The sequence below is a fragment of the Phascolarctos cinereus genome, unplaced genomic scaffold, assembly GCF_003287225.1.
Source record: "Phascolarctos cinereus isolate Bilbo 61053 unplaced genomic scaffold, phaCin_HiC Scaffold_2;HRSCAF=192, whole genome shotgun sequence".
In the NCBI taxonomy this organism is placed as follows: domain Eukaryota; kingdom Metazoa; phylum Chordata; class Mammalia; order Diprotodontia; family Phascolarctidae; genus Phascolarctos; species Phascolarctos cinereus.
The window spans coordinates 227,349,127-227,400,311 of NW_027555625.1; the positions used below are offsets into that span (position 1 = coordinate 227,349,127).

The window sequence follows — 51,185 nt, forward strand, 5'->3', positions numbered from 1 at the left end:
CATAGTATTTTTTAAAATTTTCTTTATTTTTCTTGTGTGTGTGTGTTTTTTTAACTTGTGTTTTCTTTTGTTGGTCAGTTGTTTCAGTCATGTCTAACTCTTCATGGCCTCATTTGGTGTTTTCTTGGCAAAGATACTGGAGTGGTTCGCCGTTTCCTTCTCTGGCTCATTTTATAGATGAGGAAACTGCGGCAAACAAAGGTAAGTGACTTGCCCAGGGCCACACAACTAATAAGTGTCTGAGGCCAGATTTGGACTCAGGAAGATGAGTCTTCTGACTCCAGGCCCACATTCTATCCACTGTGTCACCTAGCTGCTGTATGTATGTATGTATGCATGCATGTATGTATGTATGTATATACGTATGTATGTATAGTCATTTGCTATTTTTCTTTTGGAGTGTATGTATTTGTCTCCCCATTAGGCTATGAGCTCTCAGAAGGCAGGGTCCATGTTTTAAACTACTCTGTATCCCAGCCCCCCACCCCCCAGTATCCCCAACAGGGCACATAAGACATACTCTGAGCAAAAGGCTTGTTGACAGACCTAGTGAGGAGTGTGCAAGAGAGAGGGCCTACCCACAATTCAATTCAACACACATTACATTTTAAAATTTAATTGGGAAATTTTTTAACAAAATAAATAATATATATTAAAACCCCCCCAAAACCCCAGGTATATAATCTGAAGTCCTGTATTTGAATCCTGAATTTATCAATTGGTATATATTTGACCTTGGGTGTCTATTTGACCTTCTGTCAGTCTTTCTGGTGCCCATCTGTCAAATGATCTAGTGCCAGGGCTGAGGAACCTGTGGCTAAGAGGCCACATGTGGCCATCTAGGTCCTCAAGTGTGACCCTTTGACTGAATCCAAACCTCACAGAACAAGTCCCCTTAACGAAAGGATTTATTCTGTAAAACTTGGACTCAGTCAAAGGGCCACACCCAAGGACCTAGAAGGCCACATGTGGCCTCCATGCTGCAGGTTCTCCATCCCTGTTAGCCCCTCCCAGGACTTGTTATGAGGATCAAGATACCAAAGGATGCAATCCCTGCCCTCAAGGAACTTACATTCTCTACTCAAATGAAATAATGAATGGAAAAGGGCTCAGTCAGGAGTAAAGTGCTGCACACATACAACGTGGTCCCATGACGAGATGAAAAAAAGGAGAGAGATGAGTGTAGGGAAGTGAGAAGACGTGGATGGGAGGTGAGAGACTCCTGGGGCTGCCTCTCAGTCACAGCAAGAACATCCAACACATTTTTTCCTTTTATTGGAACCTAGTTTCATTGCCTACAAAATGAGTGGCTTGGACTGATCGATGACCATGGGCTCTTTCAACTGTAATAAATAATCTCATGTCCTAAAATGCCTTCCAGCTCTGACACTGGTACAACACTGCCACCTACTGGCCATACCCTTTAAGGGTATCTCCCAACACTTCTGCCAGGCTTTCCCACTGGCCATTAAGAGGGATTTTTTCAGGAGGTAAACATAGATTTAAAACCTAAAAGCTTAAAGATCATCCAATCCAATCCCCTTATTTTGCAAATGAGGAGACTGAGTCCCAGTGGTCACACAAGTCAGCAAAGTCAGTCAGCAGCAGGAGAAGGACTTGAACTCAGATCTTCCTTGGTCCAAGACCAGCTCTTTATCCACTCTGCCAAGCTGCCTCTCACATTAAAATATGGCACTTCAAGGTTTACAAAGTACTTTAATCATATCACTCTTCTGAAGTAGGTAGTGCAAGTGTTTTACTGATGAGGAAACTGAGGCTCAGAAAGGGGCAGTCATTTCCTCAACATCACACAGCTAGTTGGTATGCAACACTCTTTTATTCACCTCAAGGCCAGGGCTCTTTCCATAACATGCTGTTGTTTCCCAGGATTTAGTTCCTGCTTCCTCTAGTCCACCTTTCATAAAGGGCTCCTTGATCTATTATAAATTATGCCAGCAAACACGTGCTTTTATAGCTGGAAATTAGCTGCCATTCCTCTTCCTTGGAATCTGAGCACAAAAGGCCTGGGATCATTGCCCTCTTTTCCTTGGGAATGAGACCCACCTCCCCAGCTCGAGGTCTTAGACATCTGGGACAGACCTAGCACTTGTTTGAAGTAGCAGTATGGAAAGAGCTTTCTACCTTAGAGTAAACACCTGCATTCAAGGCTTTTCACACTGTGTGACATTGCACGATAAATGAAGGAAAGTGTTGATGAATCCCCTGCAATGTGCCAAGCATTGTGCTGAGCCCTGGAGATTCTATACACAAAGTCCCTGCTCTCAAGTTGCTCATGCTCTGAGAAAGAAGACACATATAGGAGAATTCTGCTATAGAGAAGATGGAAGGATTAGGATCCTTTAGGTAAGATGCACTGGTGTGTCTGTCCCACAAGTAGCAGCCCACCACCATTGGCCTGAGGGTCAGACTGGAGAGGGGATTTTAGCTTCTCTGTGGCAAGGGGAGGGATTGCAGGAGTGTGTGGCAGTCAGCCCATGACTGCTGAGAGCTAATACAGCTTTGAAATTGGCAAATGCTACATATTAGGGCTCAATTAATTGCTCTGTTGATTATCTAGACTTAAGAAAATGATGGAGAAAATGTTCATAATGCAGATTAAACTTAATGTGTTGTGTGTACATTTTTTTCCTGGGAGAACCAGTTATTATATATTTGCCAGCACATCCTCGGATGATCAAATCAATGTTAGCCCAGGAGGGGAGAAGGGGGAGGGGCATGGTCAGGAAAGTTAGGAGTTGGCTGTGGGGGGGGGAATGGAGTTGGAGGGTGGTCTGACTTGGCACCAACTCCAGCTGAGGCTCTTCGGGAGCTCCCGGATGGGGTCACTTCCCTTCAATAAGCTTTAATTTTGTAAACATACAGAAAAGGAAACATGACCACAAAGGCAACCTGGTTTCATCAAAAGCAGGTTATGCCAGCCTAACCTTATTTTCTTTTCTTGACAGGATACTAAGCTGGCAGATGAGGAAAATGCTGCCGGTATAGCATACAAAGATTTTAGCAAATTGTTTGATGAACACCTCACGTTTTTCTTATGGCAAAATGGAGAGCTACAGACTAGATGTCAGCATAATTAGATAGAAATTGGTTGAATGGCTGGGCTTGAAGAGCGGTCAGTAGGTCAATGTCAATAGTGCCCTAGAGATCTGGGCTTGGCCCTGTGCAGTTTATTAATTTTATCAGTGACTTGGATAAAGGCATAGATGGCATGAACATCCAATTTGCAAATGACAGAACAGGGATAGATAAGCAACACCTTTCAAAGATGGAATCCCAGAAAGATTTCAATAGATTAGGACACTGTGCTTCATTTAGTACATGAAATTTAATAGGGATAAAGGTGAAGTCTTACACTTGACTTAAATACGAGATAGGGGAGAGGTGCTTAGATTTGGCTTTTTTCCCCTTAGATTGGTTTGAAAAGGATCTGGGGGTTCAGTGGACTTCAAGCTTGGTATGAATTAACAATGTTATATAGCAGAAAAAGCCTATTGTGATCTGGTCTGCATTAACACATGTCCAGCTTCTTGGAATAAGGAGGGGATAGGCCTGTTGTATGCTTCCCAGGTCAGATCACATATGGAGTACTGTGCTCAGCTCTGGTTGCCACAATTGAGAAGGGCAGGGAGAGTGTCCAAAGAAGGGCAGCCAGGATGGTCAAGGGCCCATGCAATATGGATGTTGGTTGAGGGAATTGGGGATGTTTTTCCTGGGGTGGGGTGTGAGAAGAGAAAACTCAGGAAGGACAGAGAGCTCTCAGGTATTTGAAGGGCTGTCACATGGAAAACGGACTAGATTTGTTCCGTTTGCCCACAGATGGCTGAAGTAGAAGCAATTGGTAGGAGTGACAAAGAGGCCCATTTAGAAATGAAGTCAGGAATAACTTCCTGAAAGTTAGAGCCATTAGTGAGTAGGAGAGGCTGCCTTGACTCTCCTTGGTTAGCTTGAAGAAAGGGCTGGATAACCTCTCATCAAGTATGTTGTAGTGGGGAATCTTTGGGATCTGGGTTGGATTAGATCCACTCTGAGATACCTTTTCCCCCTGAAATGCCATAAGCCTGTTTTCTTATCTGTAAAATGCAAATACCTGCACTCCCTTCTATCACTGCCTACCTATGACATAGATGTTTCAAGTATTGCTAGCCTCATTTTACAGGAAGCTGGAGTTTGTAAAAGGGATGTGACTTGCCCCAAATCACTCCAATGGGGATCTGAACATACTTCTAGTTCCAAGCCCAGAACTCTTTCTTCTACCCCACACTGTCCTGGTGATGACAGAATTTAGAGCTAGAAGGGCCCTCAGGGGTTAGCTAGTCCCCCTTTGACAAATGAGGAAACTGAGGCCCAGAAGGGGGAAGTGGAAGATCAAAGTTACAAGGTTATTAAGAAACAAAGCTGGGATTTGTACTCAGGCCTCCCAGCTCCAGGCATGGCTCTTCTCCCTGCACCACGTTAAAGTAGAGTCTGTGCGTGTTGGAGACAGTGAGTGGATGTTTGAAGGGTTCCATGCCTGCAACATTTCCATCTCTAGCTGGAGCTTTTATATGAGGAAAGGAAGTATCCAGCAGAGTGTGTGAATGTGAGTGTCCAGCAGACCAGTCACGTGGTCATACAGTAGGTGCTTCATAAATGCTTGTGGACTGATTGATTGAGATGAATTAATAGAGGGTACAATAGCTTTGCTCAGGCACGCCTGAATGTCCTCCCAAAATGATTGGCAGTCTGTGTCTCATTAAATTTTTTAAAAACTCTTAAAGTGAAGTTTAGTTGCTATTTAAAATATAAATTAAGTTTTGATAAATAAAAATAATGTCCTTTATTGTTGCATATTCAATTAATGTTCATCTTTAAAAAATGTTCCCTGTGGGCACACCCTAATGAAAGGTGTTGCACACTCCTGTGGTATCAACACAAAGTGATAGCATGAAAAGAGCATTGTATACGGAGTCAGAAGGCCTGGGTTTGCTATTATTACTTGTGTGTTCTTCGGCAAGCTACTTCCTTTCTCTGGCCCTCAGTTTTCTCCATGTCCAAGTGAAGGGGTTGTACTAAGAGGACCTTTCAAATCTCCTCACTGTAAATCTGATGATCCATAGGAAGCCCTGGACCTCACTGAAGCCTGGAGCATAGGCTGGTTCTTGGGATGTGGTTTATGGGCTAAAGAAGGTCACCCCATGACCAACAGTAACATTCCCTTACTGCAGCCCAACTGCTTCCTGCCCCCACCCCTCCCCTAGCTCTGGATGAAGAGGTGGAAATTGGTTCGAGTAAACTCATGGTGGATGCTTTCCAAGAGGGCGTCTGCATCAGGAGGTGGCTCAGGGGCTCCTGAGGGGACTGGCCGGCCGCTCTGCTCTGGAGTAAAGGTGAAGGAGAAGGCGCTGGAGTACAACAGTCCATCTGCACGAACCAGGCTCACTGGCACCGTAATGGGGGTGCGCAGCCACCGCCAGGCACTACCAAAAGCCGCCACATCGGGTACCACACATACCAGGGACCGGGGACTCCTGGAGGCACAAGTCAGAACACAAGAAGTCAGAGCTACAAGGAACCCTAGAACATGAAATAGATGAGATCCCAAAGACTCAAACATAACCCCTTCATGTTACAATTGGGGAAACCGAGGTCCATAGAGTCAGACTTAAACTCCCAGAACCTCCCCAGTTACCATCTGTACCTGTACATGGTCTCAGCCTCCACGTCACCAAACCACACCTTGAGTCCTGAGTGGAAATTCTCACCCAGCAGCTCCAAGGTTGCTACGTCACCCCCACCACTAAGCTGTGGGGCAAAGGGTCTTGAGTCAGGCTAGCACTGGGGACAAGGGACCATAACCCTCCCTCTTGGGAAGTGATATGGCCAGATAGTCCCCCTAGACTGGGGGAGGTGGGGGAAAGAGTTCCTGGGGTTGTGTCCAGGTGAGTACCTCTAAGGTACTGATGAGGGGCACTGGGGTGACAGGCTCCCGGGGGCAGGCAAGGTTGGTGCTGAAGGAGAACTCCACTGACTCAGTGCCAATGATGGTCCAACATGAGCTGTCATTCAGCAGTGCCCTGTTTGCTTCCTTGGGACAGGGTGAAGCCTAGGAGAAAGTGCTAGAAGATGAGTGATGAGGCAAGGAGGGGCAGGGGCCATCAGTGAATCCCTGGGGCAGACAGGAGCAGATCCCCATCTTCCTACTCCCCTCTACTCCATCTGCAGTCCAGGAATTGATCTTAACCCTACCAACTTACTGTGTGACCATGGGCAACTCACTTTCCCTCTTGAGACCATATTTCTCCCTCTTGCAGAATGAAGAAATTGGAGGATATTTTCTCTTTATAATATCTCCCATGGAGATCTCTCTCTCACTGCCACAGATTCAATTACCACCTCTATGTAGATATTTCTCCAAGCCTCATGGATCTTCCAAACTTCAGAACATTTCCAAGTTCTTTCAGAAAATCTCTATCAGAATGTCCTATCAGCAAATCACACTCGAAGCCTCCAAAGCAAGGCTTTCTCCTAAATCTAGTCTTTCTGAATCCATTAGTTCTGTCTGTACTGCCAGCACTGAACTCATCACCTGTGTTTTAATGCCTGGGATTCTTTTTGACTCTCCCTGCTCCCTCACAACCTTTCAGTTATCAATCTCTTCCAAATAGACCGCGAAAGCATCTCTTGTGTTCATCCTCTCCTCTCTAGTCTAATGGCTGCAACCCTCATCTATGCCCTCACACCCACCTGCAAGACTATTCCAATCGCTTCCTAACAGGTCTTCCCATTACTAATCTCCCACCTGCCATTCACCCATTGCAGCGTCTGACAGAATAATTTTTCTGCTCTGCTCTATTTTCTGCCCACCCCTACCCTACCCACTGAACAACAACAAATATGCCAGGCCTTGGGCTCAGAATTGGGGATCTAAAGATACAAAAGAACACAGGCCCTGCTGCACTCTACTGGAGGGTATTACATGTACCCAGATAAGGATGAGACAAAGCAGGATATTTTAAAAGTAAAGAAGAGACCCGGATAAAGTGCTCTAGGAAAATTTAAGGGGAGAAAGATTCATTTCAGCTGTGAGGCAGTGGGGTAGGGGTTGGGAAAGAATGTGATATTACATGGAAAATATGTGGAATCTAAAGGTAAAGAAGGATGTCAAAGGATGGAGATGGGGAAAGAATGGAAGATGATCCAGGCACAGAGGCCGATCTGTGTGAATGCACAGAGGTGGAAGAGAGCTCCTTGAGTTCAGGGGACAACCAATAGTCCTTTGACATGGCTGAAATGTAGAATGCATTAAGGAGAGGAAAAGGAATTAAGCCAGGGAAGGGAGAATGTAGCCAGAAGGTAGAGGGGAATGAATGCCAAGCTAAGGCGTTTGTATTTTACGATATGGCAACAGAGGGTCACTGAATGTTTTTGAGCAATGATATGATAAAATTTGAAAAGACTACTGCATTCAGATTGTTTTGATAGCCCTGATATTCTGTGAAGTTCATTCTGGTGGGGAGAGGAAAGAATGTTTGAAGACAAAGGTCCTGGGTTCAAATCCCAGATCTCTTCCATGTGATCTTGGATGTTATTTAACCTCTCTGGGTCTCAGTTTCCTCATCTGTAAAATGAAGATGTTGGTCTAAATGACCTCAAAGGCTTCTTCAGCTCTAAATCTATGATCCTGTGTCCTGTATTTTAAGGTCTGTCCATGATCTGCTAATCTCCCAGTTTCACCTGGAATTGCACAATCTTTTCCATGGCAAGGCACAAGTAGGTACCACCCCCTGGACTCCCGCCTGGGAACTGGAAAGCACATTTGTGCAACTGGGAGATTGGTTCATCTACATCCAGGAGTGCACACTGTTTGGCCACTTTGCGGATGATCTGTGGGAGAAGAGGAAAAGAAAGCATCAAGGGACCCAGAGAGGACTTCAGAGCCAGACCTGCCCATTAAGAGGCCAGGACACCCCCCAATCTCCCAAGGGTCCTTTTTGAGCCCCTGTGATGGCTGCTCCTCCTGCCCCCACCCTATACTCTGTGGTCACAGTCACCCTCCATGTGGACCAGAAAGAAATCACCCAGGTCTAGTCTGGTCACTCAAGTTCATACCATGGGGGGCAGGGTGATGCCTGTGACTGTGCAGACCAGCTGTACTAGAGAACCATAGCGAACATAGCCCTCTTGGAGAGGGAATTCTCCCCGGGGACGATGATTATCAGCTAAGGGAAAGGAAGATGGTGAGTGTAGAGGCATCAGGCCTCCTCCCCAACCCCACCTCCAGTACCACATGTGGACCTTTTGGTCAGGTAAGTCTGATGTTAGGTGACAATAATAATCAACACTGATATTTCTGAGGTGCTTTATGGTTTACAAAGGGCTTTGCAGACGCAATCTCATTTTAGCCTCATAAAATGATAGGTGCTGTAAGAGTAATCCCCATTTTACAGAGAAGACTGAGGCTCAGAGAGGGGAAAAGACTTCCCTAAGATCAAACAGGTATTAAGAGACAACATGGTATAGTAGAAGGCCCACTGGCTTTGAAATACTATGGCCTAGATTGACATTCCAGTTCTGCTACTTAGTATCTATAGGACCTTGGATGAATCATTTGAAAATAATTGCTACAATGTCTCCAGTACTTTACAATTCACAGAGCACTTTCCTCACAACAAACCTGTGATGTGGCATAATGGAAAGGGCAATGAAGTTGGAGTCAAGGGACCTGGGTTTGAATCTCAGTTCTTCCATTAATATACTGTGTGACCTTGTCCAAGTCACTTCCTCACCTGTAAAATAAAGTGATCTCTATTTTTTTTGCCTTTTTTTTTGATGAGGCAAGGTCACACAGCTAGTAAGTGTCAAGTGTCTGAGGTCAAATTTTAACTCAGGTCCTCCTGACTCCAAGGTCAGAGCTCTATCCACTGCACCACCTAGCTACCCCTAATTAGGTGATCTCTAAAAGGAACTAGATGATCTCTAAGGTCATTTCCACTCTTAATTCATTATAATATCTATATCCTATATCTACAACTTTCTCTATATGTGTGTATATATGTACATACATATATACATACATATACATATTTATATACACATATACACACACACATCTATTTATCTATGGCAGGTAGGTGGCACAGTGGGTTGAATGCCAGGTTGAAGTCAGGAGGACTCAACTTCCTGAGTTCAAATCTAGCCCCAGACACTTTCTAGCTGTGTGACCTTGGGCAAGTCACTTAATCCAATTTGCTTCAGTTTCCTCATCCTTACAATGACCTGGAGAAGGAAATGGCAAATTGCTTCAGTATCTTTGCCAAGAAAACCCCAGAAGGGGTCACAAAGAGTTGGACATGACTAAAACAACTGACCTACATACGTGTGTGTGTGTGTGTGTGTGTGTGTGTGTGTGTGTGTATGAAATAAGGGGTGGGGAACCTGCGGCCTTGAGTTCCCTACCCCTGATATGTGTGTGTGTACTATGTAATTATGACTAATTCATAGTAATATGTTGCTTTAAGGTTCACAAAACTCTACCTAGTCCTATGAGACAAGCATTCTTGTCTCTATTTTCAGATAAGGATATTTCTCCTGAGTCCCTGCTTTCTTCATCAGCAAGATGAGGATACCCACACTGTTCCTAGCAGCCCCATAAAGGGCTGATGTGAAGGTCAAATAGGATCCTAAAGGGATTTAGTAAAGGCCATGTTGTTATATAGGGTGTCCCAAAAGTCTTAGTGTGGTTTCTAGCTCTTAAAACAAATTGTACTAAACATTTTGGTATATTCTGTATAAATGCAATCTAATGTAAACACAATTACAAGTATTTGGACCTAGGAGTGAATTTTCCCAGGGGACCTGGGGATTTCTGTCCTCTTGGGAGACTTTGGATGGAGTAGAGTTGTATGAAGGAGGGCAGGTAGGGGTGGATTGAGGAATCTCCTTGGGCCAAAATTGGTGACTAAGTATTCTTACTACCAGAATTGGGAGATAACAGAAGTCAGGAGAACTGGGTTCAAATTCTGGCTCCAAAACTTAGTGCTGTGACCATATGTAAGTCACTCAATCTCTCTGAACCTCCCTTGCAATAAGGGGCAACAATTTTTTTTCATTCCCCATCTCACAAAGCTGTGAGCAAAATGCTTTGTAAAGGTAAAATCACTATAGAAATATTAGCTAATATGATTACATGTCTGTATCTCCCCTCCTCCAAGGAACAATGAATTAGAAGATCTCATTCTCCTCTAAATTTCCCCCTTCCAGTTAAGGATGGCTTGAGAGAGGCATTGGAGGTATGGAGGAAAGAGGCCTTGGCCAGGAGTCAGAACACCCCTAGCTCTGTCCCTACTGAGCTATGCTACCCTAGGGTAACTGACTTCTCTGATTCTCCTGTGTAAAATGAGCTGACCTCTGGGATCCCTTCTGGCTCTGATTTTATGACTGATTCAGTGATTCAGCAAGAGGTTGGTTGTGACCTTCAGCTTGGGGTTGGAACGTAGGCTCAGTGCCCAGATGGGCCAGGCACCTTAGTTCAGAGGAACACTCAAGTTTGTTGGCTATGGATGATAAGACTACAGATCCCCCCCCTTTGCTACCCGAGGGAGAAGGTAGCAGTACAGATGACTCAACTTATTCTTATCTCCAAGACCCTAGAGGGCGCTCAGTATCATAACTGATGACCCACAAAGCAAACACAGGAGACCTGACTGTGGGGAAGATACTCCTCTTTTGGGGGTTATTTGAACATGGATGGCAGATAGAGGTGTGAGTAGAGCTGAACCCAGGTGCAGTACCCAGATGCAGGGTGAAGGCTGCCCATTGTCGGGCACTGGCGATGAATGCACCGCCCTCCACAGACAGGTACCGGGTAGAGACAGTCTGGGATCGAAGACGGTTGAAGAGAGACACCTTGGACCCGGAGGAGATGCATACTGTGGGGGAAGGGGCTGGTCAATGCTACCCGCTCAAGTTTAGCTCCTGTCCTTTTCCCACTACCCCTCAACATGGGAGTGGGTACTAGGTCTGTGCCTTATTCACAAGACCCTTCATTATCTCCTCATCCCTTCTTTGCCGACATCCCCTTAGTACCTAGATGATAGGAACAGGGCCTAAAACTGTGATTTCATTGTCATAGGGAAACTACTAAGTCAGGAAGCCCCCTCTGTGAAGGCAGATCAGGACCTTCACTGAAACTGAATAGTTTTATACAGTTGCCCAGAGCCCTGAGAGGGTGAGTGACTTCCCCAGAACAATGCAGTCAGTATGTACCTATGAGGAAGAGGACTCTACCAGCCTCCTGGCTCAGCTCTCTATAAACCATACCTTGCTGCCTTTCTATAGAGCTCAGGCAAGTATGATCCAGCTCAGATATAACGTGGGGAAACTCCCAAGATTTAGAGTCGGATAGCTCTAGGTCCAAATCCTGACTCTGCTACTCACTATGTAGGTTACTTTCAACAAATCTTTTAACCTCTCTGAGCCTTGATTTTATCTTGAAATCTTTTCTTAGCTCTGAATCCCATAATGTTACTTCTTACTTCTAGCCCTCATTCTTCTTTCCAGTCTCAGAGCCCAAAGAGCAGGTAAGACTTGGTGCTTTCATTGTCTAATTGTGAATCTTGTCTCCGCGGCCTGGGAACCAGTCACTTGACCTCTCTGGTCATCTCTTGAGCCCCCCAGGCCTGGATTCAGTGGGCTCTCCAACTCTGACTTTCTACTTTTGAGGGCTCATTCTAACTCTGAGATTTCATGACTCCGTGATTCCCTAGGCCCTACTCCCTCATTTTACACCACACCCTTTCCTTCACCCCCAGCTGTTTCTTTTTTCTCTCCCCTTTCCTAATCTGCAGCCCCACTTCTCAGGTCCAGGTTTATCCCCTAGCTCACGGTCTGTGTTCTTCAGGGACTGCTTCTTCTGAGATGGCTTGGAGATGACCTTGATGAGGCGACTGTGGAAGGTACCTAGCTCTTGGCCTCCTTGCAACACCAGCCTTAACACCAACCGGAAGTGCTTTCTCTTGTCCGAGTCCGAGATAAAGAGAGCTTTGGCGCAGGCGAATTCCTAGCCAGTCGGCGAAGTGGGCAGCTTTGCCTTTGTCCTGGGGCCAGCAGGCTCAGTGAAGCCTTGGCTACCCAGTTGAGGATGGCTTAAAGAGCCCCCAACCCAAGCTCTCCCAGTCACCCTGGCCCCCTTGGACTGCCCAGGTAGGTCCCCTTCCTCCCTAAGCCCACACCAGTCCCTCCCGTCCAGGTCCCTGCCCAAGGTCATTGTCTGGGGGAGGAGGAAATGCAGCACCCCCGGCCCCCGACAGTGGAGATGTGGGGCTCTGCTCAGCTTTCCCCTCCTCACTCTAGAGTCCGGTTGCTTCTCAAAGCTCAGCTTTTGCGCCTCCGCGGAACCGCCGTCCAACCCCATGTAACCGCAGACCGTGCATCCAGCCTCCCCAGTCTCGTTTGCTAGAATACACCGCAGGTGACTGATGAGACGAGGTTGGAATGTACCATACAGCGTACTCCTGTGCAGTGGACTCAAGGGGGCGCTGTGGAGCTGCGCCTTCACCGTCTCGTCCCTGCTGACTCCCAACCCCTGGCTGGATCTGGGAGAAGTTGTGGAGTTGGTCCTACTTCTCCCACTCACCTTGCCCCTGTTCCGGCTTCAGCCTCCAGCCTGGGCCCGTGAGATACACGCAGGGCGGCGGACAGAAGAACCTACGTGGAGAGGCTGTTGTCACCTCTGGGCCAAGGGAAGGACCGACTGATAGGGGCGGGGAAGTGCTTGGATATGTCCCAAACTGTTCCGAGTCCTCAGAAAGAATCTTAGAAATTATTTAGCCTGGTACAAAGTGGAAAGAGCCCAAGACTTGGGAGTCAAAGGAAATGGGTTTAGATCCTAGCTCTGAAACTTAGTAGCTCTGTGACCTTATCAAGTCACTTCTCTCTGAGTCTCAGTTTCCTCATCTGAAAAATCCACAGTAGACTTCCTACTACACAGTAGGTCTACATAGTAGACCCACCTTAGAGAGGTTTGTAAATAATCAGCTATACAAATAACTGATATCTATCTTTATTTTTTTTTATTGCTACCCAATAAAGTTCATATTACCCATGAAGACTTGGCTAAAGAAATGGAAGAAAAATGTTGGATCAGAAAAGGTGGGGCCACTGTATTTGGAAAAGGAAAAACAACCGATTCACACCTGGAGCACTGCCTGAGTATTCCTGAAACATTTGAAAGACTTAGAGGGAAACCTCAAAGGTAGGTCCCTCTGTAGAGGATTTATGGAAGAACAGGGACAAGAGTCCCAGAATGAAAAGTGGTGGATAGGTTACCATTTGTATGTATCAACAGAAGTATCAAGGGATAAAAATTAAAATTCACCTGACATTAAAGGCCCTCCACAATCTGAAGGCACCCTAACTCTTCAGCATGATCTCTGCTTTCTATTCTCCATGCATTGTAGATTCCAACCAAAGTAGAAGTCTTTGCTTCCCTAGGATATCTCATCTTCTCTCCCTTCCATGCCTTTGGTCACTCACTTCCCTATGCCTGCAGTGTCTCCTACCCCCACTTCATCTGTTGTTCTTATGAATAATATATCCCTTTAAGCCCAATTCAAATATCAGCTCCTCCTGTAAGTACCTTGAGGGCAGATACTTGCTTCTTTCTTTTCTGTGTATTCTTTTGTGTGTATTTCTTTTGTGTGTATTTCCAGCACTGAGGGCAGGACCTGGCATAGTAGGGTATAATCTTAAGAAACATTCATGGAATTGTATAGAATCAAAACCTTCCTTGAGCCCAAAGATAATAAATACCTTCCCACTCAGTCCTTGCACGACTTTTTACTTTTTTCCCCTCTGTTGTGCTCATGCAACTGTGTAAATTATTTTCATGTGTTTGCCTTATTCCCTCTTCTAGCAGGAGGAGGAGAAAGTGCTATCTCACGGAAACTGGGCACCTGCTCTGGGCCTGTGCTCTATACAAGAGTATGTGCTTAATATAAGTTTGTTGAATGAATTAGCTCCTTTAGTTGACAGTTGAGGAAACTGAGAAATTCCTTGCCCAAATCACAGAGAGTTGGTAGATGGGCTAGGTACAGCCTGGGGATGCTGCGGGGTACAGTTAGAATGGGAAAGGGAAAGCAGCCATTGTGGTTCCCCAGCTTTCTAATCACCCTCTCCTACCTCTTCTCGCTCCCATAGGACTTCTGGGCCACTTTGGCATGTAGAATCCTCACGGTCTGTTCTGACTGCATCTGTAGACATCTTCTCACCTGGCCTCGAAGGAGGGCTGATGGCTCTGGGGGTGACCTAGGATAAGGAAGAGAAGGGAAGAAGGGAAAGGAGGAGAAAAAAGAAGAAAGCAGCATTGAGGTCAGTAGCAAGGATCTATGAGAAACTTGGACTTGTCTTGAGGTTTCAGGAAAGTCTGGGTAACCAGAGGTGGGCAGGAAGGGGGAGCTGGGGCATCGCCACAGGCTGTGGTCTAAATATTTGGGCTGCTGCATGTTGAATGGGCCCTTCACAGAGCCTTAGCACTGGCCCCTCTGCAGTGCGACCACCCAGGCTCCCCCCAGCTGGTGTGGCTCAGTGCCAGGCCAGGCCAGTGGCAGAGGAAGCAGGGCCTACACAATAGCTGCTCTTGTGCTCAAATGTCAGCTGCCCTCTGCTCCAGCTCCACCCGCTCCTATTCTTGAGGGCAGAGAAAAAAGATCCAGGGAGAAGGGGGTGAATAAGGGTGTTGGGTGGTCAATAAATGACTGTGAAAAGGGCTAAATTGTCCCTGCCGGTACTTCTCTCCCTGTCTCCCCTTCCCCTGCATCCAGGTGTTGTCCCCTAGCACTGTGTCCAGACATCCAATGGAGAATCCATCCCATAGCATGAAGTCCCAAATTTTGGGGATGGGTGGTCCTACCTCTCACTTGTTAGACTGCTAGCAACCAACAACTAGATGCTCCTACCTCTTGTGGTGAGGGCCTGAAAACTTCAAGCCCAGTCCCTCCCAATACATTTCCCTCCCTGGTCCTAGGGAGACCAAGGGACTATGGCTTAGTGGGCACAGGGGTAGATGCCTGCTGGATCCCAGGGACCTAACTGAAAGGTTCTAAAAAAAAAAAAGGAAGGAATAGGGTCCCAAATCCCACCCATACCAGACCGGTTCCTGGACAGAAAAGAGGGTCGTGCATATTTCACAGTTGCTCCCACTTTGGCCTAGCCTTTTTTTTTTTGTTAAGAGGTTCAGAAAGCACCCCTGCGACCATTCTGCTAGAACTAGTGCAATTTCTATGCTGAAGTGGTGCTGGGGGCTCCCAGGAGACAGAGAGAAATGGGACCGTTTTTCCAATTCATCCAGGATGACCCAGCTGCATCAGGTCACGGAGGTAGTGAGCCGGCTCATCCTGTCTCTTTTGGACAGCCGGATATGGGAGCTTGGGTGTCTCCAGGGAATCCGCTAGGGGTAAGGGTGGGGGCCGGTTATCCGAGGTTGCACAGATCAGGGGAGGCCCGACGAGACTGAGGAAGACTGGCACTTTTCTCCGCGAGCCTCCGGTTCTCCCAAATCCCGGAGCACTTAGCACAACACCTAGCATATGGCTGGTGCTCAATAAGTGCTTTTTTGACTGACTGGCGCCTGGTATCGTCATTCCAGGTCTTCCGGGCAGGATCACCCTCGGAAATACAGTGCTCCCGCTCCCTGTCCAGCCCTTCTCTGGAGCAGTCCAGAAGAGGAATGTGTTGTTGGAATTCTCTTGCATTCCAGCAGAAACTGGCTATCCTCCCCTCCCTACGCTGCAGAGCTGAACTGTGTGTCGGCAGAGAACCGAGTTTCAGTGAGTCTTGATTTCTCTGCGACGAGAGCGTAGCGAGGTCCCCTACCCCACTACAAACACACACACACACACACACACACACACACACACACACACACACAGACACACACAGACACACCCTCACACGGTAACATACGTGCACACACCACCGGCCCCGCCCCTTAGCTGGGTCTGTGAAGTCCCCCCTTCCACCCCTCCGAGAGGCGAGGGGTCTCTCGAGTTTCAGTAGGAGGGGTCGACTGCTCCCCTAGCCCCCGAGTTAAATGCGACCTACGCTGCCACTCCCTTCAACCTCGACCCGGGGGAAGTAGCCCACTTGCTTCCCTACCTGTTCCAGCAGGACAAGGGGCTCGGAAAGTCTGTTTCGTCTTGTCTCTGATTCTCGGAGCTCTCTAGCCTGCCCAGGTGAGTGAGGGGCCCTGGGGGCAGCAGAGGGTCTGCACAGAAATCGCAAGTCTTTTAATTTAGAGAAATATTCCACAGAGTCAGCCTTGGACTCTGATCTAGGGTGTCCCCCAAGAAAATTCTCCCGCTTTGGTGGTGATTTCCTTATACGACAAAAGGGTTAACTTCTTTATCTTGGGGAGAGATTGTTCACTGATCTTTTCCTGTAACCTTGGGGACATTGCCTAATGGTACTCATTCCAGATCTTACCGTTACTGGGGCACCACACAGATATGAGCCCTTTATCTCAAGGTCCCACAGTTAGTGAAGTAGGCACTGTAAATCCTTCAAAGTTCTAGGAATCAATCAGACCCTTACCTCTTATCTAATGGACTATGTTACCGCACAGTCCACCTTTTTAAAAAGAAATCCTTCTCTGAACCTAAAAAATTCCTTCAATTGGACACCAGTGAGAGGGAACCCCAATTTTTCTCCTAAACCCAGAGATCTCTCATACATATCACCCATATCAGTCTCAATTACCTGTGTTACCCATCCTCCTCAAACAAATTCCTCTTCTGAATGATTGTAGATGAAAGAGAACTGGGCTGGGCAGAGCAGTGTCAGGAGACCTGGCTTCTAGTTCGGTCTCTGCCCTCAAATGTGATATGGCCCAGTCATTTTCCTTCTCTGAATTTCAATTTCCTCTTCCATAAAATGAAAGGATTGGACCAGACAGTCTCCAAGGTCCCTTCCAGCTTTGATACTCTGTAATTCTCAAAGCCATAGGAAAGGTAGAGACCAGATGGCAGGGCAGAGTATCATGGTTTCATGTTAGAGCAGGGAATTGTGGAGAGAGCATGGGGGACCTTGGGATGACCCAAAAGTAGTTGCCACGTGGATCTCTTGACCCTAGATGGAAGTCTTGGTTGGTGGAATGAGGAGAGGGTGAGAAGGACTGAATCAGACCCTTAGAATGTTAGTGCTAGAAGGGATCTTAGGACATAGAACAGCTGGAAGAGATCTTAGAACAAGGAATTCTAGAGCTGGTTGACTCCTTCAAAGTCCAACCTCCTAAATCTGAAGAAGAGGAGACTGAGATTCAGACAGGGGTAAAGGCTTCTCCAAGGTCACACATCAGGTTAGTAGATCTTCTGACTTCCAGTTCAAGGGGTCCTTCCACCAGACTAAATTTATTCTCAAGAAAAACAGTCGTGAGAAGGGTAAAAATGTGAGAAGGAAGAGGAAAGGATGACTGCTCCCGGAGCTCCAGCCAAGCACCCCCCAGGGATGCTGTTGCCTTTTCCTGGTCAAACCAGAGGAGCTCGCTCCTTCTGGCGCTCCTTCTCCTGCAACTCGCACATCTGGATTCAATACGATTGCACGTGACTGCCCTCAACCTGACCATAAGGGTCCCAATGAGCACAGGTTGGCCAGCCACTGTTTGGGAGCTTTTTTTCTCTCTTAAATCCGAGCTCTACCAAGACTCTAGCACCCTTAGTAGGCTGGCCCCGGAAGCCTGGCTAAAAATAGTTCCATTCACCAAGCCACGCGCCAGAGCTGGGGGAAGCCAGCTGGAGCAGTGAAAGGAGAGGGGTGGGGCCTGAGCCAGCCTCTTTCTGAGAGAGAGAGAGAGAGAGAGAGAGAGAGAGAGAGAAGAGAGAGAGAGAGAGAGAGAGACAGAGAGAGACAGAGAGAGACAGAGAGACAGAGAGAGACAAAGAGAGACAGAGAGAGACAGAGAGACAGAGAGAGACAGAGAGAGACAGAGAGAGAGAGAAAGACAGAGACAGAGAGGAAGGAAGGAAGGAAGGAAGGAAGGAAGGAAGGAAGGAAGGAAGGAAGGAAGGAAGGAAAAAAGACTTGGAAAGTAGGACCAGTGGGTACACTCTGGCTGGCCTGGAACCTTCACCTCATCTCTGAATGGAGGCTGCTCAGCCGGGCAATAGTTTGCTATAGAACACAGGTTGAACAAAACCTCCCAATTCCAAATTGTGAGTAGACTCAAATACAGAAAGGCTTGAAGTCTGGGAACCTAGATTCTAGTCCTGGAACTTACAGTAATTGGTTTCATAACCTTGGACAAGTAACTTTTCATCTTTGGACCTCAGTTTCCTCTCCCATAAAAGAAGCAATTTTTTTCTAGCTCTGATATTTTAGATTCAAAGGTGAAGACTCCAAGTCAAGCCGGAGGAGTGCCCCTGGGGGACTGGGGGCTTTCAATTGCGTGTGTGTGGTGGGGGACAGGTTCTCTCACCCATTCCTCCCGGGGGATCCATGGCCGCACTCCTGGAGCCCGAGGCCTACGAACCCCGGTTACTCGCAATTCTGAGCTCTCACAAGCTCTCGCTTTCTACCCCTCTGGCCCCCCAGCACTGCGCTGCATCCCCGCCCCCTCCTGTCTTGCTATTTCCATTCTGGGCACCTTATCTCCAAGGCCTTGGGACTGCTCCCCGCCCAGGCCCACCTCCCCGCCTCCTCCCCCTATGTTTGCTCTAGGCTCTGGCACCTGCTCCGCAGCTGCTGCCTTCCCATGCTGGCTGCTAGGTGTTTGGCCCTAGGTGTTAGGGCTGCCGCTGTTTGACCTGAATGGAGTCCCTTGAGCAGCGCACTGGAGGTTGGGAGTTAGGAGGCGAGAATAGCCACCAAAGAAGCAGGCCACACTGTCTGCAATTGGCTTCTGCATGGGGTTTCCCCAGCTCTCTAGGAGCTAGACATCTAACAGCAGTGCTTAGGCCAAAGTTTGTCTTGGCTGCCCCATTCCCCTAACCCCCTTCCTCCCGAGGGCATGGCCCTCCCTTGTGGCCTGAGGTCTGGAACAGGAGTCTGGGGGTGGGGAACTGACGGTAGGTGGGAAGCCGCACAATAATGTGCCTTGTCAGCCTCATAGTTAGTGGGAGCTGGGGGAGAAAGGGGAGGAGACCCGAGCAGTGGCAGGTAAGGGAGGGGAGAAAAGGGGAAGTGCCAGGAAGCAGGGCCCAGCTGTTTCAGGCTCTTGGAATGACTACTTACTTCCCAGCCTTTCTTTTCTAGGTTACGTCTCAGCTTCTTTTTTGAACACCCTTTGTAAGCACCATGAGGCTAACTCGCTATGCACTGTTGCTTATCCTTTTACTGGTTTCTGTGAATGCTGAACAGCAAGCTGCTCCAGGTAAGTTGAGGATGCTGCTCGACCACAATCAGGTGAGCTAGGGGTGGGGGCATTCATTCAGTCATTCATTCAATTATGCATAGAGATCTTGCTGTGTGAAGAGCCCTGGGCGAGAAGTTGGGAATCTCTGAAGTTAGGATGGGACTCAGGATTCCTCCTTTGTGTCTGCTTGGGCCATTTGTTGGTTCCTGTTCCCCACCCCAGTAGAGGGTGGAGCTCACAGCTAGCTCCCCGGATTCATCTTTGGGAAAGCTACCAGTCACCCGACCTTCTTCCCTTCTCTTCAGCAGGCTCGAAGTGCAGGACAGGACCCCTGGACTTGGTATTCCTGATAGACAGCTCCCGTAGTGTGCGTCCTTTTGAATTTGAAACAATGCGTCGTTTCTTGGTGAACATTATTAGGGGTCTAGACATTGGTCCCAATGCCACCCGCGTTGGCGTGATCCAGTACTCAAGTCAGGTGCAGAGCGTCTTCCCTCTGGGAGCTTTCTTCCAAAGAGAGGACATGGAACGTGCCATCCATGCCATTGTCCCCCTGGCACAGGGCACCATGACGGGCCTGGCCATTCAGTATACCATGAATGTAGCCTTCAGCGTCGCCGAGGGTGCTCGCCCTTTGCAGGCCCAGGTGCCTCGTGTCGCTGTTATAGTGACTGATGGACGTCCGCAGGACCGGGTAGCCGAAGTGGCTGCCCAGGCAAGGAATAGGGGTATAGAGATATATGCAGTAGGAGTACAGCGCGCTGACGTGGGGTCCCTGCGCGCTATGGCATCACCTCCGCTGGATGAGCATGTTTTCCTCGTTGAGTCCTTCGACCTTATACAACAGTTCGGCTTCCATTTTCAAGGTCGATTGTGCGGTAAGCAAGGCCTAGGCCTCGAGAGGGAGAAGACCTCTGTCTTGGTAACTGAGCCTCGATTTAGCCACACCCAATCTCCCAAGGTCCGGCCCACTGCCACATCTGTTATTACTCGAGGCCTTCCCACAAGTTCAGCTTATCTTTACCCCATCCATTTCCTGGCTCAGCCCAGGACCTGAACCTTTAGGTTAAACTGGTTTCATCCCTTCACTACTTAAGTTCTTCCTCCCATGCTGCCAGAAAGTGCATGTTGAGTCTCTCACAGACCCCATTCAGAGGTGCTGGCCTTTCCCACCCTAGCCCAGATGATGCACACATGCCTCACTCCCACAATTAGGATACAGGACCTGTCCCCTTCTAGCTCTGGGGCTTTCTGCATGTGAATCATTCAGTCTACCGGCTCTGCCTCATCTTATGCACTTTTCTCTCCAGTCCTCTCTTTCTCCTCACCGAGTGTGAAAGTGGGGTGGGATGGGACAGCTCAGAGAGCAGCGAGAAGTCACAACTGACACCCCCCTCTCCCACCATGGTCCTATGTCCCCAGGCGAGGACCTGTGCACAGACGGGACTCATGGCTGCCAGCAACTGTGCGTCAGCACACCAGGCTCCTTTCACTGTGCCTGCAACCCCGGTTACCGTCTGGCTCTGAATAACAAGAGCTGCTCTGGTGAGACGCTTCCTCTAGGAAACAGTAAAGTCCCATTGTGACCTGATCAATTCCATTTAATTCGATTTTTATTAAGATCCTTCTATGTGCTGGTGATATAAAGATGAAAAGCACCAGTCACTTTCCTTTAGGAGTTTGCAGCTTAGTAGATGTGTGTGACATAAACACAAATACACATGAAACCAGAAAGATTAAACTTGCTTAAACACCATCAGAAGCATCCAGATAGGTCAACACATAGGAAGGTGGACCTGGAGTCAGGAAGACCCAAGCTCAAATCTAACCTCAGCTACTTACTAGCTGTGTGAACCTGGGCAAGTCACTTAACCTCTGCCTCAGTTTTGGGGTTAGCTAACTGCTTCTGTGGATAGAATGGTGGGCCTGAGTCAGGAAGACATCTTCCTGAGTTCAAATCTGGCCTCATACACTTCCTAGCTGTGGGACCCTGGGCAAGTAACCCTGCTTGCCTCAGTTTCCTAATCTATAAAATGAGCTGGAGAAGGAAATGGCAAACCACTTCAGTATCTTTGCCAAGAAAATCCCAAAAGGCATCAAGAAGAGTGACAGTAATGAACAACAACAAACACCACCATAGTCAGGCACCCCAGGGACCTAGAAACAACACTAGGCCCTGGAAGTGAGGACAGCAATGTTCTATTCTTGGATCAGTTGCTTCTCGTCTTAGATTTTTAATTTCCTCTGTAAAATTAAAGGACTGGACAAGTCATTATCTCACCCTCTAAGGCTCTTTCCAGCTGTAGCATTCTATGATTTTGTGACATTGCCCCTCTCAGAAAACCTCTACTGAAATGCCCCCGGCTGGCTTTCCTTATTGGGCCTCATTGTATTTTTCCCATCTTTTAATGATGTATGGTTAACAAAGGCACTTTCCTTACAACTACCAGTGAGGAGGTTAATGCAAATATTACCATCATTTAATAGGCTAGAAAGTTGAGGTTCAAAGTAGACAAGTGTTTCAACTTGCTGTTCTGGCAACTTATGCTTCATTCCTTCAGTGGTCCCTTAGAGTCTTTATAGTTTTATTTTAATTCAGGTGTGCAAATTCCCTCCATGAATTTACCTCTGTAATTCAAACACAACATATGGTTTTAAAGAATTGCCTGAGGCACTGAGAGGTTGAATGATTTGCCAGTAGTCTGGCAGCTAGTATGTTACATGTTAAAGGCACAACTCAATGCAGGTTTAACGATTTCATTCATAGCCATTAGATTAGATGCTTAGTGCCCATACCCTATAATTATGTATGTATGTATGTATGTATGTATGTGTATATGTAGTCATTTACTATTTCTTTCTGAGCATTTGTCTCCCCATTAGGCAATAAGCTCTCAGAAGGTAGGATCCATGTCTTAAACTACTCAGCATTCCCTCTAGGATCCCAAACAGGGCACATAAGACAGGCTCTAAGCAAAGAGCTTCTTGACAGACCTAGTGGTCAGTGTTTGAGAAAGGGCTTCCCCACAATTCAATTCAAGGTCCTACTAGGCTTAAACCTGGGAATATGGACTGTAACTCTAGGCCCAGATAATAAGGACATATGGGACTATCTCCTTATTAGTGGAGATCAGTGCCCTGCAAAAGATGAAGAAGGCCTTCAAGTCTTTTAGGAGGGATGAGCTGTGTACAATTAAGTGTCATGCAAGGTAATATTAGCTCATGCTTCTTCATCATTTTGAGAGTTGCAAAGGGTTTTTTCCTGACAGGACTGAGAGGTAGTGCAAATATGACTGGCATTTTACAGATGAAGAAACTACACAGTTAAGTTAGAAAGCGTCAGGGCTAGATTCTGCCCTCAGGGCTCTCAACTCTGTCTAGCACTCTTCAGTTTATACTGAAATGGAGATCCCATGTACTCTAGGAATTGGGGAGGAGGTGAGGCTCGGAAGAGGGATCAGGAAAAATTGTGGATTTTATTAAGGAGACCTCTCTTCTCACATAGTCATTGATCATTGTGAGGAAGGGACCCACGGCTGTGAGCACCTCTGTATCAAATCCGACGGCTCATACACCTGCGGCTGCCGAAAGGGCTATGCCCTCCACTTGGATCAGAGGCACTGCACCGGTGAGTGAGAAGCGAAGTGCCCGTGGCCCCAGCAACCCCTGCGCTGCTGCGTGTCCCCGCCCTGAGTGGCCTTCCCTGTCTACCCTTTTGCCAGTGATTGATCACTGCAGCTTTGGAAATCACAGCTGCCAGCACGAGTGTGTCAGTTTTCCAGAGGGACCTCGCTGCCGTTGCCGCCAAGGCTTTGACCTGCAGCCGGATGGCAGGCGCTGTCAGCGTAAGGAGGGTGGCCTTGGTGTGAGTGACTGCGTGCCTCTGAGAATGTAGGGGTAGCTGGGAGAAAGGTGGGCGGGAGGAGGGAAGACAATGTCCGAGGAGAGAGGAAAGAAGAGAAGAAAGGGGTGAGGGTGACGTCAAAGAGCTTGCTTGGAGAAAAAGGGGAGCCCGTCTCCTTATGCGCTAGGGAAAAGGGGATCCCTTGGAATACAGGCCCGAGGGGAAGAGCAGCAGTCGCTCCACTCTGATGGGGGTGGGTATCTGTTTCAGCCCGAGACTACTGCAATGGCATAGACCACGGTTGCGAGTTTCAATGCGTGAGTTCGGGAAGCTCTTACCGTTGCATTTGCCCCGAGGGCCGGCAGCTCCAGGCTGATGGGAAGAGCTGTGACAGTGAGTTAATAGGGGGAAGGGAGCGCACACAGGGAACCCCCTACATAGAAAACTGGAGACTGTTCGGTCCCTGATGCCCTCTACGAGGCTCCCTTTGGCACCCTCCAGACCTGCCCCTCGATTGGCTTCTTCTCCCACAGGGTGCCGAGCGGGCCATGTCGATCTGGTTCTGGTAATCGATGGCTCGAAGAGCGTCCGACCCCAGAACTTCGAGCTGGTGAAGCGTTTCGTGAACCAGATAGTGGACTTCCTGGACGTGTCCCCTGAGGGAACACGTGTGGGGCTGGTGCAGTATTCGAGCCGCGTGCGCACAGAGTTTCCTCTGGGTCGCTATGGAACCGCAGACGAGGTGAAGCAAGCTGTCCTGGCTGTGGAATATATGGAGAAAGGCACCATGACCGGGTTGGCGCTGCGCCACCTGGTCGAACACAGCTTCTCCGAGACTCAGGGAGCTCGGCCCCGAGCCCAGAATGTACCACGCGTCGGTCTAGTCTTTACCGATGGCCGCTCCCAGGATGACATCTCAGTCTGGGCCGCCAGGGCCAAGGAGGAGGGTAGGACCAAGGAGGAGGGGTGGGGAGATTCGGAGATCTATAGAAAGGCTATCCTGAAAAAGAGGGAATGGATTCATAGTGAAAAGAGCCTTGGGGTCCGAGAATATGGGCTCTGATCCCAGTTTTGACCGTTACTACCTGTGTGACCTTGGACACCTCCCCTCTCTGGGCCGCAGTTTCGGCATGCATAAAATGAAGCGGTTGGGCTAAAAGATCTTCTAACTCTAAATTCCATGATCTTCAGGGGATGCCCCCTGTCCCCAAGTGGAGGGGCAGTATCTTACTTCTTTGAGGTCCTGGATGTGGGGGTTCCCCCCTGGTTCTTACCCCAAGTGTCCCTGGTCCTTAGGCATCATCATGTTCGCGGTGGGGGTAGGCAAGGCGGTGGAGGAGGAACTGAAGGAGATCGCATCAGATCCCCCAGAGCAGCATGTTTCCTATTCGCCTGACTTTAGCACTATGGCACATCTGCTGGAGAACCTGAAAGTCAACATTTGTCCTGGTGAGAAGAGCCTCCCCAACAAAGAAAGGCAGCCAGTGTCAGCCCCAATTAGCGCTGCCAGTCTCCCTCCTCTCTTCCCTCTGGTGTAGTGGAAAACTCATTAGACCAAGGGTCTAGGCCCAGGAGTGGGGAACCTGCATCCTCAAGGCCACGTGTGGCCCTCTAGGTCCTCAAGTGTGGCCTTTTGACTGAATCGGAAGTATGGCCCTTTGACAATCTAAACTTCCAAACTTCAGATTCAGTCAAATGGCTGCACTTGAGGACCCAGAAGGCCACACGTGGCCTCGAGGCCTCAGGTTACCCACCCCTGGCTTTAGCCCTATCCCTGCCGCTAATTCGATCTGATACTTTAGGCAAAGTAGCTTCCTGTCTCTGAGTCTCAATTAACTTTTCTGTAAAAAGGAAGGTAGGTGGGGTTGTACTTGATGTTGGTGAAGGTTAGCAAGGGCCCTGGGTTTGGAGTCAGAAAATATGAGTGAAAATCTCTACTCCCCTACTTACTATCTTCGTGAACCTGGGTAAGTCATTTCAATCAAGCAAGCAACAAGCATTTAGTAAAAGCTTGCTATGTGCCGGGCACGGCGCTCCACCTTCACCTGGTTCAGTTTTCTCCTCTGTAAAATGAAGGGGTTGGATGGATATCGATGCTCCCTAAGTTCCTCTGTGTTATTCTAAAGTTCCCCAGTCCTGGGCTAGATGGAGTAGGATTTGGGGAGCAGAGTTTTGGGGAGCTAGTTATCTTTGCGTGGCCCAGGATCTGCTGTTCTTTCTTCGGTTCCACAAAGAGGAAGTACTGCTCATTTGGCCTCCCTATGTCTTGGTTGCAGAGGAGGGGAAAGGGGTCACTGAGCTGCGCAGCCCTTGCGACTGCGAGAGCATCGTGGAGTTTCAAGGCAGTGCTCTAGCAGCGCTGGGGAGTTTGGAGCAGAAACATATCCTCTAGAGCTCATGGCAGGGACCGGGGGGAGAGGCGGGGTCTGAAGTTTCAGACAGCCCCAGGGTGGTGAAGCCCCAAAGGTATTCCAAGATCCAGTGGCAGGCTCTAGCCCGGGGTAGGGGTCTGAGGCTGGGAAGGGGAATAAAGACCAGAGAATTTCCTTAACTACACCACTGACCCAGCTGACGGCTCGATTGGAGGACCTGGAGAATCAGTTGGCCAACCAGAAGTAAGGGTCGGCAGCAGCTCGGACCCAGGCCTGCTTTATAGCCTCTCTTCTGTCTTTCCCCACCCATCCGGGGGACTAGGCCATTTGTGCCGGCAGCCTCCACAAATGGGCTAGCGCGCTAGAAAAGCACCGGAGGCCTGTGTCGCTCCCGCACACTTCAATGAGACTCAGGCTGGCAGAGAGCGGCGCAGGCTTCACCTACAAAAAGCTTGGGTTAGCCGCAATTTCGGCGTCGGAACTCCGATGACAGTATCCCCTGGCAGGGGCCCAGACCCAGGCCCTTCCATTCACTGTGTATTTATGTATTATTGGGGGGTTTTTTCCTATTTTTTTAAAAATAAAAACCTTATTGCTCCTCCAGTTGCTATGTTAGTGTGTCTAGCCGCTGTTCTACCGCTAGAAAGCAGGAGGGCCGGGCATCACTCCCCATCCCGCGAGGATCACCCAGCACCTCACGGATAGTGGAGAGTGCAGTCCAGTCCCCGCCTCCAGCCAGCCCAAGCTGCTCGGCGCCGGGGCGTCTCCCCAAGAGAAAGGCTCTTTGTGTGGGGGGCAGGCTGGCGGGGCCCGGTTTCCCAGCGTTTTGTTTATTCAGTGGAGAACAGATGACTCCTTATGAGCTGAGCTGGGTCTGGGGGTAGAGACCTGTTGCAGGGGAGAGGCAAACGGCGGCAGGAAGTTTCCCTCTCAGCGAACCCCCAGGGAGCCTGTAGCTCTGGCCGAGCTGTTAAGACAGCCCACTGAAACCCATTAAGTTTTCTCCACTGCAGGTTACCGTTCGGAAAGAACTGAGGTTTGATTGTGTGAAGGGCTACTGAGTCATAGACGAAGAACACTGGGCCTGTGAATCTCGGTTCGAATTTAGGGTGCATCACTTGCTAGCTGTGAGACGTTAGGCATCCCATTTTTCTCTCTCGGCCTCAGTTTCGCCGTCTGCAAAATCAGAGAGTTGGCGGACTAGCTGATCTTTAAGGTGCTTTCTGGTTCTAGACGTTATTTTCTCTCTCCTGAGAACAATTCTATTCTCCTTAGCCACAACTTACCCCTGTTCAGCGCATCCCAACTGCCCGAGGGTCTGTCTGGTCCTCAACGTCCTCCACACTGTCCCGAAGATTAGTCCAGGTGACAGCACGCAAGTTGTGCAGCCTTTGTTAGCAAACATGGTTCCCCGAGCCCTTTCTCTTCCTCTCGGTGGACTGAAATTCACTCACTTTTTCTCTTCCCTGGACTCAGTGTAGACATGAATCAAATCTAGTAGAGGGCACTGGTTTTAGGGCTGGATTATAGCTGTCTCATCCCCAGGCCCCAAAGACTGTGATGTGACTTGTTCTCAAGGTTGGAGAAAGGTTGGGATCCCCAGCGCAGCACGTGCATTCGAGGATCAACAATCCATTAAGACCGAGGAGGAGCTGACAATTTTTTTTTCTGCCTCAGGCTTCCTTCACGGCCACCAGGTGGCGCGATGAACTACTGTTTGATCCAGCCTAGGCCAAGGGATGCTAAGTTTCTTGGCAAAGGGAAAGGGAGAACAAGATTGTTCTGGGCTCTGAGACCCGTGGCCCAGTATCTTTCTCCCATTTTCCCACGGTCAGTTGCCAAATCCTAAAGCTGCAGCTTTCTGTTCTCTTTGGGCAAGACTGTGATTTCCTTGGTGTAGAGAACACCCAGTGAGACAAATTCCCCAAACTAGTGTAGCTTCCTACCTGTTTTTGCAGCTCGTAGTCTTAGAGAGATGCCTGGGTTACTGAGGAGTTGTCTGAGGGTCATCCAGCCAGCACGGTTCAGAGGCTGCTCTTGACCCCAGGGCTCCCTGACTCCACCCACCGTGCTGCCTCATCCTTGCTGTCTCCTGAAAGGAAAGTAAACAGTGCAAAGAGTGGGTCTGGAGTCAGAAAACTGAGTTTGATGGACAGGTGTGCCATTAGCTTTAGGAAAGGCCTAAGGCCAGAGACTTTCCCTTTCTGGGTCTCGCTTTTCTCCTCTGTAAATGAGGGAGTTGGACTAGCTTCCTTCCAGCTAAGACACTTTGTGTACTAAGGTCTCCTCCAGCTCTGGCATTCTACCCTCTATGTTCCAAGTTTCTTTCCAATCCAGCTCTGATCCCTAAGATTTTAGAGTAGGTCAGTCGAACTTATCTGTCCTATTGGCTGTCACCAAGCCAGAGGGTTGGGCAGTGTATAGAAGGATCCAGTCTTTGGTTTATCTGCCTGCAGTTTTCTCTCAACCCTATCCCCAAATTACTTGTGGTTGGACTCTGCTTTGGGCCTGCCAAGGATAGGGCTGAGGTAGCAGGACAGAGGCAGATCCATAAGGCACCCAGCCTGGGAGTTTTGGACTAAAGAGGGGTGGCTAAGTTCATGCCATAGGAGGAGCCCTAGTGATCATCTCCACATATTTAGTGGGGAAATAGTATAGCTCTGATTCCATCCAGAGGTTTTCCATCTGTCAGATAGCTACTATTAAGGGAGGCAGTGACTTCATGATGGGAAGGAGGAAAATGGACTCAGCATCGTGCTTCAAGTAGGGAATGGACTAGATGATCTTTAAAGGTCCCTTTTTACTAAGATTTGAAGAATTCATGAGTTTTCAGATTCTGTGTTCACAGTTGTCAATGTCACAGTATCAAATCCCATTCAGGGACTATTAGTCCAAAACTCTGTGAGTCTAGTTCTGATTCTAAGATTGAATGAGTCCAAGTCTATCTGATCCAAAGATTCTCTTTCTCATGTTTTATCAGGCTATGGTAGGACTGGGGACACCCTGAGGGAGCAGGGAGAAGAGGGACCTGGTGGGAGGTCTTATCTTCTCTGTCCCCTCTCAGTCTGTTCTGCCCCCCCCCTACAAGCAGTGGGTCCCCTCTGCTAATCAGAAGCAGGATTGAGGTTGTCACTGTGCCCTGCTTTGGCACTGTTTCCCTCCCTCCCGCCTGCACCCCATGGCCAGGGTTGAGCACCTGTAAAAAGGTTAGAGAAACAACAAACACAATGGCTATCAGTGAAACTGTCAAAGGACAGTTGAGTCAGCAAAGGGGAGGAGAAGGAAGAAGAAATAGGAGACTGGAGACCATGGCATGCATAGATTAGATGAAAGCACTTGGGATATTTTATTTGGAGGGTACTTGGGGGTGGAGGCTGGGACAGACTTGGCAGCTGCCTTCAAGTAGTTGAAGAGCTGTCCTGGGGAAGAGGGGATTGACCTGTTCTGTTTGGTGCCAGAAGGGAGAACTAAAACCACTGGCCACAGACAGGCAGATCTTAGCTCAGTGAAAGAGAATGTCTGAGCAAATGGAGTTCCATGAACATGGAGGTATTATACAGAGACTGGATGACTGGTTACTTATCAGGAATCTTATCAAAGGGCTTCTTGCCTCAGACATGGGGATGGTCTAGGTTACCTCAGAGTTCACTGTCTATGAGGTAAATTTATGTTTCCATTTATAAATTTGCATTTCAATATAATTGGTTTGCTTTTTATCCTTTGTTTTTACTCTTTGAATTCAAAAATATTCTTCTCAGCAGAGGTACCTAAATTTTACCCCCCCCCCAAAAAAAGTTCAGGACTGATGCTTAGGCGTATCAGAGGAAAAATGAAGCCCTCCTAGAGTAGTTTGTATTTTAACATAAGACTCTTAACAGGATTTGTTGGCAATATAGCTGACCAATGGGGAAGTACTTGAAGGAAGGCTATCATAGTAATGCCTAGTCCATATATGCTTTACAAGAGTTCCACTCCTCCTGAATCTAAAGGCCATCACGCATCATCCAATAGCTAATATAGTACATGTAGCATAAGGCAATCTGAGGGATGCAGAGTGGTCATCATTAATGCAATGAACAGAGTAGAATGGAGCTAATATAAGAAAACTTCTTGGCAGGGTTAAATTTTGAGCAGAAGTTTCAAGAAGGGATGGTGAAGTAGGGGGAGGGTGTTATTTGACTAATGAGGCTAAAAAAGAGAGTATAAGGAGGAAAGTCATCAGAACTGGGATTGAGAGCCTGGGACTCTGAAAGCCTGGGGAACATTCCAGTTTGAAGGTCACTCAAGTTCTCACCTATCATCACCTTGGACTGTGCTAGGACTTCAAACATATTCCCTTCCCTGAACTACAGCTCTGTCTTCCTTCCTCTCCAGGGTACTTTCTAGTAGGACAGATTGGACTGACTTAGAGGTGTATGACTCTAGTTCATAATAAGGGAGGCAATGCTGGCTGGAGTATTGGGGGTCAAGATTTCCCCCCTCTTTTCTCTTAGATACTTCTTTCACATTTAAGGTGTCAGTAAGTGTTTCCCAACTTTTCCTCTACCACATTTGTTTGTTTCTTTAGCTTTTCCAGGAATTCTTGTTGGGCTTGTATCCAGTGTGCATTTTTCTTTTGAGGCTTTGCTGTTTTCATGTTGTTGTCTCCTTCTCAGTTTGTGTCTTGATATTCCCTAGTACCATAGCAGCTTTTTATGGTCAGGTTATTTTTATTTGTTTGTTTGCTCATTTTCTAGCCTATTTCTTGACTTTCAATTTTATGTTAGTTGAGCTCTGTTCCTTGAGTGGGGGTGGGGCGCTGTACCAAACTTCAGGTTTTTACTTGCTGCTGTTTTCAGAGCTAGTTCTGGGAGTCTGTAAGCTCTTGGTGTTTTTAAGGTGACATGATCAGGGAAGAGATGTGGTCCCTGTTCTCCTGGTCTGTGCTCTGATCTTTACCCAGGAAGGGCCTCTGCTCCCTTGCAGATGGAGTCTCCTTAGGGACAAATGCAAGCAATCCTCTTGGTCCTGAAACTGAGACAAGTGTCTCTGTTCCCCTGCAGCCTCAAGGGCTAGTTTTTCTCTCTGTCTTGGATTTGAGACCTGAAACTGTGTAAAACAGGGTCCTGCAGCCAGTGGAAGCTCAGGGTCCCCTCTCATCTCTTTCTGAGCAGTTGGCTGAGAGCTTCAAAGCTAATGCTGATGCTATGACCATTACCTCCAAGACCCACCACTGGTGATGGTGCCACCTGTGCTCTGTCCCCTTCCCCCTCCATGTTCCAGACCTTTTTTGGTGACCTCCTAAATTACCATAGGTTAGAAAAATGTCTCACTCCTACCTTTTGTTGACTCTACCATTCCAGGATGATCTTTGACAGACTGGTTGTAAATGTGTTTGGAAGCGAATGTGGGAAGGTCCTGGCTGGGGTGCTACTTTGCTATTTCTATTCTGCCTTCTTGGCTCTGCATCTTGGCTCTGCCAATGAGTGCTAATAGTTCACAGTGTGATTTTTCCTAGGAGACTTTAAATGATAATTTAGGGCTAGTTAAGAAATAAAGTTCTAAGTCAAAGGAATGAAGGTTTAAGGGTGGCATTTCTTCCAGCCAGAATAGGAAGGATTTTAGGGGAGAACACTGAGACCTTCCTTCACCATTTAGACAGTTATGGGTCATATTTAGAACTGTGGACTTAGAGTCAGGAAGAGTTGAATTCAAATTCTGCCTCAGACACTTATTTGCTGGGTATACCCTGGGTAAATCACTTAATCTCTCTTATCCTCTCTTTCTTCATCTATAAAATGAGCATAATAATAGCACCTACCTCACAGATTTATAGTGAGACTCAAATTAAATAGCATGTGTAAAGTGCTTTGCAAATGTTGAAGTGTTATAGAAATGTTAGTTGTTGTGATTCTGCCAATGGAAACTGCTCACCTTGACCTTTTACCCAGAGATAGGGGAATTGGTATGGGTTTGCTGGCAAAGGTTTAACAACTAGTTATAAAAAAAAATACTCACGTAGTACTTTTAAATTTAATCTGCACATTATTCTGCATATTCTCTATTGTTTTTGTAAATCTAGACAATGAATAAAATAATAAATCAAGCCTTGATTTGTTACTTTTGTTGATTTTTTTTTTTTAGGCAATTGGGATTAACTGACTTGCCCAGGGTCACACAGGTAGTAAGTGTCAAGTGTTTGGTCTGAGGTCAGATTTGAACTCAGGTTCACCTGACTTCAAGGCCAGTGCTCCATCCCCCAAGCCACCTAGCTGCCCCCTTTTGTTGATTTCTGAGGTGTAAATGTTCACATTGAAAATTTAACAATCAGCTCTCTAGAGCTGGTTCGAGCTCTACTCTCTGAGTGGCGGTAGTAGTGACCACATTTCCATGGAAGTATGAGGTTTACAAAGTGCTTTTCTCACAACAAGACTTTGTGGTAGCTGATATAAGCATTACTACTCCCGTTTTATAGATTCAGAAACTGAGGCTCAGAGAGACTGTAATTTGCCCAAGACCCCACAACAGAATGTGAGAGTTAAGGTCTCCTGACTCCAAGTCAAGAACTCTTTCCAGTGCAGTAGGGGGAAGGTTGCCTATCCTTCTGTTCCTCCCCAGGAGAAGGATCTGTCAGGAGCCTCCCAGAGACTTCCTCTATTCTCTCCTTACCTACCTACTGTAGGCAAGTGCTGTGGGGTCCTCCCTCATGGTGTTATGCAACCATTGTTGCCCCAAGCAGGACGTGAGAGGGTCCCGCCCCTAGACCTCCCCACACCCAGAGCCAGGGTAAATTTCAGGCACTCTGCCCCTGTCCCTGCCCCTCATAGGCTTCTCTCTCCAGCAAGCACCATGTACCTCAGCGGTCTATTCTCCATCATTTTGCTCCTCATTGTGCCTTGGACTGGGACATATAAACCTGTTCTTGAAAAGGGTGAGTGCCCCAATAATGTCCTCCTTTTGGAATGGTCAGGGCAGCCCATGGCTGCATGGAGGGAGCATGCTGTCCCCAGTGATGTGACAAGCCTGGGATATTTCCAGGGCTAGATGGATGCAAGGATGGATCTGACCTCAAACTAACCAGAGGCTATTGGGAATAGAGGGTGGGATTCATCTCCCCCCTGCCTCAGATAATTCCTCCTAATCCTAAGCACAACCTCCTTCCCCTTCTCAAGCCCTACACTCTGAGATCCTTCATTTTCATGCTATAAGGAGAGATGAGGACTGGACCAGAAGTCAGAGATCTAAGCTCTCTTCTCTGTTCATCCATTACCAAGGAAATGTGTGAGCTTTGACAACCCACTCAGCATCCTCAGCTGTGAATTGGGGGCATTGAATTAGAGAAATGGTTTCTAAGATCCCTTTCATTCCCAACTTTCCATGTTCTAATCACTGAACCTTTCTAAGCCTTAATTTCTTTGACTCTAGAATGGGTACAATACTGCTTTATTACCTTCCTTATGGGGTTGTTGGGAAGACCAAGTGAGGTAACAGGCATAAAGTGCTTTATAACTGTCAGGTACTAATTAAATATAAATTATACCCAGCTTCATTTTTGCCCCTCCCTGGGAATGAGAGTGCCTGAGCCTTCTTGGTGAGGGAAGCTATATTTTCTGCCTCACCTCTCTGGGTAGGATTAAATGCACAGACCCCCAGGGCATTCAAAGAAAATATTAGCACATGGAATGTCAAAGTTAGGAGGAATCATGTAGTCTCACCTTCTCCTTTTACAGATGAGGAAGCTGAGAACCAGAGGGAAGGGAATTCCTGGTATGAGGCACTGAGTGGAGGAGGGATTGGGGGGGGAGAGGAACAATTCCCATTTTTCTAGGATGTTAAGGTTTGCAAAGCACTTTCCTCAGAGGTACCTTGTGAGGCAGCTAGGTAGTGCAAGGACGATCCCTATCTATAGGAATCTGAACCAGGCCCACAAGCAGAGATCATGTGATGGGGGATGTCTGTGCTCTTTTAGTCCCTTAGGCTGCTTACTGGGACAAGAGGGAAGCCTTCGAGGACTAGTCACCTCTCCCTTCTGCCACTCTTAGGGTCCACGAAACCAGGCACCTGTCCAGAAGATAATGCCCTCTGCAGAAGGCATTATGAGGCCAAGTGCCAGAGCGATGAAGAGTGCAGTGGCAAACAGAAATGCTGTTTCTATTACTGTCACTTCAATTGTAAGCATACAGTAGAAGACAGGTTGTCAGGTAAGTGCAAGACACTTCCAGACCCATCTGGTCTTTATCCTTCATATCTTAGCTCTTTTTACAAGTGACCACACTACCAGACAGTGCTCCCAGGAGAAGGGGGAGGCATGACTCCTCTGGAAAGAATTGAGTTGACTGGTTTTGGTTCTGCTCAATTTTGTGGAAAGAGTGGGATGGATTCCAGTGTTAGGCAAGTTGCTTTGCCTTTCTAGGCCTCAGTTTCCCCATCTGAAAATGAGGACTCACCCTAGTTCAGTTCAGTGACTCAGTTTTCTCCTCTCTAGTATAGAGAGACCTTGTCATGCTCTTAGAATTTTTGTGAAAATCAAATGTGATTTTCACAAAGGTGATGGAAGTTAATTATTAGAGATTGGATCCAGCCAGTAAGTTCTCCCTCTGACCTCACGTTATTCATATCTCTCCTAAGTAGAAGTGAAGCCAGGGTTCTGCCCAGACATTCAAGGCCAGTGTGGGAAGAAGACTCCGTCAGACGCATGTACCTGTGATGGAGAATGTCAAGGGTTGTACAAGTGTTGTCCAGGAGCCTGTGGAAAACAGTGCCTCAGACCTCACTCAGGTAAAGAGCTCAGTTGAGTCTGACCCTGGGGCAGCTGCGGTGGGGGGGAAGGGAGTTGGACACATAAAAGAAGGAGAAGGAGAATTAAACTGTACTTGGCCCCAGAGGGAGAACTAGGATTGTTTGGGGGAGGGAGAAAGGGAGGAGTTAGAGGAAAGTAAATTTTAGGAAGAAAAGGAAAGGGAATCCTTCATAATTATAGCTGTCCAACAATGGAATGAACTGCCTTGAGAGGTAGTGACCTCTCTATTACCAGAAGTGCTTAAAGAGGAGGTTGGATTGTTGAGGTCTAGAGGTTTAGGGGTGATGGGACCCCAAAATCATGGCACATGGGTCCTGTCTGAAAGAATTCAACCCAAGCCTTCTTTCAGCCAAAGACAAGGTTTATTAAAGATGAGCCAGACTCTTAAGCCATCTGACCATTTGTGTTGCCTGTAAGGATGAGCGGGCATGAGGAAGTCTTAGCTCCTAAATGGTGGCAAGGATGGATCTTATATACAGCCAAGTAGTTTGGGGTGACCAGAGGAGGGCCTGGGAAGAGAATCTTCAAGCTGTCATGACTAGTGGGAAGGGTCCTGGGAGAATCCCATTGGGAATGTCTGGGAGGTTGAATGGGGTCATCAGAGAATAGAAAATGGAGGGCTAGGCTTAATTAGGATAACAAAGAATTGGAAGATTGTGCCCAGACAGCTTGAGACTTCTTTGACCAAATAAGTGAGTTCAAGGAAAGTTTAAGGGTTTTCTGGGGCCTGTAGACAAATGGGTCCCAAGTTCTTTTTAGGGTGAGGGGCAAAGGTTTTGGCTTGGGCCCTTATCCCATCAGGATGACTGTAGAGGAAATTCATGGTCAAAGGTTGGACCAGACTAGCCTTTGAGGGCCTTTCTAGCTCTGAGATCCTACAATTCTCTGATTTATTTTTTTTTTGAGGCAATCAGGGTTAAGTGACTTGCCCAGGGTCACACAGCTAGTTAAGTATCAAGTGTCTGCATCTGAATTTGAACTCAGGGCCTCCTGAATCCAGGGCCTGTGCTCTATCCATTGTACTACCTAGCTGCCCTTCAATTCTCTGATTCTACTAAGACTGTCTGAATCCCTTCAGTACAGGGGAAAGAACTCTGCCTGTGGGCTCAGAGGACCTGGCTCTCAAACCCCATTCTGCTCCTTGTTGCTTATGTTACCTTGGGCAAGTCACTTAAGTTCGATGGGTCTCAGATTTGTGATCTGTAAAGTGAAGGGCTTTGACTAGAAGATAAAAAGTATCTAAGGAGTCCTCTGGCTTTAATCCTATGATCCTATATCACAGTCATGTTGGGGATAGAATCACAGAATCTTAGATGTAGATCTACAAGGGATCTCAGATGGCCACCAATTCAACCCCCTCATTTTATAGATGAGGAAACTGAGGCTAAGAGTGGTTAAGTGACTTGCCCAGGGTTACATAGCTAGTAAGTACCTGAGGCAGGATTTGAACTCAGGTCTGTTCGGTTGTGATTATGAGCTGATTACATATAAAGGAGCGGGATCACAATGAAGACTCCTTTCTGCTTGGAGACAAAATCTTTGAGGCACAGGAGGAAGAGGGTTCTAGGTCAGTGTAGTCACCGAGGGCAGCCATGTGGGGAGTCAGCCTGGGATGAGGAGGGGTCTGGGTCACTGGTGTCAGGGCTGTCCAGAAAGAACCAGGTCCCAACCCATATTGATACCTATGGCAAAGCCCTGGACACCCCCGCTTAGTTACTCCCCTATAGAGAAACTTCCAGGCTTTGTTAACACTAGCTGAACCAGAGCTGCCTCCCTGAATCACAGAGGGCATGGTTTGCTAACCAAGGAAAGTCCAGGTGGGTAGAGAGGAATATCATGTAATCTGAATGGGGATAACATGCCAGTGAAAGCCTCAGAGAGTGTTCTGGGGTGAGTGGGTGGGTGGGTGGACTGTGGCACAGTAAGGGGAAAGAGCCATGGCCTAGACCTGGAGGATTTGAGTTCTGGTCAATTAGCATGTTTGGACAAGATGTTTCTGTGGGGTTCAGCTTTCTCTCCTATAAAGTGAATAGATGATTATCTCTTTTCCCAGCTCTAAACTTATATGCTTCTATGATAATCAAAGAAACTTCCCCAAAAAGATGAGCTTGAAGCCTGGTTTTGGAAAAGGGAGGCATATGAATTAATCAAACACATGGTGAGAAGAGGGTGGCAAAGTTTGGAGGCTGGGCTTTTCTAAGCAGGTTGTGGGGTATAGGGTGTTCAGTTGGGATAAATCATAGTTGCCTGTCTGAGAACCCTCTAGAAAACACACACAAAGCCTCATTATTAGCTAGGTGAAATCAGGGTGAAAGTCAGCCTTTGGAGGATGCTGTGGGGGGAAGGAAGTATAAAGGGCAAAGAGCAAGCCTTCTCTGGATGGTCTTGGTAATTGCTGGGGCCTTACACCCTGTGTATATAATAGAATCTGGGGAGGGTGGCTCTACTATTACCAGAATAATCATCATCACATCTGTGTGGGAGGCCACTCAAATCAAAAAAAAAACCCACACACACTTAGAGGTTTTACAAGGAGAAACAGAAAGTCAATTTATTTGCTATTCTCGAGAATAGGATGTCCCTCCACCAGTATGCTCTGATGAGGGGAGACAGAGACAGAAGTAAAAAAGCCAGATTAAATAACCCTAATGGATAAAGCCCCCTCCCACCAACTGTCCACTACTTGGCTCACAATCTCAAAGTGAAACTCTACCATAGAAACAAATAACAACAAACAATATGCAAATCTTAGTTATGAATAATAAAGAAACAATATACACATCCATATTTAGCCTTTTAACTCTGAAATCTTACCAAAAAAGTAATTAAAAATGTGCAATCAAGCTAGACACTGTACTGTATAGCCAGGTCACCATGACTGAAATATAGCAACAGGTGTAACAACGTGATATGGGGGAGGGAGGGGGTTTCAGGGGTTTCAGACTTGGTAAACTTTAACTGCTGAGATAACAATGGCATAAAAAGGGGGGTACTTGGGGCTCGATTCCCGTAACTCAGGTGATTTCTAGTAAATCGAAACTTAGGGCTGCTACACCTGCCTTAAGTCTAATACAATTTCTATTTATTCTTCTAAAAAGTCTTCACAGGACCCCTTATCCCACTCAGTCTTATCCCAAATCTTCACTGGCAGTCTTCGCTGGGACATCCCATTCACACCTCATATTTCTTTAACACTTTTAGGAACTTAGAAAGCATGTTCCTCACAAAGATCTTGTAAGGTGGATAGTACAAGGATTATCATAGTCATTTTGCAGATGTGGAATGGAGGTCTCCAAAGAGAAGCTTTTGCCTAAGGTCATAAGGCCCATAAATCTTGGAGCTGGGACCAGAACCCAGGTTTGCAGACTCCAAGGCCAAGCCCTTCCTGTACATCTGAGGCACTAAACCAGAGGGAGGCAATATACTCCCATTCAAGGGAAGGATTGGCACCATTCCCAGTCACAGAAGGGACAGAACTGCCACAGTCACTCCTCAACCAGGCCAGGGAGGAAGCCAGGCAGAATCACCAGCCCTGGATTATCTTTGGTTCCAGTTCTGTGGGTATCAGACTTCCTCTATCAAGGTGAGACAACTGTGATTTTTGTACAGCCTTTGCTGTACATTTGCAGCCAGAGCAGAGCCAGATCCCTAGAGGAAGGAGCATGCTTCAAGAGGTAAGATTCACTTGATGGTTCTGGTGTCTAGCTCATACAGCCATTAACTGGCTCTAGGACCTTAGGCAAACACCTTTCTCTCTTTGGGCCTCATTTTCCTCATCTATAAAATAAAGGAGCTGGGTTAGAAGATCTCTGAAGTCCAATCCAGCTCTCGGTTCCATGATAAACCTTGATCTCTGGAGAAGCTCCAGGGGGAGGGAACTTTCCCTATTCTTCCTGGGAAGTGAAGATGGGAATGGGGGTCAACTTACACAGGAAATGGGTACTTTCCTTGGGGGACTGTGGAATAAACCTTATGCACTTGTACTTTTCCAGTGGAGGGAAAGAATGATTAGTGAAGACCTTTCAATTGCCAAGAACCTAGAAGGGATGTGCTTTGAAAAGTTACTGACATTGATGACCCCCTCTCTTGCTTTCCTATTGATATTCTTCCTGGGCATGATTGGTCAGGGGCAATAAAACTTGTGCCTCATTGGTTGGCATGTCAGATATCTTCTGTCTGGTTGGTTTAAGAGTTGGATACCTGTGTCTCATTGGCTGATGTCAAAATACACCTCTGTCTGATTGGTTGTGGGTCTCAGTGGGGTTTTGGCTGAACCATTTTGGCCCCAGGGCCCCTGAGGCCCTGACCTGATGCAATGTAAGTTCTGATGAAGATGAGATGATAAATGGAGTCACTCTGTCTGCATTTTCTCTCCTTTCTGCAGCTGAGAGGGGTTGGAGTTGGGAGGTAGTTCTTTCCTTGGCCAGAACTCGGTTTAGGACCAAAACGTTTTGATGTCATTTGTCCAGCCCCTACCCTAGAACTTAGAATCATAGATTGTCAACTGCTGGGAACCTTACCTAGAAGAGGTGTTCAGGAGTACTCCTGATCAATTTTTATTGTTTTTTCAATTCACTTGATGAGATAATATGGTATAGACTTTTGTAGAAAGGGTCACATCCCATGAAGCTTGGTATAGCCCCTAGGCCCTTGCTGAGAGGACACAGTGACCTCCCGGATTGGTTCATAATTACTGAGCTGTACTAGGATGACTGGCTAACCGAGGCTCAGGAGAACAGCCTGTCATTGGAGGTGCTGCCTCCCCTGTGGTCTCTTGGACACAGGAGAGATGACCCCTACCCTGGGAGGAGGGGATCTCTTTTCCTTATACTTCCTCTCTCTTGTATTTCTAGACTACAGTGCAGTAAGAGGATACAGCAGGAATAGTCATTCCTCTCTGAAGTACCTTAAGGCAGAAACACACAGCCAGGAGAGACATGGGCTTTCCTCGATGAGCCTGAGATAAGTGTCCTAGACTTTCCAGTTCTTGGTGGGCTTGGTTTATCTTTCTGTTTCCTTTCCTGAGCATAGGCCGGTGATAACCAATGCTGACAAATAGATATTTGTAGCCTCCAGGATTAAAATCATTGGTAATCTTGAGTTCAAGAACTTCTGAGTTTGAGAACCTGGCACCAGGAACCTGGAGGGAGAAAATATCTTGACCAGAGGCTTTCTCTGAAGAGGACAAGAGCACTGTCAGAAGCCATGTGGAGCTGAAGGAATAAAGCCGTAGCAGGGCAGGAGGTCTGGACCTTGCCAATAGCCCAGGATATTTCTCTGAGTTGTTTGGACAGTGGCTCTATGAGGCAAATGGCTGACAATTGATAACTATAGAGTGTCTTTACTTTTTGTGAAATTTAATAAGGGGAATGGGCTATTAGATTGTTATGTTTCTTACATGTACTTATGAGTGACTGGGTACTATGTGACTTAGGTTCTGTGGCAGAGGAAATAGAATACCATATCTGGTATCCAAATTATCTCTCAAAGATTTTTGTGGGAAGTCATCTTGTTACCAACATACATAGAAATTCAAGATATGTAAATTTTATTTTAGAGATGTTTCTGAAATTGTATCCCCAGATGAGGGCATTAAGGATCCAGAGAGAAAGAACTTTATCCCTTTATGGTCAGGATGCTCAGAATAAGCCCAAGCATGTTTGCTGGTAGCCCTGGACCATGGATGATATTTGGAGCATAAATCCTAGATAGCAAGAGCTGGCTTTCTAAGAGACTTCAGGGACCCTTGAGTTCAACCCCCCATTGTACAGACCAGGAAACTAAGGCCTAGAGAGGGGAAAGGATTTACCAAAGGTCAAAGTTCTCCTAGGGAGTGGCAGAATTCCAACTTGTACCCAGGACTTCCAGTAAGTCCAATCCACACTGCTCCTCTTAGGCTCTCTTATCTTGGGGTCTGTCTGCAGTAATAATGACATCTAACATTTCTATAGAGCTTTAACATTTACAAAGTGCTTTATTTGATCATCCCAATAACCCTAAGAAGTAGGTGCTTATTATTATTTCCATTTTACAGATGAAGAATGGAGGCTAAGAGACATAAAGTGAGGGTCACATAGCTGACTGGTATCTGAGGCAGGCTTTGAATCCAGATCTTCTTGATTCTGTCCAATACTCTATCCACTTTGTGACCCAGCCATCCCACTTCCTTCAGCACAAGGCATTAGTTGCCATATTCCTAAAGTCTAAGTTTAGGATTCAATATATTGTACTTAAAAAAAAATTTCTTCTTGACAGGATCTGTGATGTGATCTGCTGGTTTAGAGTGAAAGAATGGTAGGGTCCCCTTTTTTGGAGTATTTGTTGCCTGGTTATTCCTCTGTAGGCTACAGTCCGGGCTAGAAGCTGTCACTGAGACTCTGTTCTGTTCCTGGGGGTCTGAATCACACCACTGCTGCTGCTTATGAACTGGTTCCTTTCTCTGTGCAGCACCCTGGGACTCCTTACCTGGGAACACCACCCCCAGGGACTGGTCCCTTTCTCAGTCCGGTCTTGGTGGACATCTGAGTCTTGGTGACCCAGAACTGGGTAATAGGTACCAAAGCTTCCAGTTAGTATCTGTCCAGTCCTCTTCATGCTGTGCTCCTAGATGAGTCTGGGACTTCCTCTTGCCCTGGTGCATAGCTATTCCCTGGGCACTGGAGTCCTCAGTCTGCTGTGTGTTCCTTGTTAGAACCCATCCCCAGTCTCTATAGAACTTTCTGTCTTCCTATGCCAACCTGAGCTGAACAAATGACTCAGAGCTGTTTTTTCTGGCTTTTCACATCAGCATCCAGTCTTGTATATTTTCTAGATCTGTTTGAGAGTGTGATATTTCTGGGTAGGAGAGGGAGCTCAGTGAAGTTTCAGAATCATTATCTCATAGTGAAGTAATCAGAGGAGATGCTATTACTGGGAAAGCAAAGCAGTTCTTCAACAGGCTCAGTGTCACACAGTAAATTAGCGATAGAGGCAAGATTAGAACTCATGACTGGGTTCCCAATAGAGATGTGCTTGTTCAAAAGACAGAGAGTATTGTGAAGTCAGACATTAGTGTGCTGATTTATTTTTTAAAAATCTATTCTGAACTTGAACATACAAAAAGGAGTATGTCCATACCCACAGAAGAATATAAAAACAATTCTACACAAAATTATGAATTTCCATTACAAACCACCTGATTTTTGTGAAGTATTCAATAAATTCTGTATGTGGCTACAAGTTGTCCTACTTATCTGTCTTTCCTTCTAGGCATCTTTCCATTCTCCTCTCTGTATCTTGTAACTTTTTCAACGGCTGTCTTTCCTAGGTATGACTATTGCCTTCCTCCATCTCTGACACCTCTACCCAAATAAAAATGGAATTAAAGAGAAAAAAATCTGAGAAATAAATAAATATGGTTAAGGAAAATGAATTCACATAGTGGCCATGTCCAGACATACCTATAGCTCTATCTACATCTGTATCTACATCCACATCTCTATGTTTCTTTCCCCGGTGTCTCTCGCTTCTCTGGCAGGAGGTGGAAAACATGTTTCCTCATTGGTTCCCTGGACTCATGGACATTTGGGGTATCATAACACCAGAAAGGAGAGGAAGACTCATGCTATAGAGGCTCTAGCATCAAGGCTAGGTCCTAACCCCTTCTTCAAGGGGGGTGGGAGGGCTTGACTCAGGCCTGAAACTGGTTAGTTTTGGTTCAATGTTAAGGTGAAATGAGATGCTCTAAGGTTGTCCAACAGTTAACAAAAGGAGGTTTTACCAGCCATAGCACAGAAGGGATACTCACCACAGTTATCAAAGCACTTAGCTTATATAGATTGTTGACCACTGAAGGACAGGATTTAGAGTTAGAAGGGACCTCAGTGAAAATAGGCTCATAGCTCTAGTGCTGGAAGGGACCTTGACAAATGAGAAACCTGAGTCCCAGAATAGGGCAATGACTTGTTTAAGGTCACTCATTTCCAACTCAGGTGCTTCGCAATCAATCCAAGCCAAACTCTTTTGCATGTGAAATGAACTGGAAATCCTAAGGATTGTCTGATTTGATTTATGCCCCTCTTTTTTCTTTTCCTTTCTCCAACCCAGCAATACTAACCCCATCCCTCCCTCTTGGGCCTCAGGGAAAAGGACTGTCAACATTTCAGGCTTCCAGGCTTATTCAATTCAGGGCTAAAGCTTCCTGCTTGTGAAGCCCCACCCTAAAGAGTAAAGATGATTCTTGATGCAGTTCTCTGGAGATACCATCCACTGGGGGGGATATAAATGCCAAGTCCATGCACCAGTTACCCAGTGGCTCCTATCCTCATCATGAAGCCCAACAGCCTTTTCTTCCTCACCGTACTCCTCACCCTGATGTCCCTGGCCTCATCTGGGACACAAAATTAAAAACAAACAAACAGGTGAGGTCAGGGCCAGGGCTAGTTTGCAGAAGGGAGGATTGGGGAAGTCCCTCTGTCCCACCAAGGCTGGGCTTTCAGGAGTAAAAAGTTTGGGCTCTCTGGACAAAGAAGAAAGCTTTCTAAATCCCCCAAGATTCTCAGTGGTCCCTCCCCATGGCCCACTCCCAGCTGGGGCTGCTGTTTGAGAAATATCTAAGGTTTTAGGATTCCCAGCTTCATTCCCATTCTCTGTGCATCTCAGGCTCATTCTCTGTCTCACCCTTTGGCTTATTCTTACACTCCATCACTCTTCCTTTATCTCCAGCTTCCTTCTCTTGTTCCTAACACAGCCTTTCTCCATCACTTTACCTCTGTCTCTATCTCCCCCCTGTCTCATTCTCTGCCTGCTTCTCTGTCCCCATCTCTATTGCTATTGTCATTCTATCACTGTCTCTTTCTCTGGGAGGCAGCATGTTCCAGTGGAGTTTACTGTTCTTTGAGTCAGGACACCAGAATTCAAGACTTGTTTCTACCACCTACTGGTGAGTAAATCTCCAGAATCTGCCCAAATTTTGAATCTTGGCTTCCTCATCTATAAAATGGGGTCATAATGCTTTCACTGCCCACCTCTGATCAGGAGAGTCATGGTCCCAGAGACTGCTGGGGGCAGAAGGGGATTAGGAGATTTCCAAGTAGGAATGAAAGGAGAGCTGCACATATGGATACTGTAGAAGCTTCAGATTGCAGCTGTGACCTGGGACTAGGGAGAGATGTTATAAGGTCAGCTAGCCCAGCAGGGAAGGAAGTGAGTGCCTCAAGTCAAGCCTGCATTGGGGGAGAATTGTTCTAGAACTGAAACCCTCTGACCGTCCCTGGCCTTGGCCTTATCAGATGGAGAAAAGGAAGGTCAATGCCCAGATGTATTCCTCCAGTGTTTCATAATAAATCCTCCAAACAAGTGTGAGAATGATGGAGAATGCCCTGGGAAGAAGTGCTGTCTAGGCCTGTGTGGGAAGATCTGCAGAGTTCCAGTGAAAAGTATGGAGGCTCTGAGCCCAGGAGCCCTACTCACCCCCTTTGTCCTTGATCCACCCCTGATTATTTGACCCTTGCCAAGCCCACAGAACAGGACTGGGCTTGAGGGAAGTCCTCTTCTTTCTTTCTGTCCCTTCCTCTTCCTTTCTCCATCTCTTTTCCTCTCACCTTCAACAACCAAACTCTGCACTGTGTTGCAGATCTTTGTCTGTCCATTTGAGATTTTCTAATGTGGGAGTCCTAGCCGTGGCATTCCTTCCACCTGCTCTGATTCAGATGCCTTGACTTAAGGATGGGATTGGGGAGCAGAGTGGGAGCTGGGGGTTCTGGCAAGGTCACCAGTTATGGGCTGGGCTTTGAGGTAGGGGTCCTGAGATCTCCCCACCCACTTGTTCAGTCCTGTCCTTACCAGCTACAGCAAAGAGAGAGTTAATTTTCTCTGTGTCTCTGTATGTGTGCCTCTGAGTTTGTCTCTGTCTCATTTTCTGTCTGTCTATCATTCCTTTGTTTTGTCTCCTACTCTCTCACTGTGTTATTCCCTTATTGTCATCCATCCATGTGTCCCTTAGCCAATGTTCCTGGCTGGGAGGGGTGGTGTGGCTCATCTCCCTGAGGAGTGACTCCTGCCTGTTCAGGGTCAGGCTGGGCTCAGTCCCTCTTCCACTAGGGCCTCTCCCCTCTCTGACCTCCCAGACCCTGAGAGTCATAGCATTAGGAGCTGGGAGGGATGTTAGAGATCATCACTGAGTCCAACCTTGTCACGTTATATGAGAGGAAAAAGAAACTAGAGCAATGAAGTGACTGGCCCAAAGTCACAGTGCAACAATACAATATGCTTAGAGATGTGCCTGTATCCTAGGGGACAGCCCCCTGTGTGAGGGTCCCCTCTGCTGTTCTAGGAGTCCAGCCTCCCTCTCCATTGGCAGATATAGGAGTTCAGGCCTCTGTGCCTTCACCCCTTCGGTCTCCTTCCCCAGAAGCTGACAAAGCAGGACCTGCCCCATATCTCCTTTCTGTTGTCTTCATGCTAAAGCCAAATGGTGCCACCCACAGGGCTGGGCAGTGCCCAGAGAGGCAGAAATGTTACTACTACTGTGGCTCCAGGTGTACATGCCCTGAAGAGACTAAAGCCTGCAATCAGAGCCTGCCCGGGACGGGGAAGGCCAGGGAGGAAGAGGGGCCAGAGATTCCAGAGGGACAAGAGGAGGGAAAGACAGACAAGCCCTATAGTGAGGGACAAGAGAGGGGAGGCAGAGGAGGCTTCAGAGAGGGGAAGAAAAGAGGCTAGACATACTGGAGGGTAAGGCTGGAGAGGCATCTGGGAGTGGGAAGACCAGGCAGGAAAAGACAGACCCAAATTGAAGGCGATAAGTCTCAGCTCCAAAGATATCTGATTTTGGTCCTGGTGTGCCTGGGGTAGAGAGGGACGGAGATGGGGCAAGTCCCCTGGGCCCAGAGAGGGATGTTCTGCGGAAAGCCTCCTCTACCTTGTTCAGCTCTCCCTCCTACATTTCCCCAAAGCCAGAGAAATGCCCAGTAATACAGGGCCTGGTTAACAAGGTTAACCTAAAAGCCATTGTGAGGATAATGGATAATGTGTAGGCCCCCTGAAGTCATATTGATGAATTTGTGGCGGTCTGCTAGTTCCCAGGAATTATGGAATCTTTCTGATTTTACACTGCTCCCTTCCCAAACTCCCAGCATTCCACAACTTTCCCTGTCCAATATCTTTCCTTGACCCCAAAAATGGGCTTCTGTCCTGGTCTCCCTGTTCATCATCCTTTAGGAAAGGAATCACCCCCTGCTCCTTCTTTAGGGGTGACCCTATGCCAGCCCCCTTGTTCCAAGCAAAGACAAGACCACCTCCTTCTCCTAGTTGATTTCAAAGTGTTGGAGGTGATGTGTTATAGTGGAAAGGACCCTGGTTTGGAGTCAAAAGACTTGGGTCTGTAACTAACCTATCCATTTACACTGTTTGAGAGATAGAGAAGAGTGGTCATGTCTTCCCTGAGAATTTTATATGCTCTATGAGTCTACATGCTCCAAAAGCTCAGTCCCAAGTTGCTAGTATAAATAACATTCCTTTTGTCACTCAATAACCCTTATTTGGGCCTAGGTATAATTTGATTCCTGTCCCCCCTGGATCTTCAAAATAAGAAATAAGAATTGGGGTGGCAACGGCTGGGTTTTGGAGTGGGAAGAGCTTGTTTGTAACTCGAGTCTCTTATCTGGCTCGCTTTCCTTAGAGTGACTGCTGCTCCTGAGCTGAGGCTGTTGGACCTCTGTATCTGGATTCTAGGATAGCAATGTTCTTACTCTCTACTACTCATGAGACTTTAGCTGAGTAGCCAGAATATCTGTGCTAGAGACTTCCCATAGACCAGAACTGCCACCCATAATTCCTGTAGGTCGGAGGGTCCTGTCTTCTCCTCCTTTTTGTAGCTTCTCCTGCAGTAGTAGTTCAATGTAGTTTCCTCCTGTAACTCACATCAAAATCGTTAATGAAACATTAAACATTGGCCCTGTGTGCAGAGGCAACTTCTGCACATTGTGCTGTCTCTATGAATAGATGTGTCTTTCCTTGTTACCTTTGCATTCTTGGGTCATGGACTATTTTCCAAAGGGTCATTCAATAGTTATTGAATGAATTAAGGAATGAATGAGTGAATATAGAGATGAATATACGCTTTGGTCAGGGCAGGGCAGGCTGTGCTCAGGTACTACACTCAGAGTGCCTATTACTGTGACTCGACCTCCACCTGACCTCCTACCCAGTTCTCTCATTTCATTGAACAATGAGGACATTCTAGAATTTAAATTTAGGATTTTATTTTTCCCCAATTGCAGGTAAAGACCATTTTCAATATTAGTTTTTATAATTGAGTTCCAAATCCCTACCCTCCCTTTCCACCCTCTTCATAGAAAAGGCGAATGATTTGATATAGGTTAGACCTGTGTAGTCATGCAAAACATATTTCCATATTAGTCATGTTGTAAAAGAAAATGTAGAACAAATGAAAATAAAAAAAAAAAGAAAGTAAAAATTGCATGCTTCAATCTGTATTCAGACTTCATCAGTTCTTCCTTTGGGGATGGATAACATTTTTTTTCTTTTCTTTTATTTCTTTTTTTTTTTTTACTTTTAGGCAATTGGGGTTAAGCGACTTGCCCAGGGTCACACAGCTAGTAAGTGTCAAGTGTTTGGTCTGAGGCCAGATTTGAACTTAGGTCCTCCTGACTTCAGGGCTGGTGCTCTATCCATTGCGCCACCTAGCTGCCCGTGATGGATAACATTTCTTAAAAATATGTTTTATTAGTAAGCAGAACAGGAGAGCATTGTACACAGTAATAGTCATGTTGTGCAATGACTGACTGTGATAGACTTAGCTCTTCTCAGCAATGCAAGGCGCTAAGACATCTCCAAACGTCTCATGATGGAAAACGCTATCCACATCCAAAGAAAGAACTATGGAGTTTGAATGCAGATCGAAGCATACTATTTACTCTTTCTTTTTCTTCTGTTGTGATTTGTTTCCTCTTTCTTGTTGTTCCTCTTATTGGTTCTAATTCCTCCTTACAACATCACTAATGTGAAAATATGTTTAATAGGAATGTGTATGTAGAGCCTATATCAGATTGCATGCTGTCTTGGGGGAGGGAGGGGGAGAAAAATTTAAAACTCAAAAGCTTATGGAAATCATTGTTGAAAACTAAAAATAAATTAATAAAAAAAACAAAAAAAATTATTTTAAACTTAAATACACAGTAGGTAAAGAAAGGGAAACATATTATGTGCTTAAACACCAAATAAGAAAAAGAAAAAAAAGCATTGCCATGTGCACAGCAGCACATACGAGAGGATTCAAATTATTAGAACAATAAATTTTCATTTCAAGAAATCCTATATAATAAATACTATACATTGTGTTTAGAGCTGTCCATTTTTTCTTTGCTTCCTCATAAATTTTCTTTTGTTCTCTGCTGTTGACTTTTTATTTTGTTCTTTTATCCCCCCCTTCCTCCCCCCCTTCCCCAAGAAGGCTAAAATTAGCCCAGAAATATTTATATTTTTGTATATGCATATATACATATACACAGATACATGTACATACATACACATATACACATACACATAAAGATAAATATTACATGCATATACACACATACACTTTCATATACATATGTATACTTAAATATCTATAATCATACTCATATATAGACATATACACTCATATGCATCTATGTAAGGCCATATTATGCTTATCTATGGCTAGTGTTTTTCATCATAAGTTCTTCAGAGTTTTCTTTGATCATTATATGCCTGAGAATAGCCATGTTATTCACACTAGACCATCATACAATATTATTGCTACTGTGTTACAATGCTCTCCTGGTTCCACTCATTTTGCTTTGCATCAGTTCATGTAAGTCTTTCCTGGTTTTTCTGAAAGTATCTAGCTCATCACTTCCTACAGCAAAATAGTATTCTATCATAATCCTATACAATGATTGTTCAGCTATTCCACAATTATTTGGCATCCTCTCAATTTCTAATTATTTGCCAACAGAAAAGAGCTACTTTAGACATTTCTGATTATACAGGTTCTTTTTTGTGTTTGTTTTATCTCTTTTGGGATTTGGACTTAGTAGTGGTAATGCTGGGTCAAAGAGTATGCATAGTTTTGTAGGTCTTTGGGCATAGTTCCAAATTACTCCACACAATGGCCCAATCAGTTTACATCTCCACCAACAATGCCCCAGTGTGTCAATTTTCCAGTGTCCCCTCCAACACCATCATTTTCCCTTTCTATCCTATTAGCCAATCTAATAGATAGAGGGCACTTTAACCTGCATCTCTCCAATCAACAGTGACCTAGAGCATTTTCCCATGAGCTAGAGACAACTTTGATTACTCCATCTGAAAACTGACTAGTCAGAGTTTTTGATCACTTATCAATTGGGGAATGGTTCTTAGTTTTATAAAGTTAACTGATCTCTCTATATATTTGAGAGATGAGGCCTTTATCAGACAATCTTGCTTCAAATTTTTTCACAGTTAACGATTACTAACTGTATTTCCCTCCATCCTATTTTTGCCCTGTTTATTCTATTCTCTCTCTCTTTTTGCTATGTCTCTCCTCAAAAGTATTTTACTTTTGACTACTGCCTCCCCCAATCTGCCCTCCCTTCCATGAGCAGCTCTTTATCCCCTTCCCCTCCTACTTTCCTGTAGGGTAAGAGAGATTTCTATGCCTAATGGAGTGTGTATGTTATTCCCTCTTTGAGCCAATTTAGGACATCACAGGGTTTAGATCTGGAAAATACCTTAGAGATTGGCTAGTCTGGCCTTTACATTTTAAAGATGAGGAAAAGGAGAAACAATGACCCCAAGGTCACTTGAGTACTAAGTAGCCTGAGCAGATTCAAGCCATTTCTCTTACTCCGGATCCTCTACTTTTCCCATGATATCATGATGCCTCTTAAAAGAAAAGCCTCCTGATGAATCCATCTTGAAGTGCTCCTGTGATCTTTGTATCACTGGACCCACCCTCCTGTGCCTGGCATGCCCAGTGAACCTTCAGGGAAGAACCTTGAGACCTGGGGTTTTTCAGGTTGGGTGTTCCCTACGTCTCTTCATCACTTAGCAAGATACTGCAAGGTATATATAGAATACGTGAAATTCCTCACAAGGGAAAGTGAGAATACTTCATTTGGACATCCAGAACTTCCCAGTTTTGTCACTCATTGGCTTTGTGTGGCCTTGGGGAGATCCCTTCCTTTCTATGAGCCTCATCAGATGATGTCAACGATACCACCTGTTGTGGTGCTATTCTTAAAGGTATAAGATTAGGATGGAATGAAACAATGAAGGGAAAGCTCTTAGAGAAGCTCAAAACTGGATAAAAGGGTGAAGGAGGATTATGATCAATATAGCCATGGCCTAGAAGAACCCAACATCCAGGGATCTGGCAGGACTCTAGCTGTTACCACTCAGCCATCCTTCTCAGTTCCCTTGGGCCCTCTACCAAAAGCTTCCAGTTGTCCATAGTCATAGTCATAGGTAAAGACTGTCAGAGTTGAAGAAACCCTTAAATATCAGGTAGTCCCATGATGTCCTTTCACAGAGCGGGAAACTGAAGAATGAGGGAGGGGAAGAGACTTACCCAAAAGGCAGTGACAGGACAATGCAAGCAGTGAAGATGCAGAAGGAAACCTCTGATCCCATTTCCTCAGACCAGGTTACCCCACCCCATGTTGAGTGCCTGCCCAGTGCCGCTCTCAGTCATACCCTCAACATGGCTCTGACGAGCTTATATGGTCAACAAGTCTATTAATGTCAGCTTAGGGCAGAGAGATTAAGAGCCATTACAAAAAAGTGACGCTTCAGGTATTTGGGGAAGAAAAAAGATCATTCTGTAGGTAAGCTAAGGCAGAACAATATGGGTCATAAGCTTAACATGAGGAAGGAGGGTAGTTGTGGAGTTTAGGGGGCCAGGATGCTGCTGGGGTGGCATGTTCATGATGACCATCTAACTGCACTGATCACTGACAACATTTCCATTTAAGTCCAGATTCTGGCTTCTTGCTCCAGGATTTCAGGGGGAGGGGAAGGACGCTAAGGACCTTTATCATGTCACTTCTCTGCTAACCAACTTACTGTATAATGGCTTCCTATCCTAGAATCCTAAAAGTTCAGAACTAAAAGGAACCTCATATTTCTCTAGTCCAACCCTTTCCCCAGTGTAGGAATTCACCCCACAGCAAATAAAACATTCAGGTTCAGTGTCTCCCTGAGGGTCCTAAGGTGACATTCAAGATTTTCTGATTTCTGCCAAGGTCAACATCTTTTTATTTTGAGGGTCATAAGCTAGAATTTATTATTTAAGTCCAAGAATAAGCTATGAAGGGGGAAGGCAGACGTATTCAGAACAGAGAGTTTAAGGTGGAACCCTAGGGGAGAGGGCAGAAGGGCATAGACAGGGAGATGAGAGCATCTAATCTGTGCCTCCTCTAGATGGGGTTGATCCTGATTTCTGAGCCTTGGTCCAGGGCACGCAATGAAGCACCATGATAAGAAGAGTTCCAGAGGCTACAGGTTTAGGAAACATCAAAGGGTGTCCAGAGTTACACAGACAACCAGAGGTGGGGGCTGGGATTCTCCTTGGATCAGCAGCAACGTTTCCATTTGTGGAACTGAAACATCGTGCACCTTTCAGCTCTTAGGAAACGTTCTCGTGGTAAAAGTCTCTGTGTTAAAGAATTCTTTCATTGCCCCTCTGCCTTCTTGTACTTTGCTTCCAGTTTCTTTGAATGTGCATCCAACTTGCAAGCCGCCTGCTCGAGAGCTGCTCCTTGCTCCTCAATTACAGTGATCTGATCCAGAGAAGGCTGAAGGGCTGCAGATTTCTGGTTTACATCCTTCAGGTGTCTACTT

General features: G+C 46.5%; 2 protein-coding genes across 2 annotated transcripts; one reads left to right on the forward strand and one right to left on the reverse strand.

Annotated features, from left to right (window-relative positions):
• Positions 1-3,385: 3,385 nt before the first annotated feature.
• On the reverse strand, positions 3,386-17,573 carry RBPJL (recombination signal binding protein for immunoglobulin kappa J region like). Its single transcript, XM_078149159.1, has 12 exons — positions 17,526-17,573; positions 16,153-16,280; positions 14,179-14,304; positions 12,635-12,705; positions 12,347-12,453; positions 11,884-12,058; positions 10,791-10,928; positions 8,110-8,219; positions 7,735-7,884; positions 5,948-6,103; positions 5,699-5,802; positions 3,386-5,528 (listed from the first exon to the last, which is right to left on the reverse strand). The coding sequence occupies exons 1-12, from the start codon at positions 17,571-17,573 to the stop codon at positions 5,255-5,257; spliced, it is 1,587 nt and encodes a 528-aa protein (XP_078005285.1). The 3' UTR covers positions 3,386-5,254.
• Positions 15,583-26,155, forward strand: MATN4 (matrilin 4). The gene is made up of 11 exons (XM_020984092.2): positions 15,583-16,229; positions 19,243-19,360; positions 19,648-20,220; positions 20,765-20,887; positions 22,848-22,970; positions 23,065-23,187; positions 23,457-23,579; positions 23,720-24,133; positions 24,483-24,635; positions 25,463-25,567; positions 25,747-26,155. Exons 2-11 carry the CDS (start codon positions 19,285-19,287, stop codon positions 25,803-25,805), a joined length of 1,872 nt encoding a protein of 623 aa, XP_020839751.1. The 5' UTR covers positions 15,583-16,229; positions 19,243-19,284; the 3' UTR covers positions 25,806-26,155.
• Positions 26,156-51,185: the final 25,030 nt, after the last annotated feature.

Excerpts from the sequence above, each read along its gene's own strand:
- RBPJL (XM_078149159.1), bottom strand. The coding sequence starts at position 17,573 with ATGTGCGAGTTGCAGGAGAAGGAGCGCCAGAAGGAGCGAGCTCCTCTG. Across the intron at positions 5,803-5,947 it reads CCCTCATCAGTACCTTAGAG|CTTAGTGGTGGGGGTGACGT; the intron begins GTACTCACCTGG and ends TTTGCCCCACAG. Across the intron at positions 5,529-5,698 it reads GAGGCTGAGACCATGTACAG|GAGTCCCCGGTCCCTGGTAT; the intron begins GTACAGATGGTA and ends TTGTGCCTCCAG.
- MATN4 (XM_020984092.2), top strand. The coding sequence starts at position 19,285 with ATGAGGCTAACTCGCTATGCACTGTTGCTTATCCTTTTACTGGTTTCT. Across the intron at positions 22,971-23,064 it reads GGATCAGAGGCACTGCACCG|TGATTGATCACTGCAGCTTT; the intron begins GTGAGTGAGAAG and ends CCCTTTTGCCAG. Across the intron at positions 25,568-25,746 it reads GGGGAGTTTGGAGCAGAAAC|TGACCCAGCTGACGGCTCGA; the intron begins ATATCCTCTAGA and ends TAACTACACCAC.